Consider the following 67,522-nt stretch of genomic DNA (forward strand, 5'->3'; position numbering starts at 1 on the left):
CTGGCTGGGCCAAGACCAAGGTATTTTAATAAAACAAAAACATGGCTGGAAGATGGTCACCCTTTTCTGAATTCTGTCTTTTACCAGGAAGCCCCCTTTTCCAGTTCCATCCCTTTTCCCCATGCCCCCTGCAGACCTCCAGGATTCTCTGCCTTCTCATATCATGGGCCTGTTCTCTGGAGAATATCAGACCGTTTGACACAGAGTGGGATAGGCTGCTGGGGCTGAAAACCCCGCTGTTTCCGCTCCTGCTCCTCCGGTGGCAGAATGTCAGGCACCAGCAACAAGCCAGGCGAAGGTCTGAGCAGCAGGCTTTTCTCCAAGTCTTAGTTCCCACCAAACACTGCTGACTGGCTCCTCTGCATCCACTCCTCTCAAGTGGGCATCACTCCTCCCCCTGGTGTCTGGAGAGGCGGTCTAGACCCCTAAGAAACTCTAATGGACAGTGTGGCCCTTCCGCCTGGACAAATGCCTGTACATTGTGTGCATGAGTAGCCAGGTGCCAGGGGTGTGTGTCTTCCTTGTGAGAGCCAGGGGTGTTACAAGGAAGGTGCTAATTTTGTGCGATTAGCTCACACCCTCAACGTAAAAGCTGCCTTTACATTGGCTTATTTATCTGGGTTCTTGGTTTCTGATTCTTTTGTCCCAGGAATTGATTTTGCTTTGTCATCTTTGGTATTTCTATATTTAGATTCAGATTTTCTAGTTGCTGCCAGCAGCAGGGTTGATCCGAAGAAACAAGCTGGCCATTATCTCAAAACAGGTATTTAGTTGTTTTATCAGTTGCCTTTTCATCAGTGAATGTCTGTGTTTTCACTTAGTTACCAGCGACGAGAAAGTGGGAACCCCGTTCTTGTATTTCTCAGTCTCATCAAAGCACCAATAAAAGGCCCTCAATCTAAAACTCTCTTTCTGGTGATGTCGCAGCAAAACCTGGCCCGTAAATGTGTGTGTGTGTGTGTGTGCTGCTCCCTGCAATTTTTTCAAAATAATCCTCACCTGAGGATATGTTTATTGCGTTTAGAGAGAGGGGAAGGGAGAGTGAGAGATGTGAGAGAGAAACATCGATTGGTTCCCTTCCCATATGTGCCCTGACCAGGGATCGAACCCACAACCTTCCAGTGCAAGGGGTGACGCTCCAACCAACTGAGCCACACCAGCCAGGAGGCCCCCTCAAATTTTTTAATGAACTTTTAATTTCTGAGTAATTTTAGACTTGCAGAAAAGTTACTAAGATGAGTTCCTGTATATTCAGTTTTCCCTATGGTATGTTTGTCAAACTAAAACAACAACATGGTTATGTTACTATTAACTAAACTCCAGACTTTATTCAAATTTCTACACATTTGAAAATATTAGTTTCCAGTATTTAAAAATCAAGAGCTTTTTCATTTTTGCTTAGAAAATGGGAAGATGGTAGACATTGGTATATCCCCATCTGGCAACAGCTGGCTAAAAGCAAATAACAACAATAACATAATAAATAGTATTTATTGAGCACTTACTATGTGCCAAGCACTGTTCTAAGTTATTTACATGTGTCGGTGCACTTCATCATCACAAGTCTTTGGGCGACTACTCGTATCACCCCTGTTTTACAGAAGAGGCAGCAGAGGCCCTGCGACGCAAGTGGCATGCCAAGGCCAGGCGGGCGGGACGCCGAAGGGCAGGGCTAGAATACCAGCCGTCCCTGTTCCTGACCACCGCGGGTACTGCCTCCCGACCCTTTTCAGACTGCTGTCCTCCATCTCACTCTTACTCATTTCTGACTCCAAAATGCAAACTTTTTGGCATTTTCCCGGGCAGTCCTTCACAGTCTATGAACTCAGCCCTTCCCAGTTTATAAAGCACACTTACATCAGCGGCGTCATCCGATCCCAGCAGTGGGGCTAACTCTCCCTGAGGGGTCTCCCTCATGGCCGAGGTGCTGGAATGATCGCTTTATAGTGTGTGTGGTTCCCAAACCCCCACTCCCTCCACCTACTTGGGGGCTGCTGATCATTTCTCTGCTGCAGATTGGCAAATCCCTGAGCTGGGAGACAACCAGTGGCACCCAGGCCTTGTCAGAGACCTTCCTGAGTCACAGGTAGCAGGGGTTCCCACGGGGAAGGGCCGGGTCTGCACACGGGCCCAGGAAGCAAACCGTCATCCCAAATGACGTCTATTCTGCACAAACGCATACATCGTACAAAACGGCCTCGCCCACTGCATGGAAAGGGTCTCACCCTATTGCTTCTTTCTTGTCGGAGCCAAAAAAGTCACCTGGGCAGTGCTGAGGCCAGCTCAGGAAGGGTCACACCAGCCCTGCCTCCCTTGCTGAGCTTCCCCCGACTTCTGCACGCTGGATGACCAGGGTGGCGCCAGCAACCTGCTCAGGCTCGGCGTCTGTACCTTGATGCGTTGAGGCGGTGAGGTCTTTGGCAAGAAGACACCAGTGAGGGTCCACTAAATACTAATGACGTGGCGTTGCTATGGACTGTTCTAAATACTAATGACCTGGAGTTGCTATGCATCGTTCTAGCTCTAAAAAAACACCCCAGATGTGTTCATCTGAGTCCTGCCTCGTCCGGCAGGAGACTGGCAGGAACTCTGTGCCCCGCACAGCTGAGCTCTGCCAGGAGTAGTCCTTCCTCCAAGGCTGCTTGGCTGGGTATCACGAAGAGCTACCTGGATCTGTGTTTTTCAGACTTTGTCATCACATCCCCCCAAACTGCGGAGGAGACGGAATACATGTCCCTGGGCTGTGGAGCAGGGTGGGCCTTTCCATCTTCTGTTATCCAGGTTTGACTCTTTCGTCCATGATGTTCGTAAGCCGCCTTTCAGCTGCGGGTGTCCTTGACTACTCTCCGCAGTCCCTGGTTCCAGGCTGATGTGATAAGTTGGCACAGCGTCTGTTGTTCACGGCTTCCTTCCCAAACTGCTCATAGCAGCCCCCGCGTTTTCTCAGAGAATGTGCCTTACCCCAAACCAGCTTCATGTTAGAGGCTCTTACAAAGTGCCACAGACTGGGTGACTTAGAACAACAGGAACTTGTTTCTGACGGTCCTGGAGGCTGGAAGTCCAGGACCAGGTGCCAGCATGGTTGGGTTCCGCTGAGGTTGCAGACTGCCGACTTCCCGTGTCGCGTGGTGAAAAGGGGAGAGAGAGCTCTCTGGGGTCCCTTTTCTAAGGGCGCTCATCCCACTCACAAGGGCTCCACCCTCATGACCTAACCACCTACCAAAGGCCCTACCTCCTACCACCAGCACTTTAGGGATTAGGATTTCAGTATATGACTTTTGTGGAGATACAAACATTCAGTCCATGACAAAGGCCCTCGGTGCCACAATAGAGCTTGTGGCCCACGGGTGACAGGGTCCCTCAGGTAATAGCAATAGGGAGCATAAACTTCCTTCATCATCACAGCTCCTGTTTACCACTTTCTCCTCCTGTGCTGCAAGTTCTGTCATGGAGGGGCCTGTATTTAGTTCACTGCTTTACCCACCATGTTTAGAACAATACCAGGAGTGTATCGGGCGTTTAAAAGTGCCTACTCCTGGTGAATAACATTTGTTGACCTGCTATGAACACTCTGCTGCTAAATTCATCCCTTGATGTCTTAATTTACTTTCAGTGTGAGAGTACATTTCCCTCCAAACCTGCAGTGTCGCTTTTCATATTTTCTAGTTCCTCGCTGAAGCTGAAAAGGATTACTTTTCTCTTCAGAAACAGCGTTGGCTTCTAGCCTTCGTTTGGTAATTCCTTGTGGGAAACCGCGGTTTCAGGCTTAGACCGGCAGGACCACAGGAACGTGGTTACTAACATGGGAGCTTTGTTTCAGAGCCCCTCTCTCGGAAATTCTCGGAACCAAAACGGCATTCTCACACGCTGTTTTTGTACTTTCCTGACACTAAATGGAAGGCCTGGGATCTAGGATAGCACATGATATTCAAATAAAAGAAAAATAATATATATGCAGCATCAAACTATACATTTCAAGTGGTTGACTCTATCCTGAGAGGTCTGAGTCGCTGTGCAACCTCCCCTTTTCTCCGGTCGGCTAAGTGTCAGTGCATTGCCCCTACTCCAGCCCTGTGATGGGGACAGGGGCCCTTGGGGCACTTTTTCCCTGCGCGGTGAGCATGTTAACCTTTCTCTACAGGGGCGCCAGAGGCCTTGCGGGAGGACGCCGCTTCCAGCGGCTCCCAGCAGGTGCCCAGGCAGAGGGTGGGGGGGGGGGACTGCGGCACGACCGTGAGGACACCCAGGACGTGCGGGAACGTGCAGTCCCTCAGCAGCCCGGCCCAGCCTGGCGACCAGCGTGACGCGGCTCCCTCCACGTGCAGTCCGGCAGCTTCAGCCTCCTGTCCTCACCGGAGTCCTCACTCCCTCCACACGTCTGATGGGTTTGGTCCGAATAAAAGGTCCGTGGGAGAAGCTGGGAAGGCAGGCAGGAGCTTGTCTCTGAGGCTCGTGGGAAATGTGTGACATCAGCTTCAGAGAGCGACGAAGGGGTGCAGGTGTCAGTTGCTGTGTGCCAGCGGCTGCTCTGGGGGGTGAACTGCAGAGCTGTGAAGCCCTGGAGGCAAGAAACTGCCGTCCACGGGGCAGAGTGGACACGGGAGCACTGTGCTTCCCAGAAGTTCTAATGCTTCTCAGAGTTATTTTTAACTAGTTGCCAAATTCTTAGAACGGGAGGAAAAAACCCTTAGAGGTTTTTTTTTCTTTATGCAATTTGCACAATCCACAGATGTTTTCCCTTTTTCCACTCCAGGATAGTGGAAATAAGAATTCTCTTTGGAAAAGAGTCTCCTGAGCACCCCAGGTTGAGAGTAGAAGGAACAAAAAGAGGAAAAGCCGAACAAATAAATCCCGGCTATAAAATTGGGAACACGGAGAAACAGAGCCATGTGTATATAAGAATCTGATTTACAGATGATCACAATCCAAATAAACTATGGCTACCCAGCTGCTTTGATACAACTTTGGGGGAAGATAATCTGAAAAAAATGCTTCAATATCCTATAGTCTGCATATCTTTTGAGTGAGCAATTTTTGTTCCATGGATACATTACAAGGATATGCATTTTGATGTTTTTAAAATTAAGAAACAACTGAAAGGTCTGTTTTAAAAAGAATTTCAAACTAAAAACTTAGGCATAGCACACCTAAAAATGGAATATTATATAGTCATTAAAAGACTATGTTATTCTGCCCAAAAAAAAGTTTAAAAAGCAGTATGTAGATTAAGATACCATTCTGGTAAGAGTGTGTGTGTGTGTGTTTATTTTAGCAAGGTATGTATTTATATAAGAAAAATATATAGCCAAAAGCTAATAGACTCATTCTAGGGGCTAGGTTTTCAAGTGCCTAAGTTTTATTTTTCATATTGCTTTCATGGATTTTATGAAGTGCAAATAGTGATCGTGTTTGACTTATGCAATTAAACATTGCTAAGGGCAGATTTGTAGAGGGGGTTGAAAACCTCACTGGTAGAGTGGTTCAGTCTCATTTTCTAAGTCACACGATTGAGAACATCATCAGTGTCTTACTCACGGGACACATGTACCCTCAGGAAAGCTCTCTCAGGGAGAAGTGCCTTGGCAGGCAGTGAAAAATCTGAACCCCAATTGAGTTTCCTATTTGTCTTGCTTACTTGAAACCTGAGCTTCAGACACAAAGCCCAATTGTTAGCTCGTCTTACCTGGCTCAGCTAAGTCAGGTATCGGCGGCATATCCTTGACCTTCTTAGAGCCATTGAGGGTGTCAGTCATTGGAACAATACTTCTGTGCCTTTTAAAATCTGGGCAGGAAGAATTGTACTAAGATAAAGACCAGCTGGAGCTGGATTCCAAAAAGAAACAAAAAAAGCATTTCTATACCTGCTATCATCACGCGCTCTCTTGTCACTAGGAGCTAGGTATGTAGCTTATGTGTATATATATATATTCTTTTGCTTCAAAAGCCAAGAGCTTATTACTGAATTCAGTGAACAGTATGGACAATATAAATGACTGACACATCTCTTTCTGCATTTTTTCATACTCTTTCAAATGGCCTTTCTTGTATTTAAAAAACACCTTGAGTTATATTCTTTCATATTGTGTGGTTATGTAAAGGCCTCCATTCTGTTGTGGAAGAAAGTTAGACTCTGAATCCCTTTCCAGAGAGGCTGGGATGGTGGGGAAACTGGGACCTTCAGAGACAGGTACAGTCAGCCTGGCTTGCTGGAGGCTGGTGCTGGTTACCAAGCCAGTGCAGGTGGGTCCAGACTCAGCCCTCTAGGTATAGTGGGGCCGAGGGAGTGTCCTCCAATTGGCGACCTTGGCAGGTGCAGCAGGGTCTCTCTGTCTGGTTCTTTCTCACTCTCTAGGCCTCAGGGCTCCTAGCCCTGGAGACTCAGGCCTCAGCCTCCAGGGGGGTTGAGCTGAGAGAGGAGAGCCTGTGGTGAAGGCCCAGGAGCCCAGGATGGCATCTCCTCTAGCACGTGGAGGGCTGCAGGCAGGGACAGAGAGGCCCAGTGGTGGTGGCTGAGGTCTCTTGTGATGGAGGCATTCACCTCCGTCACCCTCACCTGTGGCTTCAGGGGCTCTGGTCCTTAATTAATGCCCCAAGACACTCCCAGCCCATCTGCCAATTCATCCACCCCGCTCTGGCCCGGGAGCCGCCCCCGCCCCATGGTCCAGCCTCTGTCTTCCAGATGCAGAGCTAGTTCCCAAGTGTGTGCCCAGGGGTCCAGGCGCACAGGGCAGCCCAGCCCTCTGCCCCAGGGAAGAGTCTCGCTTATGCTTTGGTTTTACCTCTCTTTCAACCTGGAGGGTTTGTCTCCCACTTGCCTCTCAGCCCCAGTTTCTCACACCAGCGCCTTTCACCTAATGCTTGGCTGCCATGGCAGCTGTTATTGTTTTGTTTTTGTTTTTTCCCCTGCACGTAGCATAAATGTTTCTGATGTTGCCTGATAGTCTATGCTAGAAGGGCACCCAGATCTTAGTCTAAATTTGCTCTAGGGCTCTGGGTGACCTTGGGTGGGACAACTATGGCTTCAGGCCTCAGGTGCTGCTTTAGGGAGAGGAAAGAAAGGCCATGTAGTGCAGACACCAGAGCGCTGGTCCTTAAGTGGGCAACACAGAACACTAGGCCTGTGGGATGTCAGGCTTATGAGATGACCTTGGTAAATGCTGGATTAAACAACGTGAGGCAAGTTTCCTTACTGCAGGCCTTCTTGGTGGTCCAGGATGACTCACTAGCAGTTTTGCCAGAGCTGGATATCAGCTGTGGTGATGGGGCACCCGAGCCGTGCATCGCTCATCCTTCAGCAAGCGAGCTCAGACTTGCTCCCACAGGAGACCAAGGGTCCCGAGCTCGCCCGTCTCCCCGCGCTTGCATCTAAATCCCCTCTTAACCAAACTACCGCTCCCTCCAGCCTGATGCCAGGCCAGCCTGCCTTTTAGCTCCACGGGCTTTTCTTTTCTTCTGACCCCTCACAAGTGTTGACCATATACACTCCTTGGGGGGTTACAGTTTAGCAAGTAAAACTACAGTATACCCTGTTAATTTGAATATTAAATAGCAACAAAAATTTTTACTGTAAGTATGTCCCCAGTATTGCACGAGCTATATTTATACTAAAAGGTTATTTGTTGAAGTTCAGGTTTAACCGGGCATCTTGCATTTTATTTGGCAGCCTTCCTCTCCAACTCTTCCTCAGCCCAGCTCCAGGGAGAAGGGGGGGGATGCTGAGCTGCTCCTAGGATACATCAGTGACGCTCTGTCACCAGCAGGGGGCAGCACGAGCCTTTGGGGCAGCGTCTGTGGCTTAAACGTCTTTTCCTCTCTGTGCTTCTCTACGAGTAAATGGTGGGTGATAAGACGTAGGCTTCGGGCACCCATTATCTGAGGGATCCCTGTTACTTTGACAAACACTTTCCCTCAAACACAGAGTCAATCAAGGCATTTCCGTAGACTTACAATTCAGTGTTGCCTCATTAATCTTTCTTTGGCGCTCAAGTGAAGGGATTTCTCCGCCCAGGCTATCCTGGTATTATTTAAACAGTCAGTGGCTTGAGCATTTTGTAGGGATTGCAGACTGGTGGCCCACAAACTGAACTTGACACTTGGAACTTGAAAACGTTGCCCAATGGGTGCAGACCCTGTGGATTAATGTCAGCCAAGGAATACGCTCTCATGTCTGGTTCTCTCCGCACCCAGAAGAAGACTCAGCTATTCCACTCGCCTTCTAACTCCCCCATGTACTTCCAGCAGTAAGTGGGCCCAGGCCAGAGCCCTTCGATCAGTCCTGTAACGCTGGGGGGAGGGCTTTCTCTCTTACACGTGCACCAGGGTGGGACAGCACCCCATCACACATCTGCATGGGGCTGGGGGCAACATACTCCCTTTCAGCCTACTCTCTGGGTGCACCCAACCCTCTACCCCCTGATCCCCTCGCCTGCCGTTGACTCCCTGTCTTGAAAAATTTAAACAGCAATATTCCATATTTAGGTTTGGGCAAAACAGGCCCCATGGGTCTGAGGCATATGTCAGTGGTCCAGCCCAGCTGGTGTGTGATGATTCTGGTTCATGGCCATAGACAACCATACAGAACCCATGGGTTTCCTTTGCCTTTTGCACTATGTTCAGGTATTGTTGGGAAGCTCATGGGCGTTTCCAGATCCTTGCCCTATTACAATCTTGATAGCACACTGCTTTCTAAAACACCAGTGAACAAAAACAAAATAAGACCCTGTTCTACAATACTGAGAGATCCAGAGAAGAGGTAACAACAGTTCTTAATACCGAGGGTCATCTCGAGCAATGGAGTTGCCATTAGGGATTGCAGATGAGTGTGGAGGGCTCACCAGAGGAACAGAACCAATAGGAGATTATATCCAAATCTATGTCTATGTCTATGTCTATATCTGTGTCTATATCTATATCTATGTCATATCTGACTTCTTATGTGAAATTGGCTCAAGTAATTATGGAAGCTGGCAAGTCCAAAATATGCAGAGCTGACAACCCAGTTTGAAGGTCATCAGGCAGGAGAATTCTTTCTTACCCAGTGGAGCGTCAGCCGTTTGTTCTGTTCAGGATTTCAACTGATTGGATGAGGCCCACCCAGCGTTATGGAGGGCAATCTGCTTTACTTAGTCTACTGGTTTAAGTGTTAATCTCACCTAAAACACCCTCGCAGAAACACTCAGAAAAACGTCTGGGCACCAAATATCTAGCCACCCAATGGCCCAGTCAAGTTGACATACTCAATGAACCTTCACTTGAGGTTATCACAGCTGGCCTCTGCCTGTGACACACAGGCTGGGACCAAACCATGAACGCTGGATGGAATACACCATGTGGATGGCTGAAGGAACCGGAGCGCAGGGCAGGCAGCATGAGTTAAGAATGAAGTTTGGAACCAGCAGGCAGTTAGGACTTGAGGGACCGGGAGCCTAGAGATAACCCCAAGGACGTGACCTCAAGGCTCGGCACGCAGTTCTTCATCAAGGAGCTGCCGTTCTCCCGAGCGGTGCGTGTGCGGGATGAGATGCTGAGTGACCATGCAAAGTCACCTGCTAGGGGAGCAGATTGGAGCTGGCTCGCAGCGCTCAGGAGACAAAAATTGGTGCATAGACATGGGAAGGGGGAGGGGCCCTGGAAGACAGCCCAGGCTTTCAAGTGAGACCTCCTAGCAGCTACATGACAGGGGAAAGGCCGAACAAACAGGACTGAGGACTGAAGGCCAGCACCCACTGCATCGCCGGCGTCCTTCCTGCCTACCTGAGAGGGGAAAGTCCAGTCTCCCCTGGAGGGAGAAAAGCCCCAAAGCTACGTAATTTTAATACACATCGTCTGGCGTTCAGTACAAAATAACCGGGCAGGTCAAAGAACAGGAAACACAACTGAAAACGAAGAGACAGCATAGATGCTAGTCACAGGAATCTAGATATTGGAGTTATCGAGCACAGATTTGAAAATAACCATGATTGTTTTGTATCATGAAATAGATGAAAAGGTAGAGAATCTCACGGAGAACAGGAATTCATGAAAAGAATCTAATTCAAACCCTAGAACAACTGAAAATTAGAAGCCAGTGGATTCACTTCACGGCACATCAAAAATAGCAAAAGAGAGCTGGAAATGGGGGAGAGGCAACCAGAAAATCTCCAGATTAAGCCTAGGAAAGAAAGAAGAGAAATGCGGAGAAGGGCATCAGACACCCAGGGCGTGATGGGAGCGCCTAATGCCTGTGCGACTGGCTCCAGAAAGAGAGTCGGAATAGAAGCGGTTTTTAAAGAGAGAATGTCCAAGAACTTTCCAAAACAGACATCAAGTCGCAAATTCAAGAAGTTATATGAACCCTAAGCAGAATTACTACAAGAAAAACTCCACTAGGGACATCACTTTAAAATGATCGAAAGCCAAAAACAAAGAAAATTTTAAAGCAGCCAGAGGGGGAAAAAATTCATCACCTTCAAAGGATAATATTAAGAATTATAGACAAGTCTTCAACCCCAGCTGTGAAAGTCAAACTATGATAGCATGGCATTTTATAGCACCAAAAGTCACCACCTGCAGACCTAAAATTCTAAACCTGATGAAAATACCCTCTCAGAATAGAGGGGAAAGGAAAGGTGTTTTAGAGGAGTCCATCTGATTTCTTGGTCATGAAAACAGGCACTGTGAGTGTTTTTTGTATTAAAGTATTTGTAGAGTTTTTAGCCGTTTAATCTAGGAATTGAGGCTCACAGGAGTGGGGGGATGTGGAGGTTTGAGGGCTCCTGGGGGGCGGGGGGGGGGGAACAGAGAAAGAGGCACCAGCTACTTTAGCCTGAACTCCTGGTGTGGGCCGCACGGCAAACACCAAAGGCAAACAAAGCGAAACTAGCAAACAACTACCTCTGAGAAACTGAACTGGAGGAGCTGACTTAATAGCAAGACTCATTATGAAGCCACATTAATTAAGACGGTGTGGTGTTGACACAAGAAAGGAAAACAGTTTAACACAATAGTCAATAGAAAGCCTGGGGACAGACCCGCTCCTACAGGGACAGCTTCAGAGCTCTCAGCTGGGTTTCGGGCTGGAATGAAGCGGGGAGGCATTTTATGGCAATTTTCATGGGCTCTTTGGGACACACGGAACCTTGAGGCGGGGTGACAGACAGCAGTGGCCCCTGTGATATTTTCACCACAAGATCCTGCGTGTTCATGCAGGTTGAACCTGGCCAGGGGCATAGTCCCGCCGTTCAGAGCCTAAGTTAACTGCCATCCAGGGACAAAGCAAGTGTGTCTGGGACTCTAGAGCACTGCAGAGATGGTTCAGGGCCCACTGGAGAGAGCGTCACTAGCTCTTTAAAAATAGAAACTTTACGTAGCTGTTGACTTATTGTGAAAAAGGTCAGGTTCTTCTCGGTGGCTAAAAGTTCCGCATGGAGTATAAATAAATTTGTAGTCTCCATTTGGGAAGAATTTACTTAAGTCCCAGATGATTGAAAGGGACAGCTTAAGGAGGAAGGGAAGGAATGCAGTGAATGATCACTAACAATGATGCTTTTGTGGGGCAGAGCCCCGGGGCTGTCACCCATGGGTGCCTCTGCAGTCACAGCCCCGTTCCCTGGGCCTGTGCCTTCCTTAGTGCCACTGTGTCATAGTGAACGTCTCTGCAACAAGAATGGTCTTGCCTTCCAGGTGAAGGCTTTCATGCGCAGGCGAAGTGCCTGAAGCTTCTCCATCCACACCTTTGGGTCTGGAAGAAGCGCAACCCACACAGTTTCCCTGGGAGGGGTCACATTCGGCACCCACACCAGTGGCCACTTGGGATTTGGACAGTCCCCAGAGTTGAGCCGTGCTCTGTGGGAACAGAGGGCAGCCTTGGTGGCTGGAGCGGCCAAACTGACAGGGCGGAAAGGAAAAAATGTTCCCTGAGCACCTACTGTGTGTCGGGCGCTTAATGGGTCACACTCATGACCTCATTTGATTTTCAGAACCATTCTGTAAAATGGGTTTTATACTTGGCATTTTGCAGAAGAAACCGAGGCATAGAGGGATCAGGCAGCGGGTCCGAGGTTGCCCAACCAGTGGGAGGCTGTAAGAATTCACTAGGGTCGGAATCCCGCCTCAGCGGGTCTCCCAAGGAGCAGGGGAGGAAGACTGAGGAATAGGTCAGGGCGCCCCACTAAGCCATCGCACGCTTTGTGCACCCTGGTACCGCCCGTCACCAAGCTCCTTTCTTCCCCACCTCTGAGCCTTTGCCTCAAAATTCCGCCACGTAACAGAACTTCCCCTGTAGCGGAGGAAAAGGAATTTCCCCCCCTTCCCCTCAGAGTTCTTCTGGCTGGTCTAGGAATCAAATTGACGTGAGGCAGATGAACAGGAGGAAATAACAAGCCTGTCACGTAGGGACATGCGGGGGCTCCGCAGAATATGGACTCAGCCCAGATCTGCCTACAGGCCCGTAGGCGGCTGTGCACGGAGCAGCGGGAGGCGGGCTGGGGCCGCGAAGGGAAGGCAGGCAGTTCCCGGGTGGGCGAGAAGGAGCGGAGGCGGGAAGCGTCCTCGCGGGCCACGGCCACGGCCACGGGAAACAGTGGGCACAGAAGGCGTCTGCCAAACAGGCTCCGTCGGGTTCCTCTCTGTTCATGTCATGCTGACCTTTAAGCAGGTTTCTCCATCTGAGTTCCTTTAGGCAGGTAAGGGGGAGGGCCAAAGTTTCTTTCTGAGTCTTCTGTTTCTTAAAGATAACCAGCTTAAAAGAATCAGCTTCCCCCAAAGGCGTATCTTGGGGTGGCAAACCCTGCTTCCCCTCGCCTGTTGCAGCATAAGGTTAGAGAGAGCTTTTGTTTTCCTGCTGCTTCTGCGCCAGCTCCTGTCCCAGGCGACGTCGGTAAACAGATGAATGGTCGTGTCTCTGTCCCCACTAAGGGCTTTCTAGACCACCAGCTGCCCCCCTGCTCCTGGGTCAGCCCTGTCCTCGCAGATGCCCCGAGAGCCGGGTCCTTGCAGGGTGGCAGGCAGGTGTGGACAGACAGCTTCTCAGCAGTGCTCCCAAGCAGAGGTGTCACATAGAGCTAAGCGCAGGGACAGGGAGCCCAGCCGCCCGGGTTTAAGGCCAGGCCCTGCTTCCGTTTTCCTGCCTGTGAGAGGGAGACACAGCAGAAGCTGTCTCACGATTGTTGGCTAAGTTTGCTGATAATCTGCCCACAACAGTGTGTGGCACTGGTCAGTGCGCGGTGGACGCAGCACCGGGTACTCCTGCAAGGACACTGGGCACGGAGGGAGACCTGTGGGGTGTTTGATGCTTCTGGGATCGCCAGGCCTGGGCCGGAGCGGAGAGTTAGTAAATATCTTGGGACCACTGGCTACCCTGAGAGGACAGAGAGAGGACAGGGAGGTAGTTTCCTGTCACAGGGAAGGTGAGGGGACACATCATAGTCTCCGTCTTAAATCCAGCTTCTCCGCCAAGACCTCCGTCTGGTCATCGTCATGGGCCCAGCTGCCCCTTCAGCCGCTTCGCAGTGATGGGGTGCGATAGCCTGATTATTATGATTTACAGTTTCATTGTATAACTAGTTGTATTTATTTCATAGTATGATGCATGATATGTTGTTACAAGTTTTTCCTTCCCAGGCCATTTGCGTTCCCTTTAAACCCGGCAGACCTTTTTATGGTCGGACGCAAACCCACAGGGCGTTAAGAAAAACAAAGTCATAAATCTAGAGGCACAGAACAGTCAGACATGTGCTGACTGCAGGACTCAGATACCGTCTAATCTGTGCATCGCCAGATTGGTCAAGAACAATAGCTGATGTCTACAGACCTCCGGGGCTGTAGGTAGCTGCATTCCATTCCCAGCCTCAACTTACCCCACCCCATTCCCCTTTATAATCCCGTCCCTTGCACTGTGCTGTGAGACAGCTTTTGGATGCTTGTAAGCCCCCTGTCTTCTTGGTTGCCTGGCCTTCTATGACTCAACCTGCCTCTGTTGAATTGAACCCAACTGGGGTTTCCCAGTAGCAACAGGGACTTGCTTGAGCATGTTCTTGTCCACGGAAAACTCGTCCTCGCTGTGCTCATACAGTGTTTTACTCACTTGTTTCGTTTACTGTCTGTTTTCCCCACTAGAATGTGAGCCCCATGAGGGCAGAACTTACTATCTGTTTTGTTCACTGCCCTGTTGCTTTGGCCTAAAACGGTGCCTGGCACTTAGTAGGTGTTCAACAAATCTGTGTTGGAGCAGGGAATGCATGTGCCCCACGTAATGGCTGTCCACACGCTTTAATGTAAGTACTTGTTCAAATAAGAGAAGTGGTGTCCACTTTCCCAATAGGCAGGCAGGGCAGGGAGAGGGGTTGCAGGGGTCACAGGGGGCTGGCTGGGATCAGGGATTGTGTGTGCTGGTGGCCTGGTGGAGAAGGGATATGGGAAGGGGCAGCCCAGGCCACGCAGTCAGGGTAGAGCTCACAGTGCAGTACCCCCCTGCCGGCCCTCACCCTGGCTTCACCCCACTCGGTCTTACCCGTGCCCAGCTGTCCACGTCCACGTCTAGCCACGAGCCTACAGACAGTCCCCACTGTCTGCAGGACAAAGTTCCCAGCCTTTCCCCTGGCATCCAAAGCCTCTATCCTTTGACCTCCGAAACCTCTCCGGCATCGCCTTCCGCTGTGACCCGCATGGACTTGCTGTCGCTCGACACTGGTTTCTCGCGCGTTACCAGAACATGCCTTTTTCTTTCTCTTCCCAGCGGCCTGTGCCCGTCGCGTATTTTCCCCACCCTCCCCAGATTGTCTCAGCCTCTTTCCCCTTGCAGAAGATCTACCTGGTTTTCAAGACTCAACTCAGGTCTCACCTGCTTGGGGGTGTTTTGGGGATATGACTTCTTCCTAGACGTGCACCACCCACAGCCACCCTCTCGAGGTCCTGGCACCGACTTTGTTGTGGGAACAGGTATTGTCACACTCATGGTATACACAGGGGTGGGCAAAGTAGGTTTATAATACAGTAATTAATAAATAATAAAACAAGAATAAACTCTGTGTTTTGCATGCTCTCAACTGGAAACCTCCTTTTTCCGACCCCTGTACACGCAGCTAAGTTGACATCCCTCTGTGTTTCCCCACCAGTTGCAGGCGGGTGTCGCTTTAAGACTGCAGGGAGGGGACGCGTGGGGACATGGGCTTCCGACCTCTGAAGGAGGCTGCACTGCAACCAGATACTGCCCCCTAGTTCATCCCACCAACCAGGCGTTTGGCCCACACCCATTGCCACCTGACCACATTAACCCCCCACTTCCTTTGACCATGGGGTTGCCCTTGGACGTGTGATGGCCCATGTTGGACTGGCCCGTTTGTGCACTGGCCCATCCTCGCACCCGCCTCCGCATGGAGCATGGTACCGAGTTCCTGTCCTGGCACCCGTCTCCTCTCAGGGTGATCTGCCCCTGACTCCTGGGCAATGACATTTTAGGACGACCTCACTTTGTAGTGCCGACATGGGCCACTGTGAAGGGAGAGACTCACTGGTTGCTCCTGATGTCTTTGTGCCTTTTCCTGGGACCCTTACCCAAAGGACACTCGGGAAAGACCCACCGCAGTGACGGTGGTAGTGGACATGTCCCAGGAGGACAGAACATGGAGCTATTCTCATTGTCAACTTGCTGACCACAGCTGACACCAGATTCAAGGAGACTGTAGAGTGAATGGGTGAAAGGGGCCTGCCCCCCCTTTGTACCATTGCTCCCCAATGTTCACAAAACCCAAGGTCAGCTTTATTAGGAGCTGTGCACACAGGTGAACGGGTCCTCCCAGCAGCCCACGGTGCAGGCTGGCGATAGCCTTCCTGTTAATTCGCAGAGGACAGACAAGACACCCCCTGGCCTCCTGCCACGTCACCCTCCAGCCGGGTTGACGACTTTTCCCAGGAAGAGTAAGCTCTGGGTGGTCACCTCCCAAAGGAGCACCAGGAAGGGCCTGTTGAAGTGGGCGTGTGGGGCTGAGGTCACGTTCAGAGACTGGGGCTGGGACAGGAGGCCAGAGGCAACCCCTGCCTTGGTTCCCCGCTCGTTCATGTCCAGTGCTGCTTTGTGTGACACCTGGAAGGAGAAGAGAGGGCAGGGACAGCTCAGGACACTCCAAGGGACAGAGTCCACGTCGTGTGACGCTAAGGAGAGGGAGGCAGGCCGGCCTCTCTCATCCAGGCCTCACAGGCCCCGTCTTCCAAGAAAGGAGCTCCAGCCTTGGCTTTATTTTTTCCCCTCTCCCCGCCTTTCCCTGTCTCTCATGGGAGGGTACGCCTGCTCCTTGGTGGGGGGACCAACGACCCTGAGCATGGCTGAGGGCCGCCTGAGCATGGACTCAACAGCAATGTTTTGGTACAGGCCCACGAGCCGCACTTCCTCTCTCTAAGCCTCAGCTTTCTCATCTCTAAAATGGCCTGCTCAGCCCGATTGGTGGTTAAGATGCACTCGGTGGAACCGGCTGCCTGTGGTGCCGGCCCTCTTCTCGCCATAGTTACAACAAAGGCAGGTAGGGTTTCACTGCTGTCCCAGGGATGTGAGGAATCAGAGCAAAGCTGTCCCACACCTGGGGAAATGTGGCTTCATGGATGGCCCCGAATACGTGCCTATCTATCTGGGCCGTGTCCTGTGTGAAGAAGAAAGAGAGGTGGAGAGGGGGCTGCCCGTGGAAGGGAGCCTTAAGGATCGTGTATTAAAGAACCAGTATAGGAAGAAAAAGGGGAACTTATGCCAGAGGGGAGTAGTCGCCGCTCCCACGCATACACCCACGGTCGCCTCCTTACCCTGGAGATGGTTCTGTTGAGCTGTCCAGTGGTTCCCAACAAGTCAGCTTCTAAGTTGAATATGTTGGTGAGACCAATGTGGGGAAGTATTTCTTCCAGGTTGTATGTTCCAGAAATGGAAAACCGTGGCAGATGCAAGTCCAGCAGGCTGGAGAGAGAGTCAGACAGAGAGGGAGCGCTGTTTCGTTCCCTTGCTGCTCCTGCCCTAGAGGTCGGCAGCCGGTGCTTCGGGAGGGAAAGCGTTTCCCAGAGTGCGGGGATCCAGTCTTCCCACGACACTACCTGCTCTGCCAGAATGTTCCACAGCCCAAACAGTTTTTACAAAGCATAACTGATTGAATCCACATGATAACCATGTAAGGTAAACACTGGTAACCTTCTCCTACCTCCATGTCCAATTCATCAGCAAGTTCTGCTGGCCTACCTCCTAAACTACATCCTAAATCCATCTATTGGCAACCCCCCAGTGCAGGCCACCACCATCTCTCCCTTGAGTGAACTTCAGGGATCTGATGAGAGATGGTGGATGTGAAGTGTGGGCACAAGTCACTAGAATGCCTCTCTCTCCTGTTCCTGGCCTGCCTTGCCCAAGATCACAGCTGGTTAGCCGAACCTAGGGCTGGACTCTTGCCATTGGAGTTTATTGAGACCTGCTCAGGTCTTGACCAAGGTCTGCCTGGGTCCTTCCGCGTGTCACTCACCTGGGCAGGAGCAGCTGGCTCCATCTCCTCAGGGTCTCAGGCTGCAGGGTGGCCTCCACCTGCTCCATTTTCCCCGGGTCCGGGAGGACCAGCAGGGCCAGCGCATTCCCGCTGTACTCGATCTGGAGCACTGTGCAGGCCAGCTCCTGGTCGTACAGGAATCTGTGCATTTCCTTCTGGTGCATCATAGGGATGGGGAGGGAGGTCCTCTCGCTCACGAAGAAGCTCTCTGGCTTCTGGGTCTGGTAGTGATGGAAGGGGTGCTTCCACTTGGCTTAGGACACAAAACCGTAAAACCGTGAGGACACGCTCCACAAGAGCAAGTCTGCGCGGACGTACTCTACACCACACCGCTGTGGTGACTTCCTCTTGAGGGTGTAAGTCTAAGGCACAGATACGGAATCAGGAGGCCAGAATTTAGGTCTGATTCAGCCACCAAAACAAGTCCCCAGAGTGTGAGCTCTAATGGCCTGTGATTTCATTTCATGTCAGAGCAATTTAGCTTTCAAGAGGCGAAAATGTAGTATTTTCATCTACCTACTAAGCATGTGTGAGGCATTATCTCTTTGTATCTTCATCAAAATTAATGGTAAACAGGTATTATAATCTTCATGTCAGAGGTGAGGAATTGAGTCTGTGAATTATGGAAGCATTCTCAATGTGCAGACCCACTCAGTGCTAGCGCAGGGGTTGGGGCTGACTCTGCTCTGAGGCTCAGGCTCTTGGCAAACACCCAAGAGCAGTCTCTACCCAGCTGCCTCTAGATAACAACAACCTTCAACATAGAAGGTGGAGGGCCACCCTCCCCCTCCCGACTCCCTAATATTCAAACTGGAAAAAGAGGGAATTTAGTTAATAAACTGTAATATATAATGCAAAAGCCCAGTAAGGCACCGTCGGAAATGCAGAATTTGGTGGTCACGGTCTTGTCCACGTGCGTGGTATCGCCTCTGTTTCTATTTATAATCTCCACCCCTAGCCCATCCTGACTTGGCCTCTCAAAAGCACTGGTCTTGGAGAGGAGGGGCTGGCTCCTCCTGTCCCCCCTGCCCGCACCCAACCAGTGACCAAGTACCGCTGATTCTATCTCCAAAGCCACAACTCTATCCAAGCCCTCATCTTACTTTGCTCCGCTTCTAGAACATCCTAACTTGTCTCTGCTGTCTGACCCTTACTGCCCGCAAACCATTTTCCAAAGTGCAGCCAGACTAGTCTTTCCCAAGCCAGATGTGATTATGTCACTCAGTGCTTCCACCTGTTGGGTAACCCTGGGGTCCCACAGATAGAGTCTGGGATCCCAGTGGAGCTCCTGCGTGTCTTTCCACGGCCGCTCTGGGCCTTGCCCCAGGCACTCCCCTGTTGGTTCTGTTCCAGCCAAACCGAATGTGTTTAATTTCCTCGAGAAGGCGATGGTATCTTCAGCTTGGACTTTTACATGTTCTGTTGTTTCCACCTGAGACCCCTTCTCTCACCTTTCCTGCAGCCTCTTTGCCTCAGCTTTCATGCCCAACTTAGATTCCCTGTCTCCCAGGGAGCCTCCCCTCGCTCCCAAGTCTGGGTGAGTGTCTCCGTTAGAGCCCGGGGCACCCACACCCCCTCATGCAGAGCATCATTTTCCCACGGAGTTGTACCTGCCTTTTACTTATTTAACTCACGTGCGACTGTGGAAAGACTGTCTCTTATTCATAACTCTCCCCAAGTCCGCTCACCCCAGTCTTCACCGTGGGAAAAGCATCAGACAAATCCTGAGGGGCTTTCTGCACAATACCCAGCCAGTTCTCCCCCCAGCCGCCACGGTCATTAAACCCAGGGGAGTCAGAAACTGTCACAGCCAAAAAGGGCCGAAACTAACGTGACAACTAAATGTAGTGTAGATGGTGGATGGGGTCGCGGAACAGGAAAAAACAAAAAAAATCAGGTGAAAACTAAAGAATATCTGAATTAAGTGTGAACTTGCATTTCAAAGAATGGAGGAGCTCATGTTCCTAGCAGCATATATAAAGATATATGCTACTAATTCAGGAAATAACTGAAGTAAAAAAAAGATAAGGGCCCTAAAAGGGTGAAATGTTCAATGCAACAGTCAAAATTATCTACATAAGTTAAGATCTGGTAATGACAGTAAAATATGTGAAATAATATGTAGAGAATGAGCGCATCGCTGTAAAAAATTAAAACACCTTGAGTGTATTAGAGATGATTATGTACATATACCTAATGTGCTCGTGGTGTGAACACATGGGTGAGAAGGATACTCGCCAGCCCTAGGACAGTGCTGGCTTCTGGGAGGGACAGACAGAAGGAAATGGGGCCAGGAAAGCATTAAAAAGAAATTGAACTGTATCTGCAACGTCGTATTAAAAAAATCTGAAGGAAATGGTAAAATGTTAATATGTGCTCATTCTTGGTGGGGGGAGTGTATAGTGGTTTTATATTCTTCTTTGTATATTTCTGTATGTTTGAAATCAATAATAATAATATAAAAAATAAGATATTTTTCTAAAAGTGAATTATTAATAGAAAAGTGAGATCGAGTGCATAACAAAACTTCAGAATAAAAATAAAATAGAAAAAAACAAGGCAAGCCCAGCCGGTGGCTCAGCAGTTGAGCATCAACTTAGGACCCAGGAGATCGCAGTTCGATTCCCGGTCAGGGCACATGCCCGGGTTGCGGGCTCCATCCCCAGCCGGGGGCGTGCAGGAGGCAGCCGATCAGTGACTCTCTCATCGTTGATGTTTCTCTCTCTCCCTCTCCTTTCCTCTCTTTGAAATCAATAAAGATACTTAAAAAAAATTTAAAACCATGGCAAGAGAAAGCACATATTGATACATCAGAAGCCATAGTATTTAAATACACAGCGTCACCGCCTCAGCTGCAAGACTTAGGATGGGGCCCTTTTCGGGCGGGCGGGACGGGGAGGCGGCAGTGCTCACCCTTGAAGAAGACGTAGTTCAAGAGCACCAGGCGCGTGTCCTCGGTGAGCTCCTGCAGGCCGTCCGCCACCTGCCCGTACGTTCGCTTCCTCACGTAGTCGTTAATGAGCCTCCGTGCTGTGGCAGGATCTGTGAAGTTCACAGAAAAGGCAGAGGCCCCGTATAGCTCCCTGATGTCATCCAGAAAGTGCTGCCGAGGCTTCAGCTGCTTGTCCAGGAACAGGGAGTGGCCGACTTTCAGCTCAAGCTTGGGACTGGGCAGGTCGAGGGTGCGGATGAGGCTGTGGAAGCCCTGGTGGACCGTGGCGGGCGGGGTCTCCGTGAGGTTAAAGCCGAGGCCCTCCAGGATCTGCCTCGCAGTGTCAGCCTGGGCCCCGAGAGAGAGCAGGGCCAGGGTGGTGGCGACACTCACTGGGGAAAAGAAGATGTTTCCTGGGGTTTCCGCGGCCAGCTGCTTGTACACACGCAAAGCAAAGCTGCTGACGGTCGGAGTGACTTGGCGGTAGGCGGGAGCTGGCTCTGAGAGCTGACCGCTGGGGGCCGGGGGCAGTCCCGGGCTCTTATCTCCATGGGCAGAGGCCAGGACCCCTGCGCCCAGCAGCCACAGCCATGCTGGCCACATCCTCTGAAAATAAGGAGTGAACACATCACTCTCTCTAAATGACAGCACGGCTCCCCAAGGCTCCCACAGCAAACCTCACATCCAGACTGTAGCCCACAGGCGTCCTGAGGGGCCCTGCAGAGGATGAGTGGGGGTGAGCAGCCCAGGCTGCCAACACTCTTCCCCAAGGCCCCAGTCAGAGCAGTGGCCCTTTATCTGCTTTACACATTGATACGTCCATAAGATATGGTTGAGAAAAGGACTCCGGGCTATAAAAACAACTTCCACCATCTATTTTCCCTCCCTCCCTCCCTCCCTCCCTCCCTCCCTCCCTCCCTCCCTCCCTCCCTCCCTCCCTCCCTCCCTCCCTCTTGTTTTTTTCCTTTCTTCTTTCCAATCATTCATTAAGTCTCAAGGATTGAGATGATGCTTAAAAGTCCTGAGCGAATGTTTGGGACACCGTGACAGTGAGTGTTGCCGGGCCTCCCTTGCAGCTAGGTGTGGCCATGAGCTATAATCTTGCCAACTGGAGGGGAGAGGATGGCATGTGTAACTCCCGGGACAGGCACGCACAGAGTCAGGCGTGCCCTCTACACTTTGGTCTTCCATAGCTGGAGTGTGGGCATGATGGTCAGCCATGGGGACCCCTTGAGGGTTGGCTAAGCTGGAGGCTGGATGGAACCTGGGGGCAGAGATGGGAGAGAGATCAACTCTGCCTCCATCAAACTTGTTACCTCAAGCTCCTCTTGTCACATGTAGTGGCTTAAACTATATTTTAATTGATGCAGAGATTCGGGAAAGATTTCTGTTATAGGTTGAATTGTGCCCCCCCCATTCATATGCTGAAGTCCTGATCCCCAGTATCTGAGAGTGTGATCATCTTTGGAAAGTGGGTCATTGAGATGTAGGAATTAGTTAAGCTGAAGTCATTATATGAACCCTGATCCACTAAGACTGGCGTCCTTATGAAAAGGGGGAATTTGGATACAGACACACCCTCGGGAGAACACCGTGTGAGATGAAGGCAGAGATAGACAAGCCACAGAAGACAAAGATCCCAGCTACCCGCCAGGAGCTCCAGAGAGGCCACAATCCTCCCTCAGCCTCGGAAGGAACCACCCTGCCCACACCTTGGCCTTGGCCTTCCAGCCTCTGGAACTGACAGTGCATTTCTGTTGTTGAAGCCACCCAGTCTGCTGTCCTTGGTTGTGACAGCCCCAGGACACTAACCCAGTATCTCTCGTGCTTTAAGCTCCACATCTGCCTGGAGAGCCTCGGTGCACCTCGAGGGGACAACAGGATGCAGGAGCGGGCGACCCCTTGTTTCAGGCCTGGGACGCAGTTCCTCTAGAGGGGAAGTGGCAGTGTGGATGCCTGTCTGCTTACTCTGCCCCCAGCTAGAGCCCCCTTCCCCTCTCAGGGTCTCCACACGCATCCCCACGTGCCCACAGCGCACACACTGCCGCCCTGCCTCTCAGGCTCCCTGACCGTGATGTCCCAGTGAGGACAGTACTGTCCCCCTCCTCCCTTCAGAATGGACACTCGCACCGCCCATGCCACGGTGGCTGTTCACCGCTGACCACCTGATCCTTGCCCATCTGTCCTGATAGCGTTCATGTCTTAATCAGCACCTTGAATACCATTTCCCAGACCTGCGGCCTCTGGATCGATTACAGACTGCACAGTGGGGTGGGACAGACCATATTTCTGCAGATGGCTTGTCGTGCCTGGTGCCCTACATGCCCCGGCCAACCCCAGAGGCCAGGTGTCCGGAGGGACGCAAGCGGCCTCTTTATCAGTGATGTTGAAATGCGAGTGCTGGTCAAAGTACTGAGGGCAGCTCCCCAAGGCCTCCCTCAGCCACCCTTTCCCTTCACCGCGGGGTTTCTTTCGAGCAGGGACATGAAAGAAGCAGAACTGTTTAAAACCTGGTCTGCCCTGGGGGGAAATATAATGCAACCGCGATGAAACTATTTTGGGCTTATCCTTTCCGCCCCTTCGAGTTCACTACCATTTTCTGCCACCTGCACGCCAAGCCTCCCAGACTCGCTGGGAGTCTAGTCCCCACAGAGGACCAACCTGCACGTCAGGGGCCTGGGTTTGAACCCAGGCTCCGAAGGCACTCACTGGGCAATCCTGTGCCAAGGAACCCCTCTGGACAGCTGTGTCCCCCTGCGCAAAAGGCAAATGGTAATTCCTGCCTCCTGGGGGCGTCACTGAAGGATGACAGGACTGACAGTGTCTGAGGCCCCTGGCCCGGGGAGCGTATGCAATGTTACATCTCCCCCCTTCCTACTGAGGCTGTGTGAGTCTATCCAATTTATCACTTCCTTCCTTTTCCAGAAAGATCCCAGAGGCAAATTAAGAACTCAATTAATTATAATGTTCCCATGCACGGTTTATTTGTGGTGGGGATATTAGATATATTGAGCCCTGGTCCCCAACCAGAGATGCTCTGAAATGCAGGGAAAGGGCTGAGTGTGAAGAGGGGGATCATCTCAAAGATGAGTCTACCGGGAGAGAGAAAGCTCAGGAAACGCCAGGACAGTCCTATGTGATGAAGAATGGTCCTGCCCAAATGCCACCTGTTGAGAAATACTTGCTTCACGCCATTTAATTAAATCCATACAAGAACCTTAAGACACAGGTGTTATTACCCCTGCTGTACGAGTGGAGAAACCGAGGCTCAGGTCAACCCAGCACCTGCTGAGCGGGGGGAGCATGATTCAGAGCCCAGACTAGGGCTCTGCAGAATGACCCTTTTCAAACAACAGAGTTTCTAGTACATTTGCTGCAACAAGGTTGTCATTTTGGGTTGTTCTATTTTCTTGTTGAGCTGCTAGGAATCCTGGGAGCGCCTCTCTCAAAATTTTTGAAGACCAAGTTTTTCATAGAAGGTTATTTTAAACCTGAGGGTCTTACTTCAAGCCTTGGGAGCAGTACATCGTGGCATTTCTTCCTTTAGGGGCCCTCGGTTCTCCCATCCCTGCTGCCAAAGCCAGAGAGAGAGAGAGCGGGAGAGAAGGGGGGGGGGGGCACAGAGAGAGCGCACAGCACCCCGGCCCTCGTTCCTGGTGTTAGGGGAGCAAGCTCAGTACTCACAGCGAGGAGCCCGGCTGGGGCGCTGGGCCTGCAGCACTGCACCACCTCCAACCCGCAGGAGAGTGGCGTTTGCAGATCACAGCAGCCTGGTCAATATTTGTCAAGTCAGTTCCTGGAATGGTGTGAAGACTGCGCAGCAAATAGGAAGGGACCTGTTTTTCCAAGTGTCTGTCCCACCGGCCTGTCCTGCAAACAGTGAGTGGGAATCTGGACCCCGCTGGGTTTGAGGAGACGCTGACATGGGTGCCGTCCGCAGGGGGTCGAGGCGCGGTTGCTGTGGATCCTTTACGGGTGCTCTGCGTGTCCCAGGCAGCATTTTTTAAGGAGCAGCTTCACGATGAAGGCATGAGGTGTGTGAGGCGACATAGCTCACCGGGACTGCTTGGGCCACTGGCCTTTGCTACGTCTGCAGAGCTGAGCCGGGTGCCTACTATGTCTCTCTTTTTCTTACATGTGCCAACAATCTTGTTTCCTGGAACACTGCCACCTCCCTGCAGCATGTCGGACACTGGCCCCTGATATCCTCTATGAACACCTTCAGCATGGGGGACGTTAGGACAGAACACTACCTGTGGGTCCCTTCAGCATGAGGGACACTAGACCCTCCTTTCCCTCTGTGAACACCCTCTGCTCTGTGGGGCATGAGGCCCTCACATCCCCTGTGGGCACCTCTCCTCTTGCTTTAGCCATGGATCTGCCTGGATGTGACACACACAAGCGTGGCTCTCCAGGCCTTCCTCTCTCTAGTTATGCCACTTCCTCCGCCTTCTAGAACAATCCATCTTACTGTTCTTTCAACTCTCCAGAGCCACATCTCCAGGATGCTCTTGTGGCCCATTCCCAGGCCTCTCATCCCTCGGAGCTTGCGCAGCAAGTGCTGACACAAACAGCGAACCCCTTCCTTGGGCATTTGAATGTTCTTGTTTAATGAATGAAGTACCGAGCCCTGAGGCAATGCCTCTGGTGATAAACGGGGTTCCTTCAGGGTCGCATCACCCCAGGAAAGAAAACACTTGTGCCCTGTCCTAAACCACCCACAGTGGACTTTCGGTGGATTTTTGGCCCTGTTCTCTCTCATCCAGCTCCTGGCTCTTAGAGCAAATGGCGCCCTGCAGGTGGCTGTGGCTGGGTCATGTCCTTACATGGCTCAGGAGCCCCCCATACCCCATCTTTGGCCTCCAGTCTCATTCCTAGCCTTGGCTCTCTACCTGTATAACTTTATTTCACCCTCTGGCATCATCTGCTCTGGGTTGCCACACAGAACTAGTCTCTCCAGGCAAGGCCTGGCCTCTTGGGTGTCATTCTTAGGTCAACCCATTTGGTCAATATCTTTGCCAGCTATGCCCGTGGCCTCTGGGTCTGACCTCTCTTGTCAAAGGACCTGATGTTATCAGACCTCATGATCTCTTATGTCCAAGGCAAGTCATGGCCAGCCAGGTAGCGCCCCATTCCCAGCCTCCCCTACCTCCCCCCCCCCACACACAGACACAATTCTGCGCATGACCATCCTCCTGTCTCTTCCCTCTCCAGGATATCCATTTATTTACTCATTTCTTGGGCATGTAAAATGTGCCAGGTACTGTACTAAGTACTAAGGTTACAGCCACGAGCAAAATGGAGGAGGTCTGTGTCCTCGTGGAGTTTACTTTCTTGGGGGACGCGGAATACAGGGAGAAAAGCCACTCGCCAATGCAAATGATTCCAAAGTATGGTGGACATCACGAAAGACACGAGTAAGGAGCTGAGCACCAGCTTGGAAGGACTTACTTTGGATGGCCAGGGAAGGCCTCTTTGGGAGCGGGGGGGGGGGGCTTAAAAGAAGAGGTGCTCCATCAGCAAAGACTGGGAGGAAGAACATTCTAAGGGAAGGAAGACCATGGGCAAGACGGGAGAGAGTGGGGTGCAGGGAAGGAGTGAAGGAAGGAGAGAAGGTCAAGGTGGGTGAGGCATTAGGAGTGGGAGGCATGGGGGGCGGGGAGCACTGAAGGGACCAGAGGGCGCCAGGCACCCGCGGCCGGGTGGGATGGGGCTGCACTCCGAGGGCAGCAGGGAGCTGCGGGAGGACTTGAGGCTGGGGGCCGACGGGATTTTATTTGTGCCTTAAGAAGACTCTTCTGGCCTTTTAGTGGAGAAGGAATTGGAGCGAGGCACAGTGGCAACAGAGCAACTAGGCACTGGGGCGTGCCCTCTGGGAGGCAGTGGTGACCTGGTCTGGGGACGTGGGAGGAGAGGACAGGACGTGAACACATTCGCTGTAAGCTTTGCAGGCGAATCCGAAGGATGTGCTGTGGGACTGGCCATGGCTGAGGGAGAGGCCGCGCCTGGAGCAGGTGGGTGGGTGGCGTGACTCTGAGACATGGAGGACCACAGGAGAGCTCAGGGTTGGGAGGGTGCCGGTTGGGGTGCAGGTCTCTTCCTTCCCTTGGAATGTCCCTCCCCCCATCCTTTGCCAGATGGAGCCCCCTCTTCTTTTAAGCCTCAGCCTATATGCCTCCACCCTCCCTCAAAGACGCCTTCTCTGGCCATCCAAAGGGCTTTGGTGAAACATCCACAAAGAAACGTCAGTAGGCAGATGAATGTTAGAGGCTGGACCTCAAAAGACGTGGCCCAAGCGAAATATAGAGATTGGGGAACAGGCAGAGCGCAGGTGGTGCCTGAGGCCCTAAGCCCAGGGGAGATGGGAGACAGAGAGGAGAAACCGGCAAAAGAGACAAAAAAAGGGCCTGAGCTCTTGGAAAGAGAAGTGGAGGAAGTTTGTGAGCAGGAAGGATGGAAGGGGACCCTCGGCAAGCAGGGGAGGGGACGAGCACTTCCTCACCGTGACGGGAGGGGGGAGCTGGAGGACAAGCGTGCGGGCATGGGCGGGCTTGGCACTGGGCACACAAAGGGCATCCTGTCTGATGGCTTTCTTGTCCCGTTTGGGAAGGAGGCGAGGCCATCGGCTGAGATCGTGGAGGGAGGAGGCTGGTAGCTCTGAGTGGAGAGAGAGGGAATGAAATAGATGCTGGGGAGTGACAGCCGTGCACCCACCTGAAGATCAAGCAAAGCCAAGATCTGTGACCAGGAATTGAAAGTGATATTTTCGACACCTGGTGACCCAGAATTCAGCACTGGACACAACTTTGAAAAGTATCTGGTCTGGTGCTGCTCTGGCCTTGCGAACGCGAATTAGCTGGTGCGCATGCCTCTGCCAAAGATTTCTGTGTCCTTTCTGCCAGCGAGAGTCACTGCATTTTATCCCACAGTATCTTCTGTATGGCAAACAATATGACCGAGAGGACTGCAGGGAGCAAAACGACAATGCTAGACGACACAGTGACATCAAAGTAAATTAAGAAGTTTTAGATCAACTGGTCTATGGGAAAATGGGATATGATTACCCAAAACACTTTCTCCTGACTGTATTCCCTGTGCCGGGCACTGTACAGCACATCCTCGTGATTAATAGTGTAATAACTGCAGGTTGTACTCTCGTTGCTCTTCGCCTTTTGCCCATCCCTCACTCCCCTCCCATCCGGCGACCATGAAAGATAAAAATCGTATGAACCTGTCCACAGAGACATGTGATTCGCGTGTGTGCCTGAGGGCAGAGCGCTGTGCATAAAATGAGGTTTGGCCCTGGCAGCTGTAACAGGGCTGGCGTTGCAGCCCCATGCCTGGGCTTCGGGCCTGGTTCTCACACCGCCCTGGGTTAGCTGTTCCCGCTCTTTGAGTCTCTGTCATGTTTGTGATAAGGTGGGAGTGTGGGGATCCCCATGAAGCTTCTCCAGTGCTCTAGCATAACTGCCTTCTCTTTCTTTCTTTGTGTGTAAAAGAGCTTAGGAAAGCCAACGTGAGGCCCTCAGCACGTCAAGGAGGTGTGGGTTACCGGCCCCCCCCCAGAAAGGCAGTCTATGGATCTGATGGGGGGGGCTCCACTGGAGGCTGCAGGGGTTACCCTGGATAATGAAAGGTGAAGTGGAAGGAGCCAGAGCAGCCCGTTAACCAGAGGGTGGGGAAGGATGGCAGGGGAGCCTTTGCTTGGAACCCCATGGCCCATCGCACCACGTGTGGCTCTGAGCAATCAGAGTAAGGGGCCCAGGCCATTGTCACTCCAAACTGGTAGGGAGGAGGCTGAGCACCCAGAGGGCTGTGTGTGCTCATGCGACAGTGTCAGAGCCAAGAAGGCAGCCAGCCTTGACCAGTCTGGATGGAAAACCAACGTGTGCACCCAGAAAGGCCTTTACAACCTATACATCAACCCTCATCTTCCTGTTTGAGGAACTCAATGGGTTTAATGGCGCCTCCACCAAACCCAGACTCCTTCCCTTGGCCAACAGCACCTGGCACGATCTGACTTTGGTTCTACCATCGCAGCCACAGCGGCTCTCTCTGACACCCCAACATGCCGACTCTTTCCTGACGCGGTCCTCGTGCTCCCAGAAACACCCCTTTCCCAATCACCCTATTCCATGCCTTCCCAGCACTCACCATGACCTGTAAAAATCACACTAGTTATAGGTTTGGTTTTACCATGGTGGTGGTGGTCTATCACCTCATCTAGGTCCCAAAACCGGGCACCTTGTCTGTCTGATTCATTCCTAGAACATGTTAGGTGATTGATACATTTTTGTTGAACGAATGGATGAATTCCTGCAGTCACTGAAATGTCACATAATGACAACCTGGCCACCATGAGTTAACAAATAGACCATTTCAAATTAGGACCCTGGGGGCGTGTGAGAGCACTGTGCTGGCCAAATCCACACTTTAGGTTTATTAAGTTTATTACTGTAATTCTGAAATAAAGGTCACTGGACTATATGTCACCATATATATCTCGCTAAGGAATGGTGATATGCCAACCCAAAACCATCCCATGAAGCCAGTTACCTGGGAGATTTGTGGGAAGAGCATGACTGGGGTTCATGGGCTTTGGTTTGTGACCCGTATTTTTGCTGATTTTTGATGAATGAGCCTCAAAAGTGGCATCTGGGAAGCCAATGCAGCTCTGCTGGCGTCAGGTGGACCCTCCGAAGAGGAGGGGCAGGTCCCAACGTCGCACAGGGACCTTCAAGCAAGATGGTCTACTTCCTGTGAATTGTTAGCATGTCATCCGTCACAGGCCTCTTCCCGCCTAGAATTTAGTGGGGTCTTCGACCTTCCCTAGGAAGAGCACGGTCTGTGTGGCCTTGTGGATTATCAGCAGCAGGAAGGACCGATTGAAGACCATGCAGCGAGAGGAGCCATCCTTCGAGCGGATCGTGAGGTTGGTGGCAGTGGCTGCTGCGGCCTTGGTGCCCTCCTCACTGACTTCCAGCACAGCCTTGTGGGCGGCCTGCCAAGGGAAAAGGAACAGGAACACTGTTTAAAAACTGAGCTTTTGATATTTTGCCTGGGAATGGGGACCCCCCTGCCGCCCTGAGAGGCATGAGATTTGCCGCTGGGCAGCTGGCCCTCAAGCATGGAGCTGAACGGTTACAAATGGAGCCTGGGAAGACCCAGGTTTGATTCCCAGTTCTGCCGCTTAGTGTTGCAAAAGTCATTTAGATGCCTCAAGCTTCACTGTCCAAATGGATAAAAGGGTGATAATAACTGTACGTGTCCCATCGGGTTATCGGGTTAATCGAAGGCGAGCCTGCGAAGTTTGCGTGGCGGGTGCTGGCCGCCACCGCTGCGTGGGAGACGCGGGGCGGCACCGCCGAAGGCCGCGCCCCTGCTTGCGCTTCTGCACAAGAGACTCTTAGCCGGGGTTCATGTCCTGCTGAGCTTCGGGGTCCCGTGAACTCTCGGCAGCTGCAACCAGTTTTCACAGGTGCCCTGAGGCCCATTCCTCGTCATGTTCTCTTTTGCTCTCACCAAGGACATGCTCATTGATTTTAGAGAGAGAGGGAGGGGGAGAGAGTGTGAGAGAGACACCGATCGGCTGCCTCCATCTGCACCCCAAGCTGACTGAACCCACAACCTAGGTATGTGCCCTGACCGGGAATCGAACCCGCAAACTTTTGGTGTACAGGAGCCACCCGGCCAGCGCTGCTCATCATAGTCTTGTGGAATCTGCCAGTACTCCTTCCCTGGCCACCAATGACAGAGGTCCCCTTCAGTGGCCCAGGACCACTTCTGACCATTACAATCTGTTATCAAAATAAATTTTAGGCCAGGGATCAGAAAGCCATAAGCAGACAGGGGTTAGAAGGTAACCCCAGTGAGATAAGAAGACCTCTTATAAGAGCATGGGGTCCATGGGGAGCCTGGAGGGTGCCCTCTGTCTACAAGGGGTGCTCACGGCTCAGCTCCAGCCAGCGGCCACTGTGTAGAGCTTTGGACAGACTATGTGGGAATTGGGCTCGATGATTTGTTTCAAGAGAATCAGAAATCTGAATTTTTAAGTCCAATATTCTACAGTTTAAAAGTCAGCTCTCTCTTCTCCTATCTCTCCCCCCCCCCCCCCCTTCTTTCCTTCTTACACTGCAGGCCAAGCACAACACATCAACAGGGTGCTCATGGCCCATAGGCAGCCACGTTGACCTCAGTGTGAGGACCTGGGCTCCAGGGAGGCGGGGGTGAATGCCAGGTGGCCACCTGCTTGTGTGCAGCAGGTGTCCAGATGCCTGGTTCCCAAAGGACTGTAGCTGAACCTTAGGGACACTTGTTTGAGGAGGGATAATGGGTGCTTGTGTGTCAGAGCTGTGATGGCCAAGAAGCAGCAGGCCTGGCAGGTGCGCCCCTGGATATGCCACAGAGAAGTCACTTTGCCTTCTGGGGACTCTGTTTCCATATCAATGAGACGAGGGAGCTCGGTGAGTCGGTCTCCACAGGCCCTTCCCACTCAGGCTTTCACGCAGCTATTCTCATGGACCAACTCACTTTGGAAACTTGCAGGAGGCCTTTCTTTGTGATCCCAGAAAAGTCAGCATTTTTGCCAAAGGCGTCCTGGATGCCCATCTTCGGGAGAATGGTTTCCAGGTCATAGGAGGTAGAAGTGGAAAACTTTGGAATGAACACATCTATCCACCTGTGGGGAAGGGGAAAGGAAGAGGTGAGGTCACAGGCCCTGGGTCCCCATTTCTGTTTCTAGGTGGCATTTTAGGAGTCGCTTCTCCCACTCAGCACTGCTGGCTGCAGCTAATGAGTAGACACATCCCAGACAACCAGCCTAGGTTGCTTTGGAAGTAAGCCTCCTGGATGAGCAAGTCCAGCCCTGAAGAGGTATGAGATGAAAAATAGGCCCCTAATGAAGTAGGGGACAGAGCAGAGATGGGGCTCAACAGGGGACCCAATGCCAGAGATCAACAAGAGGCACAGGATAGCGACGGAATCGAGGCTACCTCCCTGGACCAGAGTGCCACCCACCAACCCTCCTTGAGACAAACCCTGCCAATCTCTGAGAGCAGCAAAGCCCAATAGAACTTTCTACAAAGTCGGAAATCTTCTCTACCTGTGATGTCCAACATGGTAGCCACTAGTCACATGCAGCTATTGAGCAATTAAAATGTAGCTAGTGCCAACAAGGAACTAAAATTTTAATTTAATTTAGTTTTAATTAATTTACATTTAAATAACCATATGTGGCTGATGTCTGCTGTGTTAGCACAGCCCTGGAGTTTGGCACTTTTCCCCCTCTGTAAGAGTTTTCCAGAACCAAGAGTGAACGGCCCTCGTTTACTGAGCATTTACTGTGTGCCTGGCATTGTCTCAGGCACGGTCATTGACACTATCTCCACTTTAGTGACGGTAAAGCTTAGTTTTAGTGCTTTGCCCAGTCATGTGATTAATGGGCCACGGAAATATATGCACAAAAGTATTGGATGGACACTTTGGTCCTCATAGATGGGCTTCCTGTGACATCTAGCACAATGGGCTGCTCCCTCTTCCCTGTTTTGTGTCTTGCGCTGGCTTGGCTATCTTCATCTCTCTGCTCTGTCTCTTTACAGACAACCCCACCACCAGCCTCTATGCTGGCTCCTCTGCCTCTGTCCGGCCCTGGTTGCAATCTAAGAAGGGAAGAAACCTGGGAAACATGCTACAGCGTCCCTCAATCCCCCACTTGACATCTTAGCTAGTGCTGTTTCCTTTACCAAATATGCCTTTTCCAAGCCTCTATGTCCCACCCATACCTTCAGGGCCTAGCTATACTTGTGGCTCAAATGCACCACCTCCTTGAAGGCTTCCACCAGCCCCAGCTGAAAGTGACCTCTCTCTGCTCAGAAGGTCCTCAGCCCTCTGCCTCCCTCCCCTGGGCACTGCTCTTTGTCCTGAATTACAGTTATCCCTGCTCCTGTGTTTTCTCTCCCCCTAGACGATGCCCACAATGCCAAGAAAATATTGCTAAGAGGTCATACATAGGACTTTGACGCTCCCTTTTATCTTATGGTTAACAGCCCTCTGGTACTCTCCTTAATTACAGAACTAATGATAATATTACTATTAGCTAACATTGAGCACCTGCTGTCTCCCTGGCATCCTTCTGAGCACTTTATAAGTAGTACCTTGTTCTATCATTTCAGCAGCCGGGGAGCTCAGTGATACGATTATCCTCTTTTTGTAGGTGGGCACCAATGCTGTGTGTGTTTGTCTATTTTTGTGGAATCGTGCCATGGGGTTAAACATCATAATGGCTGGTAGGGGAGGCTCTGCGAGCACAGAATAGCTACAGTGACATAAGAGTTTTACAGGGGCATGTCAGCTACATGGCCTTGGGTAATTCATTTCCCCTCTTGGAGCCTCTTTCCTTGCTGTGAGTGGGGGTGATAACACTCACCCATCAGGTGACTTCGAAGTTCAAGTAGGAACACTTATGCGCAGCACCCAGCTTCCTGCCCAGCATGCAGCTGGCGCTCACTTTGCAGGAGTTATTATTAAACGGCTGCTATCACAGTCTTTCCCCGGCCTTGGTCCTTGGATGTATATATACCATCCCCTGCCTTGGGCCCCAGCAAATTGACACAGGTGCCCACCTCTTCTGGAGTGAGTGGCTCCACTTCTTCAGTGTCCTGGATGACAAGGCCTGTTCCAGCTGCCTCATCTTGCCCTGGCCCGGGAGAACAAAGAGGGCCGCGGTGTCTCCACTGTAGTCCATCTGCAGCACAGAGCAGTTCAGCTCGGGATCCACCGCCAAAGCAAACTGCTCCACCTGGTGCATCATTGGGATGGTCACAGTGGCCTTGCCCACCATGAATGGGTATCTCTTACTCGTGTACTTGGGGTTGAAGGGCTTCTCCCACTTGGCTAGCACAAAGGGAGAAGAGAGGTCTTTAGTTACAGTGCAGTCAGCGAGGTGAAGACAGAAACAACAATAAAGTAAGGACCTCTGAACACTCTCTCCACCGATGGTTAAAATTAAACTTTTTTAGAACTCTGGAAATTAGCCAAATGCTTTCAGCAAACTGAGAAACAATTTATTAAAGAGAAACGGCTAAATTTTGGTAAGAACAGTCAGCTTTGTGGCATTTTAACTTGCCCTAGTTCCATTCCCCACATCCCAGCTGTGTAGTAGCCTTGAAAAATAATAGCTGCATTGGCTAGAAACCCAGCAACCTGACAGCCACTGAGGGAAAGAAATGGGGCTGGAACCTTTTCAAAGACTCACTCCCAAAGAATTCTCATTATTTGAGCTGTCTTATGCTTCCCTGGAAGGCATCACTTGCAAAGCTGTCTGTATTTGATCTGATTGGGAGCTCAACCAATGCAAAAGCCATTTCCTCGGGGAAAATTAATCAAAAAATAGCTACAGGCACTGATAAATTTTGCAGCTGCCCGAGGCAGTGGATAACAATGAACTAACCAAAAAGCTTAACAGGACAGGTTGGGGGTGACTGTGGAGGTAGCATCTGCAAAAATAACCAAGTAAGGACCTCTGCATATTTACCCTTTCATAAAGGCAACAAGAAAAACTGGCAGAAATGGTCAGAATCGGCTTTTTCAGAGCTCTGGAAATTAACCAAAGGCTCACAGCAACCTGGGGAGAGCCTATTCAAGAAAAATGGCTGAATCCTTATGAGAACAGTCAACTTTGTGGCATTTTAACTTGTGTTAGCCTCATTCCCCTCTCTCTAGTTCAGCAGTAGCTTTGAAAAATATCAGACTGTATCCCCAACACCAGAGGGAGAGGAAGAGATCTCAAAGAATTATGATTACTTGACCTGTCTGATAGTTTCCTGGAAGACCTCACTTACAGGGTTGATTGGAGCTCACTCAGTGCTACAAGCATTTCTCCCCCAGGGTCAGGGAGTATTTGTTAGGAACAATCATAAGCAAGTGTTTTAGCTTCACGGTTGCCTGGATGAGGATAACAGGTGACTAATAACAGACAATAGACTAATAAAAAAATTAAAAGGAAAAGCTGAGGAAAAAGATGTCCATAGAGACTTTGGAAAGTTCCAGTATACCTTGGGCATTTAGATGTTGCATGCATATGTAATGCTACATGCATATTTGAAAAAAAATATGAGAAGGCTGTAAGATCTTACCTCTGGCTGACCTCGAAGGTCTGCATAAACAGAAACTGAGTGCTGAATCAGAGTTATAAGCTGCCTTGATGAGTGTTGATGGCATGCCCCACCATGCACACAAAGACCTTCTGCAAAGACTGGGGGATTTATTTGTCCCAGGCATTTAAGAAACCTCTGCCCAATCAGAGCAGACCATTTAAATAACCAAGAAGGGACTTCTGTGGCTGCCCGTGACAAGTACAGACTTTAAAAATTAGTTCAGAAAAATTACCAAACAAACAAACAACTATTGCAACAAGCAATAATCCTTGGGAAAGGGAAAGAATATGATTTTCAGAGCTGCCACATTACATTATTTTAAAAATCAAGCTTTTACAAAAAAATATTTGGCACAAAAAGAAACAAAGGATGGACTATACACAGGAAAAATAAACAATCTACTAATATCAGAAGTGAAAGAAGGAACACCACCACAGACCCTATGGGCATGAAGAGGAAAATAAAGGAATGCTATGAACAACTCTGTGCCCACAAAGTTGATAACTTAGATGAAATTGTCCAATTCCTTGAAAGACGCAATTTGCCAAAACTCACATAAGAACAGACAATGAATAGGCCTACATCTATTAAAGAAATTGACAATATTGAATAACTTTCCAAAACAAAAAAGTTACAGGCTGTGATAAATTTTGCAGCTGCCTGAGGCAGTTGCAAAAAAGCACCAGGTCCAGATGGATTCACCAGTGAATTCCACCAAGTATTTAAAGAAGAAATTATATCAATTCTCTACAATCTCTTTCAAAGGAAAAAAAGCAGATAGAATACTTGCAAACTCATTCTATGAAGCCTGTATTACCCTAAAACCAGATAAAGACAGTTTAAGAAAAGATAACTACAGACCAATATCTCTCACATACATTGATGCAAAAATTCTTAACAAAGCATTAACAAATCAAATATGACAATGTATAGAAAGAATTATACACCATGACCAAATAGGGTTTACCCTAGGTTTGCAAGACTGGTTCAGCACTTGAAAATCAATTAATCCATCACATAAACAGGCTAAACAAGAAAAATGACATAATCATATCAGTTGACATTCAATAGTATTCGGTATTAGTTTCAGACGTACAGTGTAATGGTTAGACAATCATGTACTTCACAGAGTGATCCTCTCAATATTTCAAGTACCTACCTGGCACCACCATAGTTATTACAATATTATTGACCATATTTCCTATGCTGTAATTTACATCTCTGTGATTATTCTGTGACTACCAATTTGTATTTCTTAATCCCTTCACCTCTTTCACCCAGCTCCCCAACCCTCCTTCCCTCTGGCAACCATCAGTCTGTTTCTTAACTCAGGTTGTCAGAAAGCTTTATGTCCCTCCTCAAAACCTTCAGAGGGCAGTGGGGCAGCTACTGGTGGCAAGAAATAAGGTCCTTTCTCCCAAGCTAATTTCTAGAAAAAAACTTTCCCAAGGGCTTACCCACCAAGCCCAATGTTAGCCCCTCAAGACACATAATCAGGCTGAACTGAATGAGCCCCAACTGTAATTGATAAACTAAAGCTAATAGAGGGAACATGAGATAGCCAAGGTCATTTAACCAGCTAGTTACAAAGCTAGTTCAACTTAGGCTTCCCCCTGCTCCACCCTGCTGTCCAGGGTTTGTCTAGCTTGCTTATTTGACTAAGGGTGGGGAGAAACAGAACATTAAAATCAAAATCAACCTCTCAGAGCCTTACCTTTAAAGAAAATGTAGTTCACCAGAACCATGGCTGTCTGAGGTTCAAGGTCTTGAATTAAGTCTACAATCTTCCCTTTGGTCTCCTTCTCCACGTAGCTGTTGATTCTCCTCTGGGCAGAGAAGGTGTTGGAGAAATCGGTAGAAAAGACTTCCGACTCATACAGCTTCTTGACATTGTCCAAGAAACTTGTCTGCAGCTGCAGCTCCTTCTTGATGAAGAGGACACTCCCCATCCTCAGGTCCAGGTCTTTGCTGGGGACGCTGAGCGAGTGGACCAGATGCTGGAAGCCCTGCTGAATGGTGGACTCCGGCGTGTGTGTGAGGTTGAACCCCATGCTCTGAAGGATCTGGGTCTTGGTGGCTGAGTGGGCCCCGAGGGACAGCATGGCCAGGGAAGCAGAGACACTCAAGGGGCTGAAGAAGATGTTCTGACTCGGGGTCTTCAAAACCAGCCTCCGGTACAGGCGGAAGGCAAAGTTGGTGTTGCTGGAGGACACCTGGGAGGCAGGGATGCTCTTTGTGGAGGGCGGGCGGGGGGATCCTTTGCTGGGGGGACTGGGTGGGGACACACAATAGACTGGAGCACAGAGGCTGATAACTAAGAAAACGTGGTAAAAGGAAGATGCCATCTTGGAATGAAGTAAGTCTGCAAGAGAGGAAAGAACCATTGAGGGGAGGTAAACTGAGGGTCCGGCCCCTGAACCAGAGACCGTGTAACGCTCTGCACCGTTAGTTTTGAATGGGGACAAGCAGGATACTTAGCAGATTCCATGGACTGGAACCTCAGCCCTAAGAGGCGGGGGGAACGGGACAGGGAGTGGGAGAGGCTGCAGAATCGGAGGCTCGCGCCGACCTGTGCAGGCTGGGTTCCGGGCTGTGGACCCACTGGGATTGAAGCACAGGCCTGCCTCAGTCCCGGGGGAATTTTCAAGGACTATTCTGGTAACTACACGTGCCGTTCATTGCTCCACTCACCTTGCGCCCCTTGCAGTGCGCCGTATAGGAGCTCGGTAGATGCTGGTGCACCAGCCTGAGCTGGAAGAGCCTTTGCACCAGTGTCTGAGCCAGGGCGGATGGGAACGAAGGAGGGAGGAATGTGGCGCTAAAACCCCCAGTTTCTCCTATTTGGTGAGCCCTGTGATAGGCTGGGGTCTCCAGGAAGCCACATGGGAATGTGGGGTCTGCAGGGCATCTGTGATGGGCTGGGGGCTGCTGTGCTAGTGTGGGCAGTGATGACTGATCGCAGCACTTGATCTTGACCATCAACCCAAAGTCAGAGCCTAAGCAAAACCATGTTTCCTCACAACCTTGGAGTAATAAATGGTGTTTAAAGAATGCAACCTTGTGCAATCACCTCCCTGTGTCACCTCCCTGAGTCTCACTGTCCCCATCTGTGGAAGAGGGTGGCTCTGAGGAAAGGGTGACAGTCTGCATAATGCCCAGCATGGCATCTGGCCCACAATGGGCATGGGAGGTGGGATGAAGGGACAGGCATGCCCCTGGATGTTCATAACTGTGAGAAGGGATCAAGTTGAAGGATGCCCTGGGGGAGAGAAATCACTGCTAGGCACAGGGATGGGCACACCACAGGGCACCAGGCGCCTGTACCCCTCTCTGGGAGGTGTGGGCGTGGTGGGGGCTCTCAGGGGCACCTGCTAACACCGGCTCTGCCTCCCAGAAGGCCCCACCTCCCTGTCAGCAGACATGGCCTTGCTGGAGGACATCTGACTCCACGCCCCAAATTGTGCTGAGTGGGGCACCTCGGCTGGGCAGGGGTGGGGGGGTTGCCGGAACCAGTTGCCCCTCTGGGAGTCAGCTGGTAAATGTCACGATCCCATCATCCTGTCATGGCCTGGCCTCCATGGATCTCAGGCAAGTGGCTGATTCTCTGTGGGCCTCAGGGAGGTGGCCTCGAAGGGCTTCCTTCCTCGGAGTCTGGGCTCTATGGCCCCAAGGGCAGGTCCTTACACTCTCGACGGAAAGCTCTGCACAACCTCCTTCAGTCAGCTCTCAGAACCCAGCCTTCTTCCACACTGGGCCTCCCCCCATCCACACTCTGCCCTCCCTTCTTTCCCCCACATTCTCTCTCCCAGTCCCATGAAGCTCCTCTCTCTGCTGTGATGTGACTGTGCTCTGAGGATGTGCAGGATTCCTGCCAGTGGGCTCTGCAATCAGGGTGACAGGGACATGATGTCCTCTCTGAGCCTGCCCCTCTCTGGGCGCCTCCCTCCCAGCTGCCACCGCCTTCATTCCGCCTTCCATTGTCTCTCACCTGCTCCGTTCCTCACTCCCCTAGTCACCCATCTGCCTTATGGACAGGGTGAGCTGTCCAGATGCAAATCTCATGTGTCACTCCCCTACTGAGATTCCTCAGTGGCTCCCCATTGACCTTGGGAGGAACGCCCAAGCACCTGGCACATCAGGTCCTTCTCCTCTGGGCCCCAGCTTACATCCCCGGCTTTACCCCCAAGCAGCAGCTGCTCCAGTTTCCTGGAAAGGTTACATTTGCTCAGTCCACCCACCTGCCCTGGTTTCATCTGCCTTCGTTCCAGCTTGAGTGTCAAGAGGCTTCACTTCATGCCAAACCCCTCCATGCCCCGGGTCTTTGCGCCTGTGATGAACATTTTCAGCAAGGCCCCTCAGGCAGGCAGCCTGGTTCCCTGCGAACTGCGGATCGCCAGTCGGTTTCCCGGCTGCCATAGCACTAATCAATCAATTCACTGCCCCACTGACGATGGGGAATATCTTAGCCTTTGCCGTTTCCTCATGATGGGCTCCTCACCCTTCCACGTATGCGCGTGCAGGCCCGCACATACACGCACACGCGCCCTTACACACACACACGCACCAGGAGACCTTGCCTCTTGCCTCCCATTAAAGAGAGCCCCTCAAAAAAGGAACTGCCCCGACCTCCTCCTCTAGAGACATAGCTCTACTTTCCCCAGCACCCCCCTTCATGCACCCCTTCTTCTCCAGCCAAGTCTCCGGGAACTTTAGACAGCGTCCTTTGCCCCATCTCAGGACCCTACACCTCTCTCTTCTGTATTTAAACACCCCCCCCCCCCCCCCGCCACTGGATCCTTGCCATTGGCTTTTAAAGATGTCCAGGTCTTGCCCATCCAGTCAAATCACAATAAAAATCTCATTCCCTTCTAGCTACTACCCTGTCTTTTTTAAAAAGATTTTTATATTTTTAGAGAGAGAGGAAGGGAGAGGGAGGGAGAGAGAGAAACATCGATGTGAGAGTGAAATGTCAATGGGCTGCCCCCTGCGAGGAATCAGCCTGCAACCTGGGCGTTCACCCTGCCTGGGAATCCAACCCGCAGCCTTACGGTACACGGGGCGACGCCCAACCAACTGAGCCACACCAGCCAGGCAATGCTGCCTATCTCCCCTCCCCCTCCCTGCCAAATCTGAGAGCCGTGTATCCGTGGCTTCCGTGGCTCACCTCCCACGCACTCCCTGCCCTCTCCTCTCTGGGTCCTGAGTCCAGAGAAATGGGCCCAGCCCACGGACATGTCTAGGCTCTCGTCTTACCGACTTTTCAGTAGCACCTGGCACTAGAGGCCACTCAGCTCCTTATGCAGGCCCCCTGCCTGTGGCGCCATGCTCGCCTGGATTTCTCCTCCCTCTGTTCCTCCTTCGTCACCTTGGCCGGTTTCTCTCCTCCGGCCCCGCCCCTGTGGGCCTCAGCACCCATCGCACACAGGACTCTCCTCGCTTGAATCTCTCCTCTCATGAGTGCATCTCATCACCGCCACCCACTGCTGCATTACTAAAAAATGCAAATCACTTCTTTTAATCTCCAGCCCAGGCCTTTCCGCTGAGCTCCATATATCTAACCACCTACTCGATATCCCCTCTTAGTGAAACACCACTGTCTTAATCTCACATTTATTTGTGTGACTGAAAATTCAATGAGTCAAGGCAGTTGCCCATCTTGTTCTGCCTGCACGTCACTGTATGGCCAGTACTAAGGGCCCAGTCAGTGTTTGATGAATGACTGAGTAAATTGATGGACGGAAATATAAATGAGCGGTTTACCTCTGGGGGTTGATACTAACCATAAATAAGCATGAGAGGTTCTTTCAGGGTCTTTTAGGGTTAATTAAGGTGATAGTTCACAGGGATATACATATATAAAATTCGAGTTGACTTACACTTCTGGCCAAAACAAAATAACTGATGTTGGACTTTTAAAGAGTTAGAAAAATTTATAAAATGATTAAGACACTGAAAAAATGTGTGAAACAATTCAGATATTAGACAACACAGGCAGAGAAGGGAAACAAATGAGGTAAACCCTATGACTGTCCCAGTTTTCTGCCTGAAGGCACTTTCTAGACACAGAGAAGGAAACTCAAGGAGAGCATGGCAAGCTGTCCTTGGGAGAGCTCACTTATTTTTAATCTCCAGCCCAGACCTTTCCTCTGAACCCCATATATCCAACCACCTACTTGATATCTCCTCCTGAGCTTAGGAGACAGAGATCATAGTTTGAGAAAGCTAAGGAAATTACAATTGTACGTCAAAAGTGTGCATTACTTTAAGTCCAAAATTAAGTTCTAAGCTCTGCATACATAAACTGAAATTCTACGAGCCTGGTCAAAAAAAACCCACAAAAAACAACCCCAAAAGCCTCAAAACCAAAACAAAAAACTGCTAGATGTAAGTGAAACAATTCCCAGAGTTCACATAATGTGGGGAGATATTTAGGTTATGATCAGCTAAAGTGAAGAGACCTCATTGAAGATCTGGAACATTCAGTAGAGACCCTACTTGTTGCATCTTGACATTAGGGCTAAACTGACTTTGGTTTAAAGCTACTTTACATACCCTAACAAGGCTTGAAATCAAGCAAGTAATTTAGTCTGCCATCAAAACAGATGTCAACGCACTGTAAAGGAAGGTAACAAAATCCAGACCAAAAACCTGTCCTGGCACAATGACCAGCATCCAACCAAAAATTGCTAGATGTTCTAAGAAATAGAAAAATGTGACCCATGACCAGAACGGAAAATCAGGCAATAGATAACGGACCCAGACATAACTGGGGTTATAAAATTAACAAACGAGGACTTTAAAACAGCTATTTAAAATGTGCTTAACTAAAGAAAACTTTGCTATAATGTGAGAAAAATCAAAACTAGAAAGAAGTATCAGATTGAACTTTCAGAGATGAAAAGTTCACTATCCAAAATGAAAAACTCGCTGGCTAGACTTAAGAGCAAAGGCACAGAAGAAAATATCAGTGAGCTTGAAAAATAGCAAGGGGAACTACCTAAACTGAAGAGCACGAACTGGAAAAAAAATAGCTGAGCCCCAGCGACCTGTGGGACACAACCAAGGAGCCTAACATACGTGCAGTTGAAGTTCTAGGCAAAATGGGGCCAGGAAAAACAGAAACACTTTTCAAGAAATAATGACCGGAAATATTTGTTAGTTCACTCTATGTAAAGTATATCTAAATAAAAAAGACTAAATACAATCAAATGAAATGAATGCAGCCTGCCTCCCCCCCCCCATGTTGTTTGATCACACATGGTTCTATCTGCCTAGACGGCCCTCCCCCCTGCCCCCACCTGACAAACGTCTTCCCATCCTGCCAGCTCGGTCCACATGGCCCATTCCAGAGACTTCCTGAATCCCATGGAAAGCTCGCCCCTCCCTGGAGCACCCCGCTGCAGTTTACCTTCTTAAGTGTCTGTCTCCCTGGTTAGATAGCCTGGACCTTGTGTGGCTTCCTCTAGGGCAGGGACTGTGATCAGCAATTGACGGGACAGAGGTAGAAGAATGAAGGGGAATGTAAAGAAGTGGGAGGGAGTGGGGACAATGGTTGGAACACTAAGGGCCAGACTCTGTTGACTCACCCACCCCCGGGGACTTCGAAGCAGGTTGGCTGTCTGAATGAGTATGGGGTTTCTCAAGCTTGGTTAATTGTAGAGAGAAATCATGGTCTCATTAAAATGCAGGTTCCCAGGCCCCGCCAAGAACTACTGAGTCAGATTTAACAGGGAAAGAGAAGACTTGGGAGTGAAGGGACCTGGGCCTTCCCACCCCACAACCTCTGCCCTTGCCCCAGAGAGAAGCTCTCCAGGACCACATCCAGCTCTGAGCTCCTCAGTTCCTGGGACCTCAGGGCTTCCAGAAAGCAAAGGCCTGTTTCTCTTCAAATGGATTCAACCCATCCTGCTGGAGCAGCGGCGAAGCGGGAGCAGATCCCCGTGGAGCCTGTTTCTCCATGGACCTTCTCCTGCCTTGTCCAGTCCTGTGTAGACTCTTCCTTCCCTGACTGCAGGATCTCTTGCCTACCTCACACACCTTTACGCTTTTGTCCCATTGCTGGTTTATGAAGATCTTCATATCACTTTTTAAATCTGGCTCCATCTTTATACTTTTCACTTTTAAATTATTTAAAATTTTCACCTATATTTGCTGTTAACTGTGGAGCAGATTGGGTGCCTTGAGGCTGGACTTGTGATGTTGTCTTAACCAGAAGCTCCCCTTTGGAAGCCACCAACAGGACCCAGCAATGTCTATTGTGGACACGCACACCTGTCTCCTGGGGAAAATGCTCCCTGGAGCGCCCTGCATCTCCTTGGCTGCATCATGGCTTATTTCCTAACCTGTGGGAGCGGTCAAGATGGGGAAGGGGGTAGAAGCCTGAGGACTTTTGTCTGACTACTCAGGACAGCTGGGCTTCCTGCTGCAGATGGAACCCTCCTCCGGATGGCCCCTTTCCCCAGGGCTCCTTTAGTCATGTCACACAGAGAGAAGCAACAGACAAAGGTTCCTTGCTGGGAGACAGCCGCTCTTGCAGAAGCACCCGTAGCAGACATCCCTCTTGACCCCGGGGCCTTTCACAGACATCACTGCTATGGATGGATGCCTGCCCCTTGCAAAGTAGGTTCACACGCATGATGTCACTTAATCCCCCGACACCCTGAGAGATGGACATGGCGACCCCCACTTCACGGAGAGGAAAACTAAGAACTGGGTGCCATTAAGTGTCTTGCCTAATGTCACCAACCAAACACCTGGCAGAGCTGGGATGTGAACTTGGGCCTGTCTGACGCCGGGGCCTCCCACCGACCGCCACGTCTTGAAGCCCCGTCTAAAGGCCCAGCTCTGTGGCTTCCTAGCTGTGGGGCCGAGGGCAAATCCTGTGGTCTTCCGGATCCTCAGTTTCCTCATCAGTCCGATGGAAGGGCCTCACTGACCTGACGGATCAGTGGGTCTCAGGGCTGGAGAAAGCGCCCCCGCGGTGCCAGGCTCTGAGAGGCGTTCAGTAGGCTGGTGGCACCAAGTCGGAATCCATTCATTCGCTCATCCGGCCAGTCAGGCCACAAACATGCGCCCGGGGAGGCTTCGGAGAAGAAGCGTGAGTAATGCGGGAGAGGAACAGGTGGGCGTGGGAGACGGTGGGGAAGGAGCGGGTCGTGTGGTGGGCGGCGGGCATGGCGCAGGGGCCGGAGGGCGCCCGGGACTCGGAGGGGCAGGCGCACCCTGCTCCCAGAGAGGAGGGCGCGGGTGGGGCCGGCCCTGCTGGCACCCGGCGAAGCTGCGGCCAACCTCCTTTTCAGCAACAATCCCCCCCCCCCCAGCACGTTCTCCACGACGTGCACCGGCCTGGGCACTGGGGGCCCAAGGAACCCAGTCCGCAGCCAGGGGGACACTTGTAGCAAACGAGTTTCCTGGGTCACCCTCCAACTAAACACCTGCAGCAGCTCATCGCGGCTCTTCAGTTCACGGCCAGCAGTCTCCCCGGGGCCCCCGAGGCCCGACCTGCCCCCCAGCCTCACCGCCCCCTCCTGCCTCCTTCTGCGGCTCCCGCGATTCTAATCTCATTTCAGCTCGTTGTCCATGCCGCCCCCCCCCCTCCCAGGGCCTGGCTCCCACTGCTCCCTCTGCTTGGTAGAGCCCCCTCTGCTCCCCACCCAACATTTCACACTCTTTTTTCCTCAGAATTCATTTCTGTAGTGAAGACTGAAAATATGGCTGTGAGGTAGGAAATCATTAGAAAAATATTTAAGATGCACAGCAGTCATTTTTTGCGTAAAATTAGTTGAAGATGAACAAACCACTAGAGCTTAGGCTCCATTCAAATTTGAAAGACCAGCCAGTATTTCAGATATTTATTAAATCCCAAAACCCTACTGCCTGCCAAGGGGAGAGAACCCACTGCCAGCCAAGAGGGTGGGGGTGGAGCATTGAATCCCAGCAATCGAATGGGCAGGGAGGGGGCTAAGACAGAGGCCTGAGCGCCAGCCCAGCTGCCTGTTTGGGTGTCTTGGGAAGGTCCTGGTGACACGAGAGGAGATTACAATGTCCCTGTGGTCTCAATCCCAGGGAGATGAAACGGGGTCAGCCCCAGGCCATGACTGGGGTCTGCAGCAAACTAGAATTTCTCCTTAGGTGCCGGCAGGATTAGCAATCTTTCCCATGAAGAGCATGGTAGGGGTGAGGTTCTCTGTAATCATCAGCAGAAAGGATCTGTTCAGCTTGAAGCTTAAAGGCCTCTCCATGGGCAGGGTCTGCATGCCGGACCCCGCAGCCCCCTCCGTGCCCTTCTCATCGATCTTCAGCTTGGCCTTGTGCACCGCCTGTGGGGACCAGAAGCAAGATCAGTGCTCGCCAAGCCACCCGGAGGCCATGGGGGAGCCGAGGACGGTGAGGGGCTCAGAGAGGGACAAGCCTCAACCAAAGTTGCTCAGCACAGCGGTGCCAGCCGGTGCCAGCCTTCCCCGGGCTTCTGCTGTCATTTGTCGTCACTAAAGGACACTCAACAAGGAAATGCAGAGTGAAGAAAAAGTGATGCAGGGGAGCATCGCTATGGGGTGCAGGGTGGGGGCCTGGGGGTTGGAGTGTGGTTTGCTGTCCTTCCTGGGAATTACAGGGAAGCGCCAACGGCTGTAATGGTGGAAAGTGTCTGCTGCACCTTAGCTAGATGGAAGGAAGGTGGTGGCCCTGCCCTGAGGCCTCCAGTCCCCTCCACACCCCTTTTGCCTGCCTGGCAGGTGGCTGGTGGATGGTGAAGAGGGAGCCAGATTCCAGGCGAGCTGTGGGAGGTGACCTGGACCCCAGATCCACCCCAACACCATCAACATCTGTGACTAGGCGATCCATGCTGGGAAATTGATGGGCTTCTGTGAAATGCTGACACATTTCATTCCATTCTACACAATTCCAACCATTTTCCAGCAGGCCGATAGCTATTGTTCAATATAGGATCACAGCCATCGGCACATCTAACCGAGGAAGGACACAAGCCGTTGAGCTCCATAAAGGCTGCAGGAAAGGGGTAGCTGGCCTTGAACGTTTAGGAGATGTCAGTGGCAGGAAAACTTACAGAGAGACAACTCTATGAACTCTTTTTTTTCCTCTTGCAAACTGGAAAATAAATCTGAATCAGTGGTGACCGTCAGCTCAGCTTGGCAACTCGGATTGGCTTGACCTTCACACTCAGCACCAGATGGTCCCCTCCACCCACCAGTCTTTGGCCACGCTGCTCCCCCTCCCCACATCTGATTCTGCTTATTGAAATCTTTCCCCCCTCAGTTCCCTTTTAACCTAAAAGTACTGTTGCTAGATAAAATACTGGATGTCCAGTTAAATTTTATTTTCAAATAAATGATGATTTTTTTTTTTTTTTGGTGTAAGTATATCCCATGCAATATTTGGGACATACTTATACCAAAAAAAAAAATTCATCATTTATCTGAAATTTGAATTTACCTGGGTGCCCTGTATTCTATCTGCTAAATCTGGGAACCCTACCCCAAGTGTTCCTCTCTGTTTGCCCCCGACAGGCAGGTGCTCAGTCTACCCCAAGTGTTCCTCTCTGTTTGCCCCCGACAGGCAGGTGCTCAGCCTTGCTGGAGACCACTGGCCGGTTGCTCACTCATCTCTTAATCATGTAGACCATGTTTACGACTTATTCCCAACAGGCCTGTGATGCCTTTGAGTGAGGGTCTGGGTCAGACCTTGGCCCGTTCTAGGCCTGATAAATGTTCAGGACCTTGATCAGTTTTTGTTGCCCTGAATCGACTTCCAAAGCAGCACTGGGAATATGGTTCTTATTTTAAAGACGGAAAGCATGAGGCTTGGGGAGGGTCATGATTCACCCAGGAGCGCATGGCTGGTAGGGGCAGAGCCGGATTTGAACTCGGCCTGGCTGGTGGGTGGGATCCTGGCTTGTCCGGCTGCCGTGATGGTCCTCTGGTCCTGGCTGTGTGAAGGCTCCCTGTGCTGGACGGGGCAATGCCCAGGCCAGGCTGACTTACCTCACCCACTTTCAGGCTTCGATTAGGGACTATCCTGGTGAGATCACCGTGAGCCTCGAAGATTTTGGTGATGCCCAGTTGGGAGAGAGTCTTCTTTAGGTCGTAGGTGCCAGTGATGGAGAACCTGGGCAAGGACACGTCGACAACCCTGGGGAGTGGGAAGAGACAAAGGTGAGCAGCAGGGTTCTACCCTTTCAGGGCAGGCCCAGGAGAAAGAGTGAATGAGACGTTTGTCCTCGCAGCCCTGGGGGGCTCAGGCTTCCTCTTTATCCACAGAATGAGGAGGGCTTCCCAACCCTTCAAAATACCCACTCTCTCTGAACTGCCCCTGCTTCCTGTCAAACCTGCTCCAGCGCCTTAATCCCAGAAATGTTCTCAAGTCCCCTCTGTCTCAGGGCCCCTTCAACTGCAGCCACTGAGGTCTCCCCACTGCAGCTCAGCCATGCCCCAGCCCAGCCGGTTGTGCCAGCAGGCCTGACGCTTGGCAGCAGGGCCCGAGACCTGAAGCCAGGCAGAAGTGGTCATATCCCCTCCGTCACTCAGGAGCTCTGTGGCTTGGAGCTGATCTCACCTCTCTGAGTCATTTGTGGGGAGATGATGATGATAACCATGCACCCACAGGGCAGTGAGAGTGCTCGTGGGGAGGCACGGAGGGCGCTCAGCAGCCAGTGGTCGGCAAGTGTTCACCCTCTAGCCCTGGACTTAGCAACTTCACATCCTCCGTGGGTGGGACCCGGCTTGATCCTTCTGCCTAGGACCTGTAGTCAGGTGTCCACGAGGACCTGTGGGCCTTCGATTCCTGTCCTTCTGTCCCTGAACCCCATTTCTTCTTGTGTCACCAAGAACCCATTCCCGCCTATGCTTCCTTTCTCGCCTGCACTCCCCCTAAATGGCGTCTACTTGACCACTCTCAGGAGCAGAGCACCTGCTATAATAACCCTTATCCGAAAAAACAAAGCAAAACAAATCTCCATCGGACCCTGGCCAGTGTGGCTCAGTTGGTTGAGTGTCATCCTGTACACCGAGGGGTCCCTGGTTCAATTCCCAGTCTGGGCATGTGCCCAGGGCCCAGGTTCGGTCCCTATTTGGGGTGTGTTCAGGAGACAGCCGATCCATGTTTCTCTCTCACATCGATGTTTCTCTTCTCTCCCTCCCTTTCCCTCTCTCTCTCTCTAAAATCAATAAAAACATATTAAAAACACAAAAACAAAACATCTCTGCTGGCCCTGAGCCACCTCTCCAGCCTCCAGCCCGTATCTTTTCTTTCATTCTTGCAGAAGTTGTACCCACCAGTTATCTCCACTTCTCCCATTATTGCCTCCACCCACTCTAACCAGGGGTTGTCCTCCACGTTCTGCCAAAGTAGCTCTTTCCAGAGCCGCTGCGACGTTAACTTGCTGGACTCCACTGCGAACTCTCAGAGGCCAGCATTAGACAGTTGGTGCGTCTTTCCATCTTGGAGCATTGTGACCCAAGCCCATGCCTTCTCCTTCCTTCACCAGCCGCCCCCTCTCTCACCCTTTGTTGCCTGCACCTTGTCGCCTGTGTCATCGCTGATGCTCCAAGCCCCAGACCATGGTCTTCTCTCTTCTGTCTTTCTCCCTCCCTGGGGAGCTCATTCATCATCACAGTTTTAAATACCAGAGATAGGCCCAACGACTCCCAAACTTACCTTTCCACTCATCTATTCCTTCAACAAGTATTTATTAAGTGCTTACTGTGTACCAGGTGCCGTTCTAGATGCTTAGGTACATCCGTGAACAGAACAGGCAGAAATCCATGCCCTTGAGCTTGTGCTTCCTCAGGAAGACAGGCAATGAAATCAACAGAACAAAAGCCACACTTGGCAGAGACGCACAGACGGGTAGTCTGCGTATAAGGAGGCAGCACGCGATATGGGAGAATACAGGTCGGCTCATGGGCATCAGGGATGCTGGAGAAAAGCGAAGAATTGAGCAAACTTGCACAGAGACAAAGGAGTTAGGGGAGCTGGTTTGTTTTTTTTCTGAGTGAAATGAGGAGCCGCCATAGGGTTCTGAACAGAGGGGTAACATGGTCTTGCTTAGGGGCAGGGCTGGGGAATGTCCGGCCCACGGGCCATTTGGCCTGGCCCTGCCAAGGCAACTGCAGGCTACTCAAAGTTCAATAAATCTAGGAGTTTTTCTCATAGCTAATTTTTAAGTTGATATTTTGTGCGGCCCGCAAATGATGGTATAAATATCCAAATGGCCCTTGGCAGAAAAAAGGTTCCTCACCCCTGGTTTAAAGGGACCATTTTGTCTGCTCTGTTAAAAATATCCTTTTAATGGCGAAGGGCGGGGACCAGAGGTGATGCCGGGAGACCATTTGCTAGTTAGAGTGGCAGTCGGATGTTGGGAGTCACGGCGCTGGCCAGAAGGATCAGACTCCAGGTATATTTTAAAGTGGGGCTGATGGGGTTCCCTGACAGACCAAACAAGGGGCTGGAAAGACGAGAGTGGTCATGGAGGTCCCCAAGGTTTTTCAGTTGAGCAACTAAAAGGATGGAGTCACCACTGGGGAGACGGAAGCTTTTGGAGGTTCCCTGGGGGGAGATCAGGATGCTCCTTCTGGACACGTGGGACTGAGATCTCGGGCATCCCGGGGAGGTCCTGGCTGAGCAGATGGGCCTGTGGCCTGGAGCCGGGAAAGAGCTGAGACCAGAAACAGAGTAACGTGGCAGCTGCCGTGAACGCTCGGAGCCTGATGCGCGCCGGGGTGAATATCAGTGGGAGGAAGCTGAGGATGAGCGAGCCTGTGCCCTCAGCTTGGACCTGGGGCATAGAGGGGGGCCAGAAGGGGACTGAGAAGGAGGAGCTGAGAGGAATGAGGAGACGGGGGACACCTCTTAGGAAGGTGGGGGACCCGCTGGGTCAAGTGTGCGGATAGGCTGAGAAAGATGGGCCTGAAACCGACCCGGATCCAGCCCCACGAGGCCCTGGGCCGGGAACCTTGGCGAGCGCCCCGTGGAGACGAGCACAGAGGGCCGGCTGCAGCGACTTTAGGGGCGGCCGGGAGAGAGCTGTGGACAGTGAAGGGGGGTGACTGCTGCAAGGGGATCGATCGCCTGCAACGGGGCGCAAAACCGGAGCCCTGGGGCAGGGGGCAGGAGGGGAAACTGCAGCTGGCTCTGTGGAGAGCAAGTGCGCCTGCTGGCTTCGGAAAGCAAGGGCTTTCAGGGAGCCGCCCTGAGCAGTGGGGCGCAAGGACGGCTTTAGCTCCTGCCCAGGTGGGGACACGGGAAACACGCCATGCTGCGTGCCAGGTGGCTACTGAGCAGGCGAAGGCGTGGTGGGAACCCAGGACGTTCTTAACAGGAAAATGGACATTTCAAGGCCGCCAGAGATCGCGCGTCCTGCAGGTGGAGCTTTGGTCTGCCTTTGGGGACACGGAGCCTGTCCTCTGGGGAATCTCAGGGCAGGCTGCTAATTACGCGGACAACGCGGGGGCTGCCTATATGCAGGCCCTAGGCTGACGCCACGCAGAGCCTGAGTTCCCAAGTGTGCTGTGCACACATCTGTTGGCGTCTTTCAGGTGTGTGTCTGCTGGCTTGGTCCCGTCTCCTGGGGAAAACGTGCATTTTCTCTTCAGCTTGTCCTAGGCCTTCTGCCCTCTCCCACTAAGGACCAGTGGAGTGGTCCAGGCTTGACAACTTGTCCCCCAGACTGCATGAGCTCAGAGGTAAGAAGGTTGGCCTGTCCCGTTCTGATGAAATGCAGCCTCCCCCCCGGGGACCATGGACAAGAGTCCTTCCCTGCAGATGGATATGGCGTTTCCCATGAGGGTGTGGACAGTGCTGCCGCCAGTCATTCTGGGGCCAGAAGTGACGGGAAAGGCCCGGCCTGGCCTCGGTGGGAAGAGCACTGCTGTCCATGACCTCCTGGCTGGGTGGCCAAGCCTCGAGCATGGAGATGCCGGGAGAAGTCCTAGTGGTGGGGGAGGCAGACAGGAGTAGCTAGGAGGGCATCTGGAGGAGGCACTAAGAGCAGCCTGCACTTGGACTCCACGAGAAGTCGCTTCTGTGCATTGTCGGTATCCTTGGGCCCCTGTGGGGAACGTGGGGTCTGTTACCCCCAGACCTCCTGCAAGGCCTGTGCTGACCTGTAGGAAATGTCACAGGGCCTGTCCCACACTTGGGTGGAGGGGCAAAGGGAGGCGTGTGTACTCTCCTGAAACCAGAAAAATGATGACAGCCCCCCAGAAACATTTGCATGCGGTCAGTGGTGCCATGTGGTGACCTCAGCTCCGGGGGCTGCAGAGGGGCTTGGCCAGGGGAACGTGGAGCAACCACCGTGGGCACCGTGGCTGCAGCCCCGTGGGAAATAGAAATAGCCTGGGGGCAGGGATGGGGCAAGAGCTCAGGAAACCTGGGATGGAAGAAGTGAAGAGAGTAGGAGGAAGGGAGGAAGCCGCACACGCCAGACCCCTCTTTACCTTCGCGTGATTAGCTTTTTCCATCTGTCGAAAGTGGTCAGAGTCAGGGCCTCCTCCACCTGCCTCATTTTGCCCTTATCGGGAAGGACGAAGGTAGCCGTGACGTTGTTGAAGTAGGGCATCTCCAGGACCGTGCAGCCGAGCTGCTCGTCGTAGCCAACCGCATACATGCCCCCGTGGAACATCATGGGCACCTTCACTGGCTTGTTTTCATCCAGAAAGAAGTCTTTCTCTTTGGTTGCTTTTGGATCAAACTCATATCGCCACCTGGCTTAAGATCGAAGAAGAACAAAGTGATGTGAGTGTCCTGAAGGAGAAGTGACTGGATCCAGCTTAGCACTGGTCTCTGTCCACATGCATTCAAGGAAAGGGATACTCTGGGACATCAGGATACATCTCTAGGAATCCCTGTGCTCATGACATACCCCAAGGATTTCTAGTGAGGTGGGCCGGGGCTTGATTACCAGTTCCCAAAGAAGCCAGAGCTGGGGCTGCTGAGCCCAGGGGGGAGCTTCAGGCAGCCCTAAGCCCAGGTACTCCTGAGAGTGAGAAAGTCTGTGGACTGTGTCTCAGTAGAGGGGACTAGATTATACTTAGTGGGGGCTATTTGGACCTGATATAAGTAAAAATGCTCAGCTTTATTCTAAGTCAGCTCTGGAGGAGCTGTTCTCACATGGGACTAAGAAAACTGATGGAACAGTCTGCCCTTGGGAGCCTGCTGAAGAGCAGTGAACTCCCAAAGCAGGGTGTCTGGACCCCTCCTTTTCTATCCTGAGGATTCTTTGATGCTGTTGAGCATAAAGTCAGATCTGGGTCTTTTCGCACTCACTACCTTCAGAGCCCCCACAGTTCAAATTCTAGCTCTACTGTTCTAGACATATAACCTTGAGCAAATGTCTTAACCTCCCTGGGCTTCTGTGTCCCTATCTGCAGAATGGGGATATTGATGGACACCTCATAGGGCTGCTGTGAGACTGGGAAAAGGCAGCACAGCTTAGTGCCTGTGTATAGTAAGTGTTGAGTGAATGCTGGGCATCATCAGCATCATCGGCACCATTGTTCTTGTTGTAATCTAGGGGGTGTGAGAATTAGGGAATTCCCAGATTCTCCTTTCTCCCTCTGCTTTGGGAAGCCTAAGATTTCAGTCTACCATTTTCACTCTTTCCCCCCTCTTTTGCCATCCATCTCCCTGTGGGTTTGAAGAGAACTGAACTTCCATATTCAGAACCATGTTGCTGACAACCCAGCAGTAACCTTGCCTGGCCTGAGGGCTATTGGCTTCTGATTCTTACCTATGTTGGTGAAACTGTGTAAGCGTGTAGGTGTGTATGGTGGGAGGGATGCTGCTTGGATTTGGGGACATTCTTCCACCTTCTTTTTCAATCTCTCACCCTCAGACTTGGGAATCTACAGGGTTTGATAGGAGACCAAAGCACCCACCAATCACCATCATCAACAACACCGTCACTGTCCTGGGAATCTGCTTGGAATGCTGGGGAGTGCACCGCTCTGGGGCCAAGAAACGTGGGTTTTAGCTCTGACTTTCATTGACTGGCTTCGTAACTGAGTATGTCAATTAATGTCTCTCTGAATTTCACTTTCCTTTTCTAAAAAGTGAGGAAAAGAAAGTCCCTGCAACCCGTATAGCCAGTGTTGTGTTAGGGTAACCAGTGGTAATGAGAATGCACATGTGGAAAATAGCTTAGACTTCACAGAGTTCATTTTGCATACATTTTTGCTTTGAACACCGAGGACTGCCCTGTGAGTTACATAGCAAGGTGCTCATTTTGCAGATAGGAAAAGTGAGTCTTTGAGAGACTTATAAATTCAAGGTCACAGAGCAAGCAAGGGCCAATCCCGGTTTCTAATCCAAGTCTAGTGGTCATGCTATCTTTTCCATGCCAACCTGTCCCAAGCCTTACCTCGAAAGATAATACAGTTAACAAGAAGCATCACAGTGCCAGGATCTATATTCTTGATCAGGTTATCGATTTTCCCCTGGGTTTTCTGACTGACATAGTCATTGATCTGCTTCTGAGCATTTTCTAAGTTCTGGAAGTTGGTGGGCACACTGTTTGCATTGTACAGGTTCTTGGCATCTGCCATAAACTTCTCCTCTGGCCGCAGCCTCTGGTCAATGAACAAGGAGTTCTCGAGGTCCAGCTGGAGGTCCTGGGTCTTCTGGTTCAGACTCTGGATAAGGTAATGGAAACCCTCATGGAGGCCCTTCTCCGACATACCCCTGAAGTTGAGGCCCTGCTTGATCTCGGCCAGCGTGGTGTTCTGGGCACCCAGACACAGCACGGAGAAGGCTGTGGAGATGCTTATGGGGGAAAAGAAGATGTTCTTGCTGGGGCCAGTGGAGGCCAGTTTCCTGTACAGCTTGAAGCCGAAGTCTACGTTCTGCCTCGCTAGCTCCTGGGCTGCCCTCCTTCCCTTCCACTCTTGGGCCAGGCTCACAGCTCCATGATTCTTTGGAGAAACATTGGGCTTCAGAAGACCTTCCACGGTGAGGAGGCCAGCCAGAAGCAGGCCCAGACCCAGCGGGGGGTTCATTTTCCTTGGAGATTGTCCTGTTGAGTAGTAGACCTGAGGTTAGTGGAAAAAAAGAACAAAAGAGCCCCATTGCCCCTGTCTATCCTCAGGAAAGACCATGGAAGAAGTAATACAGTGATTAGCATGTGCCATGCACAGTGGCTTATAAGTGCTTTGACATCCATATAGCACTTAACCTCTACAATCACCCTGGGGATAAGAAATGATTGTCCTCATTTTATAAATGACAGGCCTGAGTAGAAAACAGCTCTAGTTTTTGTACCTGTCTTGCCCATCTCATGGTAACAGAATCTCAGTTCCTTTGAGGAACTGCTCCCTCCACTCCCTGTGCCTTAGGGATAGAGGACCCATCCCCAGCACAGAAGGGGGCTCTGACTGGGGCAGGGTAACCTCGGCTCCCTGCTAGTGGCTGCTTTAGGAGCCGGCCCTAAGCCAGTCAGGCCACGGTGAGTTCTGCCCGGCTGTTGTCCAGGGAGGGGCACGAGAGGTAGGTGATCCAACGAAGGGGAATTTCAGGCTCTTTGCTGGGATGTTGGGGTACTGCCCTTTTTCGTCCTCTGGATGTCCTTGGCAGGAAGGTGTAGACACCGGGACTTCCACAGCCATTTGCCCAATGAGGGAAGTGACTCTAGGACAAGTCAATGAGGATGCATCCAAGGGCTTTGCAGAGAAACTGGAGCTGGGGCCACAGATTAAGCCCACCCAGAGCCCACCCTACCTCTAGACTTCCAGTGACTCTAGTGTGAGTTACATGGTCAGTTACTTGAAGCCAAAAGCATACTAGCACAAATATATACATAAATACACACACACACAAATATGTATATATATATATATATATATATATATATATATATATATATACACACACATACATATATTTAAATGTTTTATTGATTTTTAGAAAGAGGGGGAGAAAAAGAGAAAGGGGGAGAGAGAGAGTCATCGATGTGAGAGAGAAACATCAATCGGTTGCCTCCTGCATGCACCCTGACCAGGGAAGGAACCACAATCTGGGTGTGTGACCTGACTGGGAATTGAACCACCAACCTTTCAGTGCATGGGACAGTGTTCAACCAACTGAGCTACACAGGCCAGGGCACAAGTGTACACACACACACACACACACACACATTTTAACCTGGGACTACCAAGAAGTCAGGAGACCTGGCTCTGATCTTACGCCTTATTGCTGTGTGACACTGTGGAAATGACTTCCCCTCTCTGAGCCTAGGTGATGTCTAAGCACCTTTCACTCCTAATGACACATTTTTCTCAGTAAAAATTAAATAGCTGGTGATGAACGAGGGCTCTAGAGATTGCTTAAAAATAGATTATAGGAAAGAAGATTAGTAAAATCCCCGGGGATGTTTCAGATAAGAAAAGAAAACAGCAAATGGAATGGGTTCAGTCTCCCAGGTTAGTGGACTGGACAGTGGACGAAGTCTGCCTGGATTAATAATGGGAGCTTCTTGTATTCACGTAGATGGCCCCTCTGAGGGCCCCATTTCCTAGTGCCCAGGGGTAGCGTTTAGACACTTCATCAAGGAGCTCAGAGAACATTCTCACAGCAGGCTTATCAGCCAGGTGCGATGAGAAACCATTGAGCAACCTGCCGGGCAGGACGGTACCAGGACCCGGAGCAGGGGAGGGAAACTGCTGGGAGCTCCATCCCAGAAACATTTTCTGGCACAGACAGCTCTCACACACGGTTTTACAGTGATGCCCAGCAGTGACCCCTAAAACTCACCGAGTTTCAGGAACAGCAACTGACTATGGGATCAGAAGTCAGGATACTGGCCTTCTTTTGCTCATGTGTCTGTTGGTGGCAGGCACCAAGCCTCTGCCCTTCAGAGCTTCGATGTTGTCATCTTTTAAATGGGGGACAGTAATACTTTGGCTTCCTCCCCACTAGATGCTGCTAATCAGCTCGCAGCCCCCAGCCCTTGGGACACAGTCTACACTCTGCCAGGTCTCAACTTCCCCCACCTCTCTAGGCTGTGTCACAGTGGCCCCCACAGGCCTCCTGCCCAGTTCCCCGAGTGCCCGCCGCCTGGCCTTTCTCCCCACAGACAGCCCACACTAGACCCCTTTCTGGGCCTTTCTATCCGTCATCACGGGCCCTTCCCTGACCTAGACTTGTCAGATGGGTGGGTACCAGTCCCAGCTGCCTGAGTTGGCTCATTTTTGTTTATTCCATCAATTAAAATAGCTGAGTGGCTGGTTGTTTCCCAATAAATCATTAGACTGCCCAAGTTGAGTAACCCCTCCTTTGGTTTTTGTTTTGTGTGGGGGGGGAGGCGGGGACTATCACTCTAGATAAAATAGGTAAACAAAATAAACGAGAGAGAAGACAAAACAGAAACGGAGCCCTGTGGGCACACGGGGCCAGAGCTTCAGTTCCTCCCTGGCTATCCTGGCCCCACGTTTATTCCCTGTTAATCTGGGGAAATGATTTCCACCAGAGGTTTGAGGAGACAACACGCCAACACAGCACCCGCGGGCACAAAGGAGGCGCTCAGTGCCAAGAGTGTACTTCAGAGGGCCCAGGTCCGGGACAGCTCCCCTGTGACAGTCGCTGGGCTACCTTTCCTCCCTCGGATGAAACTGAATGGAAGGAAAAGTTTACAAGGTGTCGGTCCTCACAAGCCAATGAGACTAAACGTTTAGGGTGCTTTGGGGAGTTCCCATTGCCAGTGAGCCCTAATGAGCCAACGCCAGCCGGCTGGAGCGCCCACTCCTCGATGGGCCCTTTCCTGTCCCGGCTGGACACCGGTGTCTTGCCCCGAGGGACCCCAGGCCCTCAGACCCCAGCTTTCCCCAGTCCTTCCCGGAGTTCCCACGGAGCGTAGAGCATGCTGATAAACCCAGTGCCCCCCTTTGCCTGCGTGACGCTAAGGGTCCTCCTACACACCAGCCCGAGGCCCCGGGCTCCAGGAGACATCAGATCATGCTCCGTGGCCCCCCTATTTTAAGGGAGTCGACATTGTTTTAAGAGATCACTCTCGACATATTAGAAGTTACAGCTAAGTGATGGCAAGGCTTACCTGTCTTCCTCTGTTGGAGGTGAGAGAAGACCCATGAAATAAGCCTGATGGCCACGGTGGTGTACCTGGGCCCCCTCCTTGGAGACAACATGGGACACACCCGCCTCTAAACTGGCCCTGGGGACCTCCACCTCCATCCTCCTAAGAGATATTTTGAGCCCTCGCTATTTTGTGCCAGGCACTGGGGCTCTGAGCCCTGCCCCGCGAATGGTCCCGCTCAGGCTGCTGACTGACCCGCAGCCCCCGGAGCCTGAGCAGGAGCCCCCTCCTGAGAGGCAGTGTCCCCAGCCCCCCCCCCGGACTCCGCCAGACCCTCAAGCACGTCCAGCTCTTTGCCTGGCTGCTTCCCCTGCCCCAGGACTCCGTCCCGGCCTGAGGGGATATGTGGGTTGGAGAGGTGCAGCGACCGTCAACTTTAAGGCCGCGTGTGCTGCAAGGGGAAACTGAGTCCCAGGGAGGGCAAAGGAGCTGTCGGAGGTCGCAGCGAGCATCTGCTGGGGCAGAGCGGGGATCCACCACGCTCGGACGAATCCGCAAAAGGGCGTGAGACGGGCTGCCTGGCCTCACTTTCTCCACGAAATAAATAGTCATGCAGCCTCTGTCCTCAGAGAGAAAAGCTCACGGCTGAGGCTGAGGTGGCCAGAACCGGGGCGCGGGGCAGGCCTGAGTTGGGGGCCCCCCTTGTCTCCCACCCCCCTACAAAGGAGTCTCCTCTAGAAAAGCACTGGAAGTCAACACCCATGAGAACCAGACACCCACGAACACCACTCTGGGCCTGGCTCTTCGAGGGGGGCTCCCAGGTCCGCACCCTCCACACCCCTCTGCAGAGCGTGCCCCGGGACGGGCTGGGTCCCCTCGTCATCCGGGGCAACCCTCACCCCACACGGACGAGCAGAAGCCCCCGATCCCCCCAAAGGGGAGACGCCATACTCACGGGGCATCCAGGAGCAACCCGCAGAGCCGACGGAGGGGACTGACGGCGCCCGGTCGCTCACACGCCCATGGCCGCCCCGAAAGCGGACGGGCCGGCGCAGCGGCGAGGCCTGAGCAGCGGCCACGGCACCTCCCTGGGGACTGCGCCTCTGTCCCCGGCAGCAGGCGATACCCTGACCACACCCGCGGGGCGGCGGCTTCCCTAATGAAGTCCATTCTTTTTTTTTATTTTATGCAATGGCTGTATTTCCCAATAATCGCGGGCCTGGAACGGTGCCTTTGCGGGTTCTGCCGCCTTAGGAGACCTTGCGGGGAGGACAACTGAACAGACGAGCAGACAGTCGGACACACAGTTTCTGTTGGGCCAAAGTGTGCGATCCCTCAAGAAAATCACAAATTGTTTTCTGATGGCGTATCTGTCATTCTGGAGTAGTGAGGCCATGGTTGGACCCCCCCCCCCCCCCACTTTCTTGTATTTTCCCAGTTGTCTAAAGGAACAGGTGTGACTTTAGAATTCATTTTTAAACAATTAAGAATAAAATGAAATTCTTAGCGTCAGGTGTATCAGAGAGAGGAGTGGTGATGAGGCTGAGAACCTCCCAAACCCACGGATCCTGGGAGGGGACAGCCATGAGCCCAGCGACCTGCTCTCAGTTCTGCTCTCTCTGACGAACCCCGACGAGCAGAGAAATCATTAGCTACCCCTTCCCACCGAGCGAGGCTTCATGCCGCCACTGTGTGACCACAGCGCCAGCAGTCGAGGCTGCTTTCAGCCGGTCACGACTCTCCTCCCCAAAAGCGACAGGGAGCAGGTGGCACAGTGAAAGCTTCTAGGAGACAAAAGACAGTGGCCTGGCTCAGCCACATCCTCCTGCACCCACAGACCAGACCGACCAGGCCGTGGGGACTGGGGCCCCAGGGCTTCCAGAATCAGGAAGAGCCACCGAAAGGTCCAGAGCTGCCACCTTCCCGAGGGAGGCAGGCCTGTCGCCAGAATGCACCTGGCCGGGTGCACCCAATGACTAGGTGCGGGAGAAGCCCCACTGCGGGGCTCTGGTCACTGAGGGTGCCCATGGCCGCGTGCCCCTGACAGAGGACAAGCCTGGTGAGAGCCGGCCAGCAGACGCTGACCCAGAATCCAGGTCTGCGCCCCGGTTTGGAAAGAAAAACCCTGCCTGCTAATGACAGGGTGAGGCCCGTGTGAGTCTGAGGGCCACGCCCGCCGCCTGTTCCCGACACACTCACGGGCAGGGCAAACCCCCATGGGAGACCACAGGAGAGGGTCAGCATCGGGCCGGGAAGGGATGCCCCTGAGGATCGGGGGGCTGCTCTGGGGATGCCTGGGCACAGAGGGCACCCAGGGGCAGGGAGGCCACAGCAGAAGGAAGCCACAGGTGGGCTGGAGGCCAGGCCCGGCCAGGTGCTGGAGAAGAGCCCTTGGAGTCCCAGCTGAGCCAAGGTCGCCTTGCAGTGAGGAGCAGCGGGAGAAGGCTCTGAGAGGATCAGTCCCCTCCCAGCACCCATCGAGGGGCAGGCCTAGACCTGAGGCTGCCCCGACCACCTACCACCTGTAGATGGGAAGACTCGAGGCCCAGGGGTTTGGGCCTGGTGTCCATTGAGGGCTAGGAAGGTGAAGATGATTTTCCAGTCTGGGGACATTACACAGAGCTGCTGGACCAGAGGCAGTGGCCGAGCCTGGGGAGTGGCCTGGGAGCAGCGTGGCCTGTGTAGGAGTGAGATAGGAGCAAGGAGCTTCCAGTTACACCCTTGCTTTTTTGTTCTCCCAGATGGTGGGCCGGTGAGAGATCTAGGAACATTTGATGACCATCCCAAGCCAGGGTCTGGTGGGAGCACAGGAGAGCACAAAGCTACTGCCAAGCTTGCTAAAGGCAGAGGTAGAGATATCTGTGGGAGGTAAGGGCATTCAAGAGGCCCCTTATCCCAACTGAAGTGTTTGGGACAGCCTCATAGGTGGGGTACTCTTGACCTGGGTTCTGACGTATGAGTAGGAGTTCTCTAAGTAAAAAGTGAGAGCAAGAGTAGCACAGCAAAGAACCTGCAGCCTGAAGAAAGTGAGTGAACAATCTGATGCCTCTAGAAAATGTGCCTTTGAGCTTCAGGTTTCTATTCTGAAAAGTTAAAATAACCTACCTCTAAAGCAATCATCTCAGCCCTGGGAGTTTTAAAAATTTCCATTTCCTGAATACCCCTCTAGAGGTTCTGAGTTCGTCAGTCCAGGATAAAGCCTGGGTCAGGGTGCTTTTAGGAACCTCTCCTGAGGATTAGGATGAGCATCCAGGGTGGAGAATATCTGCTCTCAAGCAGGTAATTTCCACCTGGTGATTGTGGAAAGGATCTGGGACATCTCTGAAAACAGTGAGCTTCCTTACACCACCAGCTATCTAGAATTTCCATAAAGCCATAGCAATTAAGACAGTGAGGTATTAGCACAGAAATGGATAAACTGATCAATGGAACAGACTGGAGAATCCGGGACAATCCCACTCAAGAAGAGCCACCTGACATGTAGCAAAGCCACTGCAGTTCAGCAGGGAAAGGTGATCCTCACCACAGATGTGCTGGCAACACTGGGATCCATACAGGGGGAACCTTAACCCCATCTCACTCCACACACAAAAGTTAATTTAAGAAACCATAGCCCAGCCGGGCGTGGCTCGGCGGTTGAGCCTCGACCTAGGATCCAGGCGATCAGGGTTCGATTCCTGGTCAGGGCACATGCCCGGGTTGCGGGCTGCAGCCGATCAATGACTCTCTCATCATTGATGTTTCTATCTCTCTCTCTCCCTCTCCTTTCCTCTCTCTGAAGTCAATAAAAATATATTTAAAAAAAAAGAAACCATAGACCCAAATGTGGAAGGTGTTAGAATGGACCATGTGCAACTGCTGATATTCAATGACTTTTCTGCATTAAAACCCACAATTATCAAAACCATAAAGCTTCTAGAAGAAAATACAGTAGAATATCTCCATGACCCTGAGACAGGCAAAGACTTCTTAAACAGCACGCAGGAAGCACTAACCATAAAAAAATGAGAAATCGAGCTTCATTAAGAACTTCTGTTCATCAGAAGACCCCTGAGAGAACACAAAGACAAGTCACAGACTGAGAGATGGCACTCGTAAGACATGTGTCTAATAAAGGACTGATTTCTGATTTGTAAAATTTCTACAAATCAATAGGGAAAAGAAACACCTTAAAAACTAAGCAAAGACTTGAACAAGCGAAGGGATCCGCATGGCCAGGTAGCACCTGGAAAGGCGCCCAGCATCCTCGATCAGCAGGAACGTACAACTGAAACCACAGCGACCAACCACTACACACGCACCAGACAGCTAAACTTATTCATTCATTTTAAAATCTATTTTTAGTTATAGATGACATACAATATTATATTAGCTTCCGGTGTACAATGGAGTGATTCAACATTTATATCCCTTATGAGGTGACCACCGTAATAAGTCGAGGGGTCCTCTCCCATCGCACATCGTTAGTATGGCATGTTGATTTTAGCTCATTGCATCCTCATGGGTTATTTTATAACTGGAAGTTTGTACTTCTTAACCCCCTTCCCCTTTTCTGTCCATCTCCCCACCCTCTCCCCTCTGGGGCAACTATCAGTGTGTTCTCTGTATCTATGAGTTTGTTTCTGTTTCATTCTGTTCATTCATTTTGATTTTTTAGTCCAGATTTAAGTGAAATCGTATGGTATTTGCCTTTCTCTGTCTGACTTTTTTCACTTAGCATAATACCCTCTAGGTCCGCCTGTGTTGTCACAGATGGCAAGGCCTCATTCTTTTCATGGCTGAGTAATATTCCACTGTGTTTACGTATCACATCTTCTTTATCCAGTCTTCCATAGCTGGCCGCTTCCATATCTAGGTCGCTTCCATCGTTTGGCTCTTGTAAACAAGGCTGCAATGGACATGAGGGTGAATTATTGTTTCTGTTGTCTTTGGATAAATACCCAGAGGAGGAGTTGCTGGGTTGAACGGTGGCCCTATTTTTAATCTTTTGAGGCACCTCCACACTGTTTTCCACAGTGGCTGTGCTGATTTGCATTCCCACCGACAGGGCACAAGGGCTCCCTTTTCTCCACACCCTCGCCGACATCTGCTGTTTGTTGTCTTTCTGATAATAGCCATTCTCGTAGGTGGGAGGTGGTATCTCACTGTGGTTTTGATTTTCCTTTCCATGATGACAGAGTAGCTATAATTAAAAAGGGCTGACAATTCCAAGGTGTGGAACAAGTGAAACTCTCTTACACGACTGATGGGTGTGCAAGCTGGCACACACATCGTGGAAAATTCCTGGCAGGATCCAATAAAGCTAAACCTATGACCTATTCATTGCCTCCCCGAGTATAGACCCAGAGATGAGTGCTGGTGGGTTCACAAAAGACAGGTACTGGGACGTTCATAACAACTTTATGTGATAACCCAAAGTGGAAACGACCCAAATGTCCAGTGAACAGTAGAATGAAAAAAAAAAAAAAGAAAGATTTCAGCTACCATCCTGGGTCGTGATTTCATTTCCACGGTGATCCCACAACTCTGTGTTTCAGAGGATCCCCAATTAGTGCTCATGACAGGCAGCCACGGGAGCCAATGACCAACAGTGTGAAACGCCATGGAGCCCAAATCACATTAGAACAAATTGAACTGGACCTCCAAGCAATAAGGTAAAGGTCGAATTGATAAAAATGCAACTTCATCCAGTAAATTGGCTCCAATTAGAGCATCATAAATGATTTTCAAAGAAAACGAACATTTTTAAAGCCCTCTTCAACAAGATCCTAGGGTACCCCAAAGAGGTTTCAGTACAAAATGTTGAAAGGCTTTCCATACAAAAATCTAAGCAAGTAAGAAAAAAAGTGAGAGAAATAGAAATATGTCATAAAAAATGGAGAAAGCATTCTGTAAATAACAAAAAATCATTGCATCCAAGCTGGACTTTCAAAACAAGGGAGAAAAGGTAAACAATTCTATAAATGTTATCAGGAACCAAAAAAAGTCATTGGAAAATGAAATTTTAAATACTTAAATTTTTAAAAAATTAAAAAATATTGGAGGAGCACCTTACATAATATTAGAGTAGGAAAGAACTTTATAAGCAGGACACATGCAAAAGCCAGAATAAAATATGTAATAATGAGTAAAGAGATGGGTATCTTGTGATATAATGTATTAAAATTCAGCACACACAAAGTGAGGACCAGCTGCAAACTGAACGGTGTGTGCTCGGTGGGGGGCTGACGGTAACCACGAGAACCCCTCGGCATCCGGGATGACCACAGCGCCTCCTACTGGGCGGGGGGAGAAGTGGAAACAGGCCTTGAGGCCTCTGTGCCTCCCCTCCTCGCATTCTCTCTTTTTTTTTTTAAACATATCTTTATTGATTTCAGAGAAAGGAAAGGAGGGGGAGAGAGAGATAGAAACATCAATGATGAGAGAGTCATTGATCGGCTGCAGCCCGCAACCCGGGCATGTGCCCTGACCGGGAATCGAACCCTGATCGCCTGGATCCTAGGTCGATGCTCAACTGCTGAGCCACACCTGGCCAGGCCCCTCGCATGCTTTTGGTCTTACTGTCTTCTTCATCGTCACCTCTGCAGAACAAAACACTTCCATGCCCGTTATTTCCAGTACATTTACCGGTAGATATTACATACTTTTCACATCAACTTTGTAAACTGGGTACTGTTAGACCCATTTTACATATGAGAAAACTGAGGCTTCTATAGCTAGATAACTAGCAGGCCCAGGAATGAAAAATCAGGCCATCTGGTTCCTAACCCTGTTCTATGGACAGCTCTGGAAGACCGTAAGTGGAATCAGTGGCCACAGTATTTGGCCAGCCAGCAGTGGCCTCTGGAGCCCTGCCCAACTGGGGCTCCAGCCCCTAGCACCAGCCATGGGGAAGGAGGCAGAATGTTTATCTGAGTGGCCGCCTAGGCCCTTGGTTCTCTCCCCTGAGGCACACTCTCCTTGGACTGGCCCTCCCGTCCCCTCCTTCCCACTTGGTGAGCCGTCTTCGGCCTTCCCCAGGTCTTGCTCCTCCCAGCCTGCCGGCCCCCTTTCTGTCCTGGTCCTCCTCCAGCCTCCAGCTTTCAAGTATGGTCCCCGAGACTCCCCAGCCTCCCCAGCCTCATTTACAAATTTCGTGGGCTTCCCCCCAGAACCTGCCAGGCCAGCCTCAGCCTCTGCCCTTTCCCTGGGTCAGGTGGCCAGTCGCCCGCTGGGCTCTGCTCCCAGAGAGCAGCGTGTCTGGGAGTCCCCCCCCCCCCCCCCCGCCAAGGCTCAGGCCTGCATTTCCTCCCCCACCCCAGGCGGCACCCAGCCCTGCGCTAGGCTCACCCGCCCGCTTAGCTCGCTAGGACCTGAAGGCTCGGCTCCAAGTCAGGCTCAGAGGGAAAGGCGAGGGCCTGCTGCCCAGAATCAGAGCGACAGGCTGACCCCAGTCCCGGCTCCTCAGCCCTGATGTCTGTAATGCTTTGACTAGACTCCTCCACCAGATTCCTTCCCAGGGGAGGAGGGGAGTGGGCGCTCGTGCCCTGGCCCCGCTGTAGAATTCCAGCCGCGAGACTCGGGTGTGTGCACGGCCTGCCCCACCTCCTAGGTGCAGGCTGGGAGCGGGCACCCCCGGCCCTCCCGGAGCTCTGGGAGGCCTGGAACACAACGGCCTGGGCCTGGGTGCAGGTGTCCAGACATGGGTGACCCATAATGCACCAGTGACTAGGGCAGCCAGCCCTCGCCCTGGCTCTCAGTTTACCCGCCTGTTCAGTGGAGGTCCAGGATGCACTGGACCTATGACTGCCTGGGAGGGCCCAGCTCTTAGAAGCCATGCTGTGAATCAGTTCCACTTAAATAATGCCGACCCAAGTCTGTGCCGATGCCGTTCCAGCCAGAGCTAGAGGCTGGTGCAGCAGCAGAAGAACGGAAGACTTAGGAGCAGGATGCACCAGAAAAATCATTATGGGACAAGTGCGAACTGAAAAAAAATTCCCCACTTTAGTGCTTTACTGTATCGGGGAGAAGCCCACCCATTTGATTTCAGCAGTGCACTCACACACACACACACACACACACACACACACACACACTCGTGCACATTAATTCTTACAAGCAAGGGGAGGACTGTTGTGATCCCACTATACAGGTTAGGAAACTGAGGTTCAAGATGGTGGATAGGATGTTGAGTATCACCTGGTTATTAAGTAGATGTATAGCCTCAAAAGAGTATCTTACTACAAAGGGAAAAAGAGGAATGTAGACACTGCTCGTGGCGTAAACGGGAGAAATGGAGGGAAACTGGATCGCCTCTAGAGCTCCACAGAAAGCCACTGCTGCTGAGCGGCCTGCGCCGGCTTCCAGGCGGCTCGGCTGGTTCCCCTGGTTGGTCTGGTTCACGCAGCCCAGCAGGGAGTAGGAGGCGGCCCCACCTTCCATTCCTGAGCCATTCCTGTGTCCTCACCTTCCTCCTTGCCCTCTGTCCTGCTTCCTTCCACGGTGGCCTCCTGTCTGTCACTGGCTGGCAGAGTTGGGATAGAAACACAGATGGCAGGGAGCCAGGTGCCCAGCAAGGAGAAATGACCCCAGTCCTCTGCCCCAAACTCACAGACCAGGAGAGGGATGGACACTGGAGCCAGTGCTGTGACAGAGGCCTGACCAAAGCCTTGGGAACTCCCAGTGGAGAGATGCTGCTTAGCCACCCAGGAGAGCGAGGAAGGCTTCCTGGAGTGGGTGATGTCTGTCTTTCTACAGTGAAGTCTGAGGCTTTTCAGCTTCATTCCAGAGGCCCCAGCACAGTTGCGGCTGGAGAAAGTGTGGCCCTGACAAAGCCACAGGAAGCCGTGGGACATGCCCAGGTGAAGGTTGGCCCTGGGAAGTCCTCCTCCAGGGTGCCCCGCAGCCGGCCAGGTAGGACGTGCACCGCAGGCCCGTGGCTGATTTCCATCCACTTCTACTGAGCCTCAGGGAGCCCCTCTGCACGATGCAATAGTACAGCTCCTACCTGCCTGTTGTCTGCAGGGCTATATTCTGGCTGCCACCACCTGGTTTCTGACACCACACAGACCTCTTACAGAGGATGCTCTCTACCATCCAAGGCAAAATGAAGGACAAGTACTTTTGGAGAGAGAATATAGTGATTGAAACTTATACTAACATGTAAATGACTGATATCAGATACCTTTAATGGGGGCAAGGGAAGAAACAGTAGAGACCCAGGAATCTGAAGCAAAAATGAAAGACCTCAGAGTGGGGAAAGGTTACAAAGCCGGGAAACAGGGGGGTGGGGACCAGACGATTCGACCTGGAGACAGCAAATCTGGGTTCAGGCTCCCCATCGGCCACATCCCAGCTGCAAACCCTCAAGTTACTTCATCTCTTAATTTCCTCACCCATCAAACTGGGGAAATGCTTGAGAAACCCACTGGGAGGACCCATGAAACGCGTGGCTGGAGGAGGTACCACGGGAGCCACGCCCGCCCATGCACAGGATGTCCCATAACTTTGTTATTTTGCTGGGGTCCCTTAGGGCCAGACCAGTAGCTTTCATGTTCTTCCTTTTGGGGATGATTTTTTAAAAATTACTATGCAATCGGTTTGAAATCTGTGTGGTGTGAGCGTTAAACTTAAGTACCACATAACCGCCAGGGTCCTCCGGTCAGGCTTCGGAAACCAGAGTAACGTGGCCAGTGGGGACTTCATCGGCCACTCTGTGTGGCTTCCCAAGACCAGAAATGATTTCCCTCCTCAAACTACCAGCCCCATTGTTCTGGGGGCTCCTTGGGAGACTCACAGCCTGAGAAGGGGTGTAGGTCTGAGGAGCACCGGCCTCCTGCCTCATGCCACTTCAAACCCCACCATGGCTCCACTTGTTCACCTGGAAAATGGGCGCGATCGTGCCTACCTCTCACTGTTGACAGGCTAAGAGGTTACGCAGGCAAAGCCCTGGCACTGCACCGGCACAGAGCACTTCATGCGAGCTGCTCTAATTGTTTTACAATTGCCATTATCATAATTGTTTATCACTTTGTTATTTTGTGATGACACTGGTAATGGAGATGGAGCCACAGAAGGCAGAGCATTTTCACAGAAGGCAGGTATGTCTCCATCACCCTGCCACACCCACCCACCTCCCAATCACAGCTGTCTCCGCCTGGCATGCTCTGGTGGCCTTGGACGTGCTAGGCTGGGCAGGAGCCATGTGTCAGAAGTGTGTGGGCAGAGCCGGATGCCAGAGGCGCCAGGCAGGCACTCTTGGCCAGCTGCAGGTGTCTGTGACTCACCTGCCAGCTATGGCTGGCGGCGGTGGGAGAGCAATGTTCAGGCCTCAGCGCTGGGTGGGGCCTTGGATGTGGCTGCGAAGGTTGATCTGGGCCACGGTTGGGAACATGAGGGCTGGCTGGTGTGAGATGTGATTTGTGTCCGTGTGGGTGTCCAGGGAGGGGGCCAGCAGGTGGGCGGCCCAGATGTTCTCGGGGCCAGCGGGTCTGAGCCCAGGACCTTGATCTGGGCCAATGCAGGTATCTAGGAGGCCCGAGGGAAGCGAAAGGCCAAGGGGCTTCTGAGGTGGTGGCAGTTGGTGGCTAGAGACAGGCCAAGGACCTGATGAGGAAGGAAACTCGACCTTATGTAGTCCCACATTTCCCAGGGCGTGTGCGTGTGTGTGTGTGTGTGAGTCCCTCACTCTGCTGCGGGCGTCGGAGCATGGGACCATGTCTAATGCACTTGGCACCCTGGGAAGTGCCTGTCGCGGCAGGAAGCACACAAGGGATCCCAGGTGTGCTTGGCAGGCTCACGCCTTATTACTCACCTGCTGCCTCCTCAAAGCCAACAGCGAGCTTTCACTGGCTTCTCTCCTACCCGAGGACATCGCCCAGCTTTCTGGTCAAATCCTTCTTTAGCCTTCACTCACTCCATTCATTCGCAAACATGC

General features: G+C 51.7%; 3 protein-coding genes across 3 annotated transcripts; all 3 read right to left on the reverse strand.

Annotated features, from left to right (window-relative positions):
* Positions 1-15,729: 15,729 nt before the first annotated feature.
* SERPINA11 (serpin family A member 11) lies at positions 15,730-24,132 on the reverse strand. The gene is made up of 5 exons (XM_081150327.1): positions 24,106-24,132; positions 20,403-21,027; positions 17,469-17,742; positions 16,768-16,915; positions 15,730-16,060 (listed from the first exon to the last, which is right to left on the reverse strand). The coding sequence occupies exons 2-5, from the start codon at positions 21,022-21,024 to the stop codon at positions 15,857-15,859; spliced, it is 1,248 nt and encodes a 415-aa protein (XP_081006453.1). The 5' UTR covers positions 21,025-21,027; positions 24,106-24,132; the 3' UTR covers positions 15,730-15,856.
* Positions 24,133-29,221: 5,089 nt separating this feature from the next.
* Positions 29,222-36,691, reverse strand: SERPINA9 (serpin family A member 9; the record flags this gene model as incomplete). The annotated part of the gene is made up of 4 exons (XM_081145333.1): positions 36,289-36,691; positions 33,042-33,312; positions 30,952-31,099; positions 29,222-29,422 (listed from the first exon to the last, which is right to left on the reverse strand). The coding sequence occupies exons 1-4, from the start codon at positions 36,674-36,676 to the stop codon at positions 29,222-29,224; spliced, it is 1,008 nt and encodes a 335-aa protein (XP_081001459.1). The 5' UTR covers positions 36,677-36,691.
* A 7,708-nt stretch (positions 36,692-44,399) lies between these two features.
* SERPINA12 (serpin family A member 12) lies at positions 44,400-57,698 on the reverse strand. Its single transcript, XM_081137618.1, has 5 exons — positions 57,563-57,698; positions 52,948-53,598; positions 51,026-51,296; positions 46,574-46,721; positions 44,400-44,893 (listed from the first exon to the last, which is right to left on the reverse strand). The coding sequence occupies exons 1-5, from the start codon at positions 57,567-57,569 to the stop codon at positions 44,702-44,704; spliced, it is 1,269 nt and encodes a 422-aa protein (XP_080993744.1). The 5' UTR covers positions 57,570-57,698; the 3' UTR covers positions 44,400-44,701.
* Positions 57,699-67,522: the final 9,824 nt, after the last annotated feature.

The sequence above is a fragment of the Miniopterus schreibersii genome (assembly GCF_964146895.1).
Source record: "Miniopterus schreibersii genome assembly, chromosome: 1".
NCBI lineage: Eukaryota > Metazoa > Chordata > Mammalia > Chiroptera > Miniopteridae > Miniopterus > Miniopterus schreibersii.

Excerpts from the sequence above, each read along its gene's own strand:
- SERPINA11 (XM_081150327.1), bottom strand. The coding sequence starts at position 21,024 with ATGTGGCCAGCATGGCTGTGGCTGCTGGGCGCAGGGGTCCTGGCCTCT. Across the intron at positions 16,916-17,468 it reads AGCCAGCTGCTCCTGCCCAG|CCTGCTGGACTTGCATCTGC; the intron begins GTGAGTGACACG and ends CTCTCTCTCCAG. Across the intron at positions 16,061-16,767 it reads TCAACAGAACCATCTCCAGG|GTGTCACACAAAGCAGCACT; the intron begins GTAAGGAGGCGA and ends TTCTCCTTCCAG.
- SERPINA12 (XM_081137618.1), bottom strand. Across the intron at positions 51,297-52,947 it reads TAACTGTATTATCTTTCGAG|CCAGGTGGCGATATGAGTTT; the intron begins GTAAGGCTTGGG and ends TTCGATCTTAAG. Across the intron at positions 44,894-46,573 it reads GAAGCCTGAAAGTGGGTGAG|GCGGTGCACAAGGCCAAGCT; the intron begins GTAAGTCAGCCT and ends TGGTCCCCACAG.